The 67063-nt window shown below is 40.5% G+C and overlaps 10 protein-coding genes across 15 annotated transcripts in view; 7 read left to right on the plus strand and 3 right to left on the minus strand.

Annotated features, from left to right (window-relative positions):
- Positions 1 to 2161: 2161 nt before the first annotated feature.
- On the minus strand, positions 2162 to 6201 carry cenpx (centromere protein X). Its single transcript, XM_006791405.3, has 5 exons — positions 6114 to 6201; positions 5486 to 5537; positions 5352 to 5405; positions 5172 to 5260; positions 2162 to 3379 (listed from the first exon to the last, which is right to left on the minus strand). The coding sequence occupies exons 1-5, from the start codon at positions 6147 to 6149 to the stop codon at positions 3365 to 3367; spliced, it is 246 nt and encodes an 81-aa protein (XP_006791468.2). The 5' UTR covers positions 6150 to 6201; the 3' UTR covers positions 2162 to 3364.
- Positions 6202 to 6832: 631 nt separating this feature from the next.
- Positions 6833 to 7813, minus strand: LOC102785304 (heterogeneous nuclear ribonucleoprotein A2 homolog 1). The gene is made up of 5 exons (XM_035907928.2): positions 7755 to 7813; positions 7544 to 7629; positions 7336 to 7431; positions 7100 to 7246; positions 6833 to 7006 (listed from the first exon to the last, which is right to left on the minus strand). Exons 1-5 carry the CDS (start codon positions 7762 to 7764, stop codon positions 6890 to 6892), a joined length of 456 nt encoding a protein of 151 aa, XP_035763821.2. The 5' UTR covers positions 7765 to 7813; the 3' UTR covers positions 6833 to 6889.
- A 949-nt stretch (positions 7814 to 8762) lies between these two features.
- tmc6a (transmembrane channel-like 6a) lies at positions 8763 to 22862 on the minus strand. The gene is made up of 20 exons (XM_035908044.2): positions 22770 to 22862; positions 17567 to 17685; positions 17324 to 17455; positions 17106 to 17222; positions 16890 to 17019; positions 16651 to 16738; positions 16322 to 16573; positions 16090 to 16229; positions 15854 to 15998; positions 15346 to 15513; positions 14237 to 14397; positions 13982 to 14060; positions 13713 to 13810; positions 13538 to 13633; positions 13380 to 13455; positions 13161 to 13294; positions 12307 to 12483; positions 12027 to 12105; positions 9213 to 9287; positions 8763 to 9094 (listed from the first exon to the last, which is right to left on the minus strand). The coding sequence occupies exons 1-19, from the start codon at positions 22811 to 22813 to the stop codon at positions 9234 to 9236; spliced, it is 2289 nt and encodes a 762-aa protein (XP_035763937.2). The 5' UTR covers positions 22814 to 22862; the 3' UTR covers positions 8763 to 9094; positions 9213 to 9233.
- Positions 20095 to 22496, plus strand: LOC102793457 (synaptogyrin-2-like). Its single transcript, XM_006791403.3, has 4 exons — positions 20095 to 20231; positions 21325 to 21562; positions 21712 to 21845; positions 21928 to 22496. The coding sequence occupies exons 1-4, from the start codon at positions 20139 to 20141 to the stop codon at positions 22033 to 22035; spliced, it is 573 nt and encodes a 190-aa protein (XP_006791466.2). The 5' UTR covers positions 20095 to 20138; the 3' UTR covers positions 22036 to 22496.
- A 3176-nt stretch (positions 22863 to 26038) lies between the features above and the next one.
- On the plus strand, positions 26039 to 29587 carry syngr2a (synaptogyrin 2a). Its single transcript, XM_087839830.1, has 4 exons — positions 26039 to 26253; positions 27756 to 27993; positions 28114 to 28247; positions 28330 to 29587. Exons 1-4 carry the CDS (start codon positions 26155 to 26157, stop codon positions 28531 to 28533), a joined length of 675 nt encoding a protein of 224 aa, XP_087695956.1. The 5' UTR covers positions 26039 to 26154; the 3' UTR covers positions 28534 to 29587.
- Positions 29588 to 30651: 1064 nt separating this feature from the next.
- cant1a (calcium activated nucleotidase 1a) lies at positions 30652 to 36792 on the plus strand. Of its 4 annotated transcripts, none has more exons than XM_006791402.3 (4): positions 30652 to 30816; positions 34821 to 35489; positions 35602 to 35805; positions 35895 to 36792. In XM_006791402.3, the coding sequence occupies exons 2-4, from the start codon at positions 34844 to 34846 to the stop codon at positions 36263 to 36265; spliced, it is 1221 nt and encodes a 406-aa protein (XP_006791465.2). In that variant the 5' UTR covers positions 30652 to 30816; positions 34821 to 34843; the 3' UTR covers positions 36266 to 36792. The 4 variants fall into 4 exon arrangements, with proteins under 4 accessions (XP_006791465.2, XP_087695957.1, XP_035763814.2 ...); XM_087839831.1 differs by lacking the exon at positions 30652 to 30816 and adding an exon at positions 31423 to 31615; XM_035907921.2 differs by lacking the exon at positions 30652 to 30816 and adding an exon at positions 32799 to 32982.
- Positions 36793 to 36946: 154 nt separating this feature from the next.
- LOC102784721 (galectin-3-binding protein A-like) lies at positions 36947 to 40861 on the plus strand. 2 transcript variants are annotated; one of them, XM_035908020.2, is made up of 6 exons: positions 36947 to 37022; positions 37249 to 37349; positions 38091 to 38302; positions 39011 to 39145; positions 39245 to 39536; positions 39677 to 40861. In XM_035908020.2, the coding sequence occupies exons 3-6, from the start codon at positions 38221 to 38223 to the stop codon at positions 40770 to 40772; spliced, it is 1605 nt and encodes a 534-aa protein (XP_035763913.2). In that variant the 5' UTR covers positions 36947 to 37022; positions 37249 to 37349; positions 38091 to 38220; the 3' UTR covers positions 40773 to 40861. The 2 variants fall into 2 exon arrangements, with proteins under 2 accessions (XP_035763913.2, XP_087696426.1); XM_087840300.1 differs by lacking the exon at positions 37249 to 37349 and having other exon boundaries at positions 36973 to 37022.
- A 3465-nt stretch (positions 40862 to 44326) lies between these two features.
- On the plus strand, positions 44327 to 47569 carry LOC102792866 (galectin-3-binding protein B-like). Its single transcript, XM_006791401.2, has 6 exons — positions 44327 to 44574; positions 44752 to 44856; positions 45072 to 45275; positions 45443 to 45577; positions 45699 to 45990; positions 46131 to 47569. The coding sequence occupies exons 2-6, from the start codon at positions 44772 to 44774 to the stop codon at positions 47191 to 47193; spliced, it is 1779 nt and encodes a 592-aa protein (XP_006791464.2). The 5' UTR covers positions 44327 to 44574; positions 44752 to 44771; the 3' UTR covers positions 47194 to 47569.
- Positions 47570 to 53888: 6319 nt separating this feature from the next.
- On the plus strand, positions 53889 to 60884 carry timp2b (TIMP metallopeptidase inhibitor 2b). Its single transcript, XM_006791400.3, has 5 exons — positions 53889 to 54255; positions 59343 to 59443; positions 59533 to 59641; positions 59766 to 59893; positions 60040 to 60884. The coding sequence occupies exons 1-5, from the start codon at positions 54126 to 54128 to the stop codon at positions 60235 to 60237; spliced, it is 666 nt and encodes a 221-aa protein (XP_006791463.1). The 5' UTR covers positions 53889 to 54125; the 3' UTR covers positions 60238 to 60884.
- Positions 60885 to 62115: 1231 nt separating this feature from the next.
- usp36 (ubiquitin specific peptidase 36) overlaps positions 62116 to 67063 on the plus strand; it is a 17135-nt gene continuing 12187 nt past the window's right edge. For both annotated transcript variants that reach the window (XM_006791398.2, XM_006791399.2), the window contains exons 1-4: positions 62116 to 62241; positions 65959 to 66224; positions 66379 to 66600; positions 67046 to 67063. The exon at positions 67046 to 67063 is cut by the window's right edge and continues 93 nt beyond it. In XM_006791398.2, the coding sequence (XP_006791461.2) occupies positions 65972 to 66224; positions 66379 to 66600; positions 67046 to 67063 (493 nt within the window). In that variant the 5' untranslated portion in view covers positions 62116 to 62241; positions 65959 to 65971. The remainder of the gene's footprint in view (positions 62242 to 65958; positions 66225 to 66378; positions 66601 to 67045) is intronic.

The raw sequence follows: 67063 nt of genomic DNA on the forward strand, positions 1-67063 counted from the left end.
ATGACTGACACATATTGTGAAGCTCAGTTCTGGAGTATTTTTATATCACCACTTTTGATGGGACCTAAAAATAGAGTTCTCTGCTGACCTCTGCTCCTCAGCAGCTCATTTGGGGTATGAGTCCACCTCCCGCACGTCACCTCAAACGAACTGCTTCTTTATTTTTAGATGCTCCCAAAATTAATTAAATGGTCTTGTTTCGCTGAGTTTGTGCAGTGTTATGTAAGGGGATTACTTTGTTGTTATTTCATATCCAGAGACCAAATAGGCCACCACACAGAGGAGGGAGGTGGACACAGACAGTAAAGGACTTAGGGTGGAAGAGGAGGGTAATGTAGTTAAGGTAGTAGCGCAGGGCTCCAGAAATAACCCTGCCGCCGGCCTAATTGTACATCTCTCTTGCTCCCTATTCCCTGTCCAGCTGCGTGCCAAGGTCTTTGACCTCATCATCCACCTCACTGGTTCCGGAAGAATCCTTTCCGTCCCCTAGGGCCCCTGTGGCTACCAAAGCTCCAGCCGATACACGGAGCACAGCAGCAAACCATCTTCTGCCTCAGACTAACAGCCAAGCGCCACAACCATTTAGGAGTGATCCCAGCAGAGCGCCCAAGTGGCTCAACACGCCAGGTATGTTCTTATCATCCCCAGCACGGGCCCGTGGCCGCTTAACGGGGCCCGGGGCCTCCCAGAAACCCACATGTCACAGCAGTATGTACAGTCAGCAGAGCTGCTGCCTCAAAACACACGTGAGTTTCCTGTAAAACGCACACGCAGTAATCGCCTGCTACCATATTTTGTCTTTTTCAGACAGCACCATAAACACTGGTAACTTTTCATGAGTGTGAGAGTTACCCATGGGGTATCTGAAAGGAATGCTCCCACTCTGTCCTCTGAAGCATTCCTCCATGGTTAGGCAGTTTCATGCCCACGAGGGGGCCACAAGGGCCTCTTGTCTCCTAATTTATCACAGCCTCCGATGAAGCACAACATCCATGCAAGCACATACAATAAACGAACGCACAGACATCTAGGAACAGACGCCATGCGTCACATGTTTATTTATGCAAGTGCCTCCCAACATGCGTAGATTAAATAAAATGGCAACAGGCAGATAACACCTGTCGCCACATTTGGATTATGATTCTCGACTTTCAGATTGGCTTTTTTCAGAACTAAATGTTTAAAGAAGCTGAAGGTCTGCTGCCTGAAAAGGGTTCAGACTTGCAGCATTAGTAATGGCAATGTTCTACTTGGCACTTTAAATGGTTTTAAACACATAATCATGGTAAAGCTGAATATTTTATGGGCCATGTAAGCCCTTGACTTTGATGTAAGCTCATACTCTTTGACTGGTTGAATGTTGCCATCGCAAAAAAAAGCCAGCAATCAGGGAAAAAAGGGCATATTATGATGACATGTCACAGCCTCTTGCTTTGGGCCTCAGACGAAAGGAGCTTTGAGATGTCAGAAATTTGGAGATGGAGACGCTGTGTCACTCTAACAGAAGAAAAACACCACTGAGTTGTAAACAAAAAAAAAATCTGACATAATCCTGACATACTCTCGCAGGGACACTTTAGACAAATGCAGACAACTCCACCCCAGACAAACATTACCATGAACCACAAACTTATCAGAGCTATGTGAACATCCAGCTCTCTTTAAAGTAGACAGCCACATAGATCAGGCATTCCTAGAATGGCAATAACCTCAGTTATATTTAATCATAATGGGTCGGTTTTGTCATTGACAGTCCCACTGATTATTAAATAATTTGCCAAATTTAACAAAAAAGATGAAGATCCATCATGGCAATCACAGGTGCTTCTACTGACATTGACTGTGGATGCATTTAAGCCATGCCGAGTGCCCGATCCCATGTGCGGCGCTCTCCAAAGACCAGGCAGGAGCTGGAGACAGATCAGTCTCCGTCTCCTGGGAAAAGCTTCTCACTGCGGAGCTTCTCCAAAGCGTCTGGACTGGCTGTCGACACTCCCTGCCTTTAATGTATGATCAAGAAAAGCTTTAACTCATTACTCTCTACAACGCCCCTCCCCATTCTTGTCCTAACTGCTTTCGTATGTTTAATAATACCGACTTCAGATGAATTTGTTCCACTAACACGCATAAGGCGGGGAGGAAAAAAAAAATCAGTGACAGATCCAAGATAATAATCTTTTTTATTTCGTGCACAAGAATCAACGGTTGGGAAAGATCCATTTCAATTTGAGTTAATCTCCACAAAGGCTACGCACAAAACGAAACCCTTTACAATTTTTTTTCTTCCTCTGGTGATGACTTAAGCTGTGCTCAAGTTTTTTTTTCTTTTTTTACAAGAAAGTGTGGTCTGGAAGTTACCCCTGGGAAACACAAATCCAGCGTGAGCCTTACTAAAAAGATGCTGGGTCAAATTCCAGGTGTCGTGTCCTTGAACACCTATTCAGGGCTGGATTCTTGGTTTTAGCCTAAGTTGGTTCCAGCTGTAAACGTGAGTAGCATTCGTAAGTCACCCAAGAGACCCACAAATAAGTACTGCGAGGTGTTGCACAGTGATGCTGACTCACAGCGAGGACACGTTGGTCCAACACGCCGCTGGTGGAAAACTATCAGAGCCGCTCAGGTTAGAAAACCCCACATTACCCTCTTCCTAGTAGGCCCAGCTTCACCCCCCGCCCACTCCCTCCCTGTGCTGTGATGAAAGTAGAGAGAGCACCTCCACTACTCGCCTCTTTTGTTTATTTACCTTCAGAATTACACCCTGCTCTTCTTGGACCATGTTCCAATGTGTTTTGTTATGTTTCCCTTCAAATAGAATATCTACGCGTGTGGTCTCTGGCCGTGTTTGGCTAACACACGCACACATACGTGCACACACACTCCCATTCAACTTTCCCCCTGTGCCAGAGGTCCCCTTTGCCCTCCCCCCCTCCCCTAACTAAACATCGCAGGACAGCAAAAGGGAACTTCAAAGTGGCCGGAGGGGGTACTCCTTTTTTCCTGGCACTTGTCATCATCTAAGGGACTGGCTGCTCCCCTTATTACTCTAATTGCTTCCAACTGCTCCTGGAGGCTTTGATGAAGGGCGCCACGGAGCATGCTGGAAGCACCTGTTGTTGCACACAGGAGCACAGGTGGCCCTTATTGGTGATGGCGTGGTAGCGTGCGGATTGCAATGGTGCTTCCTGCTAAAATCGTGCAGCTCAAATAAAAACATAATCTCAATGTTATCTCAGATTTGGGGATTTATGAAACTGCAGTCATACTAAAAAATGATAACTTTTAGCTGGTGGAACTGTGGAAGGGGGGACTGTTGATCGAGAGACATCTCAGCAGCGCTCTGGCTCCATCTTGTGGTATCACTGTGCTAGAAGTCCAGAAGCTGTGTTGGAGAAAATTGAAGAAATACGAGATTGTCAGACAGCAGACGTAAAAGTCTTTTGCAGAAAGGTTAAATACATTTGAGATTAATGATAGCTCTCATAGCATCTACACATTTAAGGTTTTCGTTTACGTATCCCCAGAAAAAATTTGCATTACCACTCCATTTCAAATCATCACATTTTCTACTCAACCATCTCCAATGTGCCTAAAAGTGTGAACATATATAATGACTGCTGCAACATTTCAGCTTCACATATCAAATATCTTTCCGGATTTTTTTCTTTTCTAAAAGGCCATTCCACCTACTTTCAGGCCTTTTTTTAATGGATTAAAATCAGAAGCAGTCATTGAGCATAAAGACCTCAAAACCTACTAAAGATAAAAGCCAGAATTTTTCACCGCCTTCTTTAACCATCAAAACAAAGCAGGATCTGTAATTTGGGACTGATACATGAAACAAATCTCAGAGTATTTGGCTGTTAAAACATCAACAAAAAAATCAAGCTCTCCTATAAAGTCCCATATTTGAGCACACGCTAATAACAAATGCACATCGCAAAAGATTAGTATATAGATGTTTTTATCAATACTGCAAAAATAAAACACTTTATAACATTCTACGTCTTAAAAATGACATTTGATAAAAAAGCAATGTTGGATTGAGAAAAATAAGTTAAAAACATCAGCAGATAGTCTGCTCTGAACAGAACACAGTTTTGTAATTTACAGATGGTACAGAGATTAGATTAGATTAGAAAATGATTTTGTCAAATATGTGCATATCTTTCATTTTCAAGGCCTACTCTAGCTACTGTTTCGAGACATGCTACCCTGGAAGAGTTTTATAATTCAGTTTAATTACAAGATACTAAGTTTAAAATATACTTAGAGTTACTGAAAGCTAAACAATATAGGATTTTCATATATATTACAATTCTTGTAGCATTCATTCTGGTAGTCAGTACACCAATCGCCTGATTCCTGCTTCCCTGTAGCAGTGGTGGCATTAGGGTTAGCGTTGGGAGTTAGGTTCTTGTATCGGACCAGAGATCCTGCCAAGAGGACACAGAAACTGTGCAAGACTACCTATGTGACATGAGCTACTAATCCCTTTTTAATTAATCTTAGTTGTTTTACTATAAATACTTACGAATGATATTACAATACTTGTTGAGCTTTTCATAACTTAGTGTATTTTAAACTCCAGGGCAAAGTGTATGCTTACAAAGTTATTTTCTCAGTTATAATTAGATTACCATCTGGAAATTATAGAATTTTCTTGCATTCGGATGAGGCCATGTTTTTGTTGTACAATATTGCCATATTGGATCATTACAGCATGAAAGTTGAATGAAAACAGCATTTTTGCAACTAAAAAATTTATGTTAAAAAGTACTTTAAATACTGTGCTTTGCATCACTGTGAAATATGCCTAAATACCATTCAGACATAGTCACTAGCTGTCTATTGCAGTGTCTACTGCCTAGATTTCAAAGTGTGAAACAAAAAACACGAAGGAAGTGAGTAGATGGACCATTTAAATATAGATAATATTAGCTAGTTCAGCAGAAGACCCATGATGATTTTGATTTGTACAAGCTGTTCCCGAACCATACACAAAGTGCAAAAGCTAATGCAACAAATATATTTTACTGCAAAGAAAAATAAAAACTTGCCCAGTAATCCCATTATTTTTAGTATTAACTGTAATCTGGGCTAAAGATAAGACTATGCAAACAAGCGGAAATAAGTAAAACGAAAACATTTAGTGAGCCTGTTGAGCCACATACCAGCTGAGGCAGGATCTTTTCAAAATGTTCAATGTATACTTGGTCACAGTCCTCAGATTCGGCTTGTTTCTGTGATCTCACGGCAGCCTCTGAAAAAGGAGATAACAGCTTCAGGGTGTTATCATTAGCCAGTCTGTTATTGTGTCTCAAATGTTGTGCAACTGTGTCAAAGCTCCTTACCTTGCACAAACACTTTAAGCATCTCTACCATGAGCAGTGTGGCATCTCCGCTTACTGCAACACAGTGGCATTTCATCAGCACGGTCACAAAGAGAGCAAGACGTCACTGATAACAGCATAGTTATCCCACTCACGTTTTGTTTTGTCTTCTTTGAAGAAACTAGACAAAAGTTTGCTTACTGTATCCTGTGTGCAGAACAGAGCACATAAAGTGGTTGAGTGTATTAGTCATAAGGTTTTCCACTGAGTAGCTGGCCAAAGAAAGTAGTAGTAAAGCACTAACAAAGCAAAACAGACACGATTTAGTAAAAATAATAAATGAACGCAACACAGACACAACAAAACCTGCCTGCGTATCCACTTTTGAAAAAAAAAAAACCGTATTTGGCTTTCAAGCTAAGTTTGTCCGTCGAATTCCTTCTCGAGTTTTCGCCAAGCAAACGTCTTTGGTGAACTTGGCGATTTAAAGGGCTCTCCGCTGTCCGCGCAAAAAACGGAAGTTGTCCAGGAAAGTGTGGTCTTAAAGCAATCGCTAGGACCCAGTCTTTTATTCGGCGTGGTAGTTACGATGTTATTCCCCGCAATATCTGAATATCTTAACAAGATGTAAAGTGTTAGCTGTCGTCTGACAAAACATGTTGTGTTTATATGGTGGGCGTGGAAACACACAAGTCGGCGACAAAGAAGTTCGCTTTTTTATTAAAACACCAGTGGGGACAAGCAGGCATAAACACTTAAAAACAAACGGCTGACTGCTCCTACCTTTTTAAAGGAAATTTCTACGTCCTTTTCCGCCATGTTGTTTTTACGCTGTAGAAGAAACTTGGCGCTCTACGTAGCGATTGGCTGTTGACCCGTGACGCAAAACTCATGTAGACGGTACAGAACACAGGATTTACAGAAAGATTTGAAATTATATATATAATTATAATTATATATAACATATTATATATGTTAATTAATTTTTTTTCTTGCTATATGTAATACACAACAAAATAATATATACTAATACAGAAACGAACAAAAATATTTTGGTTTTCGCGAATAGTATTTCAAATAAAACATTTACCACAGGAGGAAATACAGAAAAACAGCAACACAGAAGAGCACAAATCCTTTGACTTCTTTGTATTTATTCCTGAGCAAAGAAAACCAACAATAACTACTATTTTCTTACAACTTCACAATTTTGTCTTGTTACCATAAAGTCAACAATCATGTCACATTCACCAACAGTGGCTGGACAAAGGACTACATGACTAACTTCACTTATAGTGTGACATCTGTAGGTCCTTTACAAACATTTAGGAAAACTAAAATATCATAAACACAACACATTTAAAATATATACAATAAACAAAAAAGTATTTTTTAGCCAGAAATTCACAGTTATGGGTAAGTAGGTAAAACTTATTAGTAAAACTAAGAGAAATACATACATAAATGCATGTGCATTAGGTTGTATGTTCTCATGTATGGTACTGACATAACAACCAATGCCCTCAAGCTGGTCAACTTTGGATCAAAGCTTTGTTTATTCATTCATCTTCGTCTAACCACTGAGCATCTTCGAGTAGGTAGCCAAGACCCATTGAAGGCCGTGGTCGAGGTTTAACTGTGGCTCCATCAACCCCTTGCTCTGAATCCTCCTCACCCTGCAAGACATTTAAAAAAAATATATATATATTTAATTATGATAGGCTGTGATTGGAACAGTCCCTAACATAAAATAGTTGTCATTTGCTCACCTTGAAAGTAACAAAGCGCCTCATTTTAACTTCTGTTCCACCAATATTGTGAGGACCGACCCAGTCTGCCATGTCTGCTTCTTCCTCGCAAGAAAACGTCACAAAGGCCAACGATTTTTGTTTCCCAGAGTTGGGATTCTTCCTAATCTAAGATCCAGTATAAAACAGAAAGTAATTATCACAGGTCTCTTGTAGGGAAAAAAAGCAAACCAATAGTTTTTTTCTTCAGTCTTTACTTTGCATGATTTGACGGTGCCCCATTCACGGAAGTAAGCTTGTATATATCCTTCATTTACGTAGGGATTCAGATCTTCTACAAGCAGTCCATGATCCTGTTAAATAGCAGAAATTCAAGAGCTTCATGAAACATTTAAACATAAAAAGATAAAAGGAAATAAAATGATAGCTTTGCTCAAAGATATGGGAATGAGAAAAGTTGTTTACAAGCTCATATTGCTCGGCCAAAAGATTAATGAGTTTTTTCGGAATACAGATGTATGGCCTTTTGTTGGGCGCTGTCTTCATGCCATCTGGGGGAAAGATGAGCAAGAAAATTATAACATAGAAGGGTGATGCATCTAAAGCAGTTGCACAACAATTTGTAATTTCATTTTCTTTAAAGATGAGACATGAAATCAAGAAAGCCCTTACTTACCAGAAGTCATTGTTGAGAGTCGGATGTGAGACAAACCTGCACTTCAGATTAGACCGAGGTAAGGAATAGAATAACCTGCTGCAGAGTGGGTTAATATGTAAGGTAGGAAAACTCCTCCCACTCTCATTCTTGTGTTTTCATGAAGAAAAGTCAGGAAGAATTTCTGAATAACTGTTCAGAGTTACCTAACTTGTTTAGCAGCTAGGGGGAAACTGTATGGTGGCAAGGGACGGCTGGCATTACTGAAAACTTGTTAATGTAGCAATGTGCTAGTTAACTTACTGTATTTGGACATGGTGGTACGCAGGAGCAAGTTGTCATAGTTTTAGACTGTTGGTTCATCCAGCTGGACTTTTCTCATTGAAACAGTAAAAAAAAATGTAAATAAAATAATTATAATATTTTTATTTCTTTTGATGAAACATATTCCTTCAGATTTGGCAAATGTTCTTCAATTGTTCACTTGAACTCAAGGATGAACTGACTAGAACTTGGTGGTCCAAACCATGAATATGACTCAGTTTGTTTGTACTGTAAAAGAAGAACAACAAAAAGATCAAAGAACAACTTCAAGTCAGCTCAGGTAAGTTTTTACTCACATAACCTTTAAAGGTTTTACAGTCAAGCAAAAGTCATTCTTCACTGACAACATATCCAACAGGACCCCACTTTACTTTTTCTTTCGCACTTCTGCATATTCTGCATATTTTACCGGTTAAACGATGTCACGTGGAATGCGTTCTTAAGAAATCCATTGTGAAGGTATTGATGATGACTGATTTTAAAGAATCTCGGGTTGTGTGTTGTGTGCTAAGGTCTCCATATCCGGATATGTAAAAAAAAGATCATTTTTTAAAGTAAAAAGACCACTTTTGAGCCGTGTCTTTTTGGCCGTAAAGAATCCGAAAGAACCGGAATTTAACACTTGCCATGTTTGAGCCGATCAGATAAAAGAAACAACAGGGACAAAAACAAAGAAGAAATTTTATTTTGTCTTGTCATAAAATACATTGAAGATCATTGTACACTGTGATAATAAAAGCCTATAAATAAATATTAATAACCCTGCTGAGGTGCCAACGGTCAGTGATTCAGTTTTCAGAGATGACCAAGATTAACATGGAATATATTTAAAAATAGCAAACTTTACGGTTACTGGTTTTACTTTTATTTCGTTCATGTTTTTGTAGCATGTTTTAGACATTCCTGTTTATCTGGACAATCAACTCAGCTTTGAGATAATATCGAAGCCGAAATACTTCTCGGTGAGCCAAACTGCTGCGTAGTGAGAGATGTGTAGTGAGAGAGTGCACTTTGTTCACAGTGTGTTCAGCCAGAGACTGGAGAAGAAAAGAAAGTTCATATTTTGACTTGAAATACCAGTGCAAAGCAAAAAAAACTAAACAAAACAAAAATTATGTAGCCTCAGTGAAGAGCTGCAGTATTGAGAATACTCACCCTTGAGAGGAAGTGGGATGATTATTTGCATAAATCTTGCAATTTGGCAATGAGGAACTTTTTGTCCTTACCCTCCTGTGAACAGCATTAAAACAAAACACAATGCATTGACATTAATAATGACAAAAATTTGATTTCAGCAGTTATTAAAAAATAAATTGATTAAATAAATTAAAAACTGTAATAAAATACTGACTGAGCCAACCAGATGAGCTCAGAAAGGCTGTTTTAAAGTTTTAGAGCTACTGCGTGAAAAGCGTGGTCACCTCTGGTTATAAATAGTGTGGAACTATAAACTGATGATCAGAGAAGTTGACTGCTGTTATAAGCTCTGCTATGTAGGCAGGAGCCTACCCATGTCGGATCTTTTTGATAGGTTTATGTTTGTGGCTAGCTTGATGTTGGTTGTTAACTCTGACTGATCTGTCCTGTTCTCAACCAAACACTAGATAGTGAAAGTTATATGTTATGTTTCTTATCTTATCTTATGTTTTTGGTGACTGTTAACAGGGCTGAGTATGGCAGCTGTTGCTTCTGACTTAAGTTTCTGAAGGAACCTTTATGGACAGAATTGTATTTGTGTAGAAAAGATGATTTGTCTTCCATAGCATAACACTTTGAATTAAATGTGAGCAAGCAAATGCTTATGGGAGATCTGAGAAATGTGGTCTCAAACAAACTTGTGGGCTCGGTTCATCTTGTCCTCCAGTTTCGCCTAATAGATCTACACAAGCAAAATTTCCTCTGCCAGTGGATGATGGGGAATTGGCTGCTATCGAGACACACCCAAAATTGCAAAAATAACCACTTGACCTAGCTCAATTAGTTCTTTTCACTTCCTGGAATAAAGGAAGAAGCATTTCTCAAGGAATGTTTAGCAGGATTACAGTTGGAGGCTCAGGATAAAGCCCAAACCATCGGACAGAGTTTGAACTTTGGAAGTTGGAGCCGGGGTGGGGTTAATTAAAACAATTCAAACCCAGAGCCCGATCCATGTTTTGAACAATTTATCTTTCAGGGATCTTTTTCTTTAACAAGCAAAGCAGAGGTTGAGCAAACTATAAAAGTCCTGAGGGATACTGGTAGGTCTCGGTCACTGATAGTCACTGATTTGTTGCCCTTGAGTGAGTCAGCTCCTCTAATCATAAAGGCTTTTTTACCATCTTTGGCCTCCCAAAGTCCAAAGTAGTTCAGACAGACATAGGCATAAATTTTCTATCAAAACTCACTCAAAAAGATGAAATTGGGTGGTTGTTACATGTACACGATTCAAACTTGTAATTTGAACTAAATAATTTCATGTTTCTATGGTGAATGTAATTAAATCATGTAGCATCTGCATGAAATTCAGCAACTACGCTGAAAATGCTGCATCAAGCCTTGTAATCAGTGTAAATGGTTGTTTATCTATAAAATCATCAACCCCTGTATTGGTTCATTGAGCAAGACTAGCAGTAATTGCCTTGCTTAACAAAGTAGTTATTCAAACAACAAGATTTCTTTGTGTTTTCCTAAAGTTTTTAACTTGTGTAGAATGAATTAAAACAGATTTCACTCTACATACTTAAATAAATCACTTCAACTCAATGTAAGTATACTATGTTGATCCAACGTAATCTGATTATATTAAACCACCAAATGCCAAATGTGTTGGTTTGACATGGTCAAAAATGGGTTATTGTACTTGGTTAAATCACGTGGAAACAGGTGCCATGATTAAATTGTGTTCATCCAACAACAGATTTTTTTGAGTGCTCTTTAACTAGGTCATGCAGACTCTTAGTAGTTAAACATGTGGTCTCTAGTACCTGTCATCTTGAGTCCTAGGGAGCTCTGGAAAGGTGGCACCAGACTACTAAATCTATGCTGCAGAAGGGCTGTTTGGCTACTGGTAATGACTGGGATGAAGGAGTTCCACTAATGGTATGTGCAATACGGGAAGCTAAACAAGGATCCCTGTGTCTTAGCCCAGCTGAAGTTGTTTTTGGTTATTCAGTGCAGGGGTCTTTTAAAACTATTTAAATAACAACTTCTGCACAATCCAATAAAACTAATGTTTTGGACTATGTTTCACTGATCTTTGAATGCTTGTAGCAAGCCCTTTCAGTAGCACTGGAAGCTCCTTTGTCTGTTCAGATCACCATGAAGCAGCATTAAAAGCATAAAAGGAATCGCATAAAAAGCACATGAAGAGTCAGTTACAATGATCAAGACAGGAAAAAAATTAAAGCGTGTATTAAATATCCAAATATTTGGGTGTCAGTAAAACGGGAGGAAGAGAGAGTGGAAATGTGGAGGCATGCATTGGAGAGAAGAGAAAGGAAAGTCAGTACAAGTAAGACAGAGTATATGTGTATGAATGAGATGGAAGCAGGTGGAAAGGTGAAGATGAGGGGAGTAGAAGTACTGAAGATGGATGAGTTTAAATACCTGGGTCAACCATCCAAAGCAAAGGACAGTATAAAAGAGAGGTGAAGAAGAGACTGTAGGCTGTAAGCTTTAGGAGGAAGAAGTGAAAACCAGGAGGGAAGAAACGAAAGAAGAATTTTAACAAAACCATATATACTCAGATGATGAATTCAAACTAGGATGCTGAATTTGTTTTTGTCATTTCTGTCTCTCAACTCAGAAGGAATTTTCACATCTTTAGCGATGCCTTTTTTTCTCCGCTGCCATCATCAGAGGAAATGCTAAAAGTGGTTCAAATGCTACTTGTACATTTTAAAAGTACGCCATCAGTGTCAGCCTTAACATGGCGCGAGTGTTAGCGCTTAAACTCACAAATGCCGCTAACATAGACAAACTTATGCATACATTTTCAATCTGCTTTTCTAACCGGCTGATGATTTTCCTCTGGCCATCAACAACTTGAGCCTGAAAGTATATCACCATTCTGCAAAAACAAAAGCAAAAATAGCAATGGATCATTTCAAAATTTTAAGAGCGTAAAACCGTTTCTGTAAGTCACGAACGTTAAATGTTTCAATGGAGGAGACGCTTGCTGCTACAAATTGCTACCAACAAACAACGCTGACTTGCTAATTAATGAAATGAAATACATAGCAGAAACAGGAGCGTAATCATTACCACTCACAGAAAGACTCCACTGGCGAGGAATAGAAACACTGGATTCTCTACCAAACAGTCGTAGACCCAGCTGAGCCACTTCAGGATTGGATGAGCATCCTCCAGGTGCCTGGTTGACATCTGCCCTCCCTCAAACATTGTTGTGAGATTCCTGAAAGGGCCGCAGTTTTCTGAGGGTTTGATTCTGTGCATGACAGGCAGATGCATTTAAGGAGATACAGTACAGAGTGTGTATATATATATATATATATATATATATATATATATTCACTGTCATCTTTTTTAGCCTGATCCTTTATGTCTCGTGTTTTTTTGTTTACTCTGATCTGAATCAGTTGATGAGTTTGTAAACTCATTGTCTTTTCCTGTAGTTTTGAATTCACAGAGAGGAAACTCCAAGTGAACTCAAGATGAATCACGTGGGAACCTTCAGCCTGCTTATCTACCAGATGTCTCTTGTCCTACTCTTATTTCCTGTTTTTGTTTTCTTCCTGTGTGATTGCGGCTCAGTGTTGATTCATTGCAGCAGTTCTGAAGGCAAAAGAGTGTCCAGCCTGTTACTTCAAAGTGTACCTAATACAGTAGCAAGTGAATATAGAAAGATTTGAATACATAGATTGTAATCGTTAAGTTTAAACTATTGGTTTTGGTCCTTCTTGAGAAAATGTCATTTCCAGGCCATTTACCTTCAGGGTAAAAAAATTCCAGTTGTAGTTTTAGTTTGTACTTAAGAGATTGTTGTTTTACTTAAGGTTTGTTTTTAGCGAGCTGCGTGTTTGTGGGTTTGAAACGCTCACAAGCGTTTTCACGCTATAAGCATGAAAACACTTACGTGCATTTCAAGAAGATTGTTATACTTACGTCCATACTGTATAAATGATAGTCACTACAGTGCCAAGAAATGAGGGGAACCACAGTATGCAAATGAACAGCGTTGTCATTTGAGTGGCCCTCCAGGGCTTTCTCGAGGCCTGACAGTTGACAATGAGACTTTTCTGGAAAACAAAGAGGAAGAATCATGTTTGCAATGCAGTCTTGGCATACGGTACTACAGCCCCACTGCATACACACTCTACCAACCTTCTTCATGTAAAACAACACAATCAGTTTTATTAGTTGGACACCAGGAAGAAGTGGTGCAAACAGAACTCCGATCCTACAAGAAGAAATGCAACACGTGACCACTGATTGTCATTTTTAACGCTGATATTAAAGCTGTGTTTTTACTGAATAATCACCATGTAAGAGTTTGCCCATATATGAGCTCCAACACGTTACGAGCAATGTCGAACACTGGCTTTCTTTTCTTTTGCAGGATTGTCTGGGAAAAGACCCTACAGGGGAAGAATTAGGTTTTGGCTTAAAACAGAAGTAAAACCAATCACCCGATCTGGCTCTAACTGGTAAACTTGCCTCCATAGGAACTCTCCCAAAAAAGTGTAAAGCACCGTAACGATGAAGTCCATCACAAGGAGCCGGTACAGTTCTTGGCCAACTGAACTCTCCCAACACTGAAAAAAATGTAAAAATGTGGATGTTAAATGCTGTCAGATTCCAAAACTGTAGCTATAATATCGCATGTGTTAAACAACTGCATCCAAAAAGCTTTCTTTAAGGAATAAAAACGATTGCATACAGTAACTGAGTGCTGAATCATGTGAGAGCGTGAGGATGTTACTAACCTCCAGACCATTGGCTGGAATGCTCTCCAGCCAGCGATAACATAGAACTCCAATAACACTGACCTTCAACAGCAGGTTCCTGAAAAATAAATGATCAAATACTTTATTATAACTATTTAAACTTTATAAAAATCAAATCACATAACAAAGACATTGTAAATGTTCTCACTATCAGTAAATAATAATTTTACATCGTGTTGAATTATGTTATTCATTTGAAAACTTCTTTTGCGTGTTTTCCTTTTTTTTCCTTACCTGAAGACAGAGACATAGACACGTGTGCCAGGTGATTCATATTGCTCTGCCCAAACGCACAAGTTGAAGAAGCCAGGGAGTAACAGGTTAATGCCCGACACCACTGCTGACAAGACCAGCAACTCAGTGTCTTTGGGCAGATTGTGGGCTTTTAAATTGGTCTAAATCACAATGAAAAATGCAGACGAACAAGTTATAATCAAAACAAGAAATGACGTTCCGCTTAAACATTATATGCAACTGAAGTAAGATCGTCTTGACAACCATGATATTTAAAAATGAAGTATTGATATAGTATCAGTAATCCTCTCATACCATCTACCTGCAGTTGTGTTTGACATCATGGGGACGTGTCCAGGTTATACTGGAAGTCAATCTGCAGTTCTCTAATGTTGACTGATTCTGATTTATTACTAAAGAATTGTCTTTAGACTTATTCAGAAAGAGAAGAGTGAAATTGGCGACACCGCTTTGAGTATGTACAGTGCTGTGAAAAAGTAGTTGCCCTCTCTTGTTAATCGTGAATTAACTGCGATGAACCGAATGTTTTAGAAAGCTGAGCCAAGGGTGATACAATCAGCTGTTAGGTTTAGGCGCAGTTACTTTTTCACACATTGTCAGGTAGGTTTTGGCAGCTTTTTTCCCCTAATAAATGAAATAATGTCAAAACTGCATGTAGCATTTATTTTGAAGGTCTGAAACGCGTGCAATATGCAAAAATCTACGAAATAAGGAAGAGGTCAAGTACTTTTTCACCGCACTGTATATGCAAGTGTTCAGGACCATCTTGATCCTTGTGAGTCATGAGATGATAACACAAAAGTTTATTACTTCTATATTATTCCTGTTATTTCTATTATTATTTGTCCTTGCACAGAAAAGCTTTGAAGCACCAGTATCTTTTTGGGGGTTTTTGTGTGTGTGTGTGCATGTGGGGTGGGGGGGGGGGCGCTTATTATCACACAAAGTAGACAGACAAAGATATCAAAAGGTCTAGCAGGAAAGAAAAGAAGAAGTAGCTAACCACAGTGGGTGGGGAATTAAAATTTACATACTTATGGTGCTTGACTGTGCATGAATGCTACCATTTCCTTTTACCAACAATGTACCTTGACGTTGAAGTTGAATTTTTTTCCTGACAGGTAGTGCACTCCTATGGTGCCCAAGAAAATGCTTATTAAGCATGCGGTCCACGCCAACAGATGAACAATAAGGCGGTAAAGTTGTTGCATGCAGGTCTTTTTGTCTTCTCCCTTGATCATCTCAGACAGCTGCTCCTGTTGGAAAAGCACCATTTGTAAACTAAGCCTTTCAAATAGGGTGCTTGTTCTTTTTAAACTAAGAACATGGCCCCGAGGGTGACATAACACGTGAACATGTGATCAGGTTCCTGTGAGCAAACGATAACCACAAACACTGCTATGTGTGATGTCAAACTGACAAAGACTGCTGCGAAAACTGAAATACTTGTTGCTAAGAATCATCAAGAAAGCATTCAGTGTAAAAACCCCTTTTTAAATAGCTTGGTTTGTTTGGCCTATTTTAAAAATAATTTCAACAAAACAAGAACCAAAAGAAAAGTTTCACACTTCAGTGAGTATTCATATAAGGTCGTACTTTGAGCTGAGTGCTGATTTTCTCAGACTGGAGTCTGACAGATATCTTCTTGCTCACTTTAAAGTCCCAGCAAGAAAAAACTTTCACAGCCATATTCTCGTTAGATTTGAGGACTTGAAAGTTTTTTCCGAAGGATTTGGACAACCTGTCAAAAAAAACCCCAAAAAACCCAGTTTAACCAAAAAAGACACAACAAAAATAGAATTAAAGCATAAGTAATTGAGTTAAAGTTCCACCTGTACACAAGGATGATGCAGATAATGAAGAGGGTGAAGCCAATGGTAAAGAAATAGGCTGCTGGCATTCGGTATTGGTCTCCAGGTAACGTTTCATTGGAGTAATAGCCGTAAAACATCAAGCTGTCAGAAAAGTAGCCCTGTCAAAGAAAACATTAAAGATAGCTCTGGTTTCTTTGTCGCTGAAATAAGCTTGTAAATACAGCTGGGATATGATGTACAGCCATCTCACCGTGCCCGTGAGAAGCTCAATACCACTGAAGTCTGCTTTAGGACTAGGAGGAGGGTTGATGGCTTGTGGGATGATTAGGAACAAGCCAGTGATGACAAAGAGGAGAAGGTTAAGGAACAGGAGTGTTCTCAGAAAAAGGAAGTAGGACAGCACACCGGTTCCATAACGTCCGCTCAGTGTCTTCAAGGCTGAATGCCACAATTTGAACGAACTGAAGACGGGCAGGCAGCTAAAGAGGCAGTGGCGCCAAGTCTGAGGGGAAAGGAACATGAACGTGTCGCCTACACACATGGCGAAATCTTATCACTGTGTACGCTGTTTGCACTTACCATTGAAATGTACATGCTTAGATGAGTGTAGCAGGGTATATTTCTGCCGATGAATGAACTTTCAGTTTTTAAACTGAAAGCAACTTTTCTAGAAGAAGATAGGGAGATGGAATCATTGTCAAAAATGGTGAGACTCCATCCAAATAGATTCTAAGATTCTCGAAGATGACGTAAAGTACTGATCGTGATTTCCATTGCACGACTCCTCTGGTCACGGCAGTGGTTTGTGTCTCACGTACCTGATTTCGATCTTATCTGCCAAGCTAAGTGGCATTGCTCGCAGCTTGCGGGTGCCTTCACTCACTGAGAGGCCTTGGAGGCTGGACACCAGCTGGTCCATATTATTTTCAGCGGTGCACAAATTGGAATCTGTGGAATAAGAGGGGTCAGATCTCACTGTAGTGAGAGGGTTAAAGGTAGAACGAAAAATTTGTCGAAAAATTAGCAAATGCCACCTTCAGTGTTGATTTCCTCCGCCTCGGCCAGAACAGAGGCACCCTGAACTGGTCTGGAGAGGTGAGGAGATTCATTGGATGAGGCCTGATATCGCACTCGCCGGGATTTATTTAATTCTGTGTGGATGAGGAATTTCGTTTTGAACAAATGTTGTAGTTAACACGTGTGAATAAATCCTAGCAAACATTTAGACAGCACGGAAAGATTTTCCCCTCACCTGCAGTGCGACTAGGCATCGAGGCGAGCACCTTTACCGTCGCAGCCGACCAGCCGTGTCTCTGCAGATGGCTGATCTCTTCTCTGTCGAGTGATTCGTCACTCGTGTAACTGCTTCTGTTTGACTGTACATCTACGAAATGATAGGTTTTATAATGTGTAGACATCAAAAATAAAACTACAGATAGAAATTGGATTCTAACATTTCGCTGGGGTGTAAACAGCAAACACTGAGTCATTGTACCTGTGCATTCTTTAAAGACTTCCATCTCCAGTATTTCAGGGCAATTTTGGGTGCTGGTTTCTGGCTCATTGATGGGATTGAAGGAGAAATCCTGAGCTAGTTCTCCATCTGCCAGATTCCTACAAGGGAATAAACAGAATAATGACCAAAAGTCCCCAAAACCTTTGACCAACATGAAGAGGACTTATAGCGCATGTTGTTTTATATGAATAGCTTTTGGAGTTTTTCTTTGGACATTGGCTGCTTTTTCAGTTATTTTCAGGGGAGTGCTTTTTTCATCTGTTACGCCGCCTAACTCTTAACTTTGCATCATTTATGCATAAAAATGGCCCCTAACTCAAGTGAGGAAACAGCGTTATGTCTACACATAAAAGACAACTCAGGAAACAACCATGACTGACCATTTTAAATTGTATCTTTAGGCTCCTATATATTTTAGCTCAAACAGCTATTAGCTGAAATCTTGGTATATCTTTGCATGTTGGTCAGTGAGTCCTTAAGAATTTGAGGAAATTGAACAAGTGGACCACAAAAGAAGAAGCAGCGAGCGTAAAAAGGAAATAATATATACAGCAAATGGACAGGATCTGAAAATCCATAAAAATAGAAAAAATTTCCAAGTAAGACCAAAAACAGGACCTAAAAGATGCATTCGAAACTTTATTTAATCCATCTTCTCTTCACTGAAACCTCATCAGAAATGTTTTCAGTGTCTGTCCGAGATATGCCAAGTTGCACAAGTGGAGTGAAAATCAGTGGCAGCAGGTCTGATGGAGCGATGAACCCAGATTGGAAAGTTTTTGGTTCAAATCATGGTTAACATGTACGCAAGTCGTAATGACAGAGGTGCAGATATGAGTGTTTATAGTTCTAAAACACAGTGGCGGCTCGACCATAGGTTACATTTTATGTGTTGGGCATTTTACCAGAATTGATGGAATTACGAACACAGAAAAGTGTCGTCAGGTTTTGATTCACCACGCGATACTGCAATCTGGAAAACCTGTGATTGGCAATGGCTTCTAGTGATGGGTCGGTTGCGAACGAAATGGCTCTTAGAGCCGGTTCTCTGACGTGAACGATGCGACCCGGTTCCTTATCGCGAGCTGTGGTTTGGGTTTTTTTTCCCTTTCTCTCACCCGCTCTCTCACACTTTTTTTCCGCTTCACTCCGCATGCAAGCCTTGTGCTTTACGCTGGGCAGAGGGGGGAGGGGCGGTAGTTACACTCAGTAGCACAGGAACAGAGCAGGAGGGAGAGAGAGAAAGAGAGCCAGGGACAACAACGTCACATTAGAAAGGTATAGTAATCATCCACAACTATTTTCAGTTGGGGATGATAAAGGATTCAGAAAGTTTATTCATGCAGGCCCAAATGACAGAGAATATGCATGTTCTTTTTGTTTTCATATTATAATTTATATTTAATTGTGTTGTGGTTTGCAGTGTTTTGTGTTGTTTCACTTTAAATTTGTAAAAGGAAAAAGCTGAAAATTTAAATAGTTAAAAGTTGAAATGTGACTAGTTGATTTTTGTATTATATGATTTATTTATTGCATTTTATGTGGAGTGAATAAATAAAAGTATATTTACGGTGGCCCCTACAGACAAAGCACGTACAAACTCCGAAGCACGTACAAACTCCAAAACACGTAAAAGCTCAGAAGCACATAAAAACTCAAAACACGTACAAAAGACAACAGAAGTGCTCCAGGATGCTAGGGGCAGTGTTGAGTGTTTGTTACCTAGTGGCTACACAAGGCAGCAAGTACCAACGACCAGATTTGGTGTGTGGTAGTAACAGGTAAATGAACTTTTTTTTTTTTAATTATTTGACTATATATGAATGCTTGTGTATAAATACACAAACAATACACATATGCTTTCATGCTTTCAATTGTGTAATTTAAGTGATCTAGGTAGCTCTGTTTTGGAAGTTCAGTTCATGCTAGAAATGTGTTTTGGAGTTTGTACGTGTTTTGTCTCTAGGGGCCACCGCATATATTTTTATATAAACATGTATAAATAAAACTACTTTTTTTTTTTACATTAGTAATTCCTTTTGTGCATAATTTTATATTATTGTTAATAATAAATTAATTAAAGCAATAAAACAACCTGAAGAGCCGGTTCGGAGCCGAAAGAGCCGGTTCGGAGCCGAAAGAGCCGGCTCTTTTTAGTGAGCCGAACCGAAAGAGCCGGTTCTCTAAAAAGAGCCGGAAATCCCATCACTAATGGCTTCATCTTTAATCACAACAATGCAGTAAAAGCAGATGTGGATTAAAAAAAAAAGAATAAAAACACAGTAGAAACACTGTCAGTTATAGCCTGGCATCTCCCCATGCGTGTTCATAATTTTCACAACTTTTCATCCACTTGGCAGATGCATTGCAAACGAGATTAACCTGTTCTTTTTTTCACACTAATGCATAGCATGTTGTAAGGCCAGTTTCCTCGGCACCTACGAGGTGCTTTTCAGGAAGATTGTTCAACAAATCGAAAGTACCCAACTGTAATAGGAAGGCTTTTCTTTTTAACTTAAAACTGTTTGATAGGCAATTTTTGTGGAGTAAAATGGAAAACACTGGCAATCTACCCTCATTGGATAATGATTCTTTTGATTGGAGGAGATTTATAAAACAGACTGCTTTGCGCACCCTGTGCGGGGTGAGTGAAATTATATTAGTATCAGAGTTAGCCAGCCACATTGCTCACTGCAAAGTAGTGACTAATGCAGGCTTTTAGATATATGTGCTAAAACCTGTCTACATGAGGCATGAACACCCAGTGTAGACAGGTTTAAACATTTTAATTAACTGTAAATTAAATGTAAACTATGCAACGACCGATAGTAGCAAATAACCCAGTGTCACCACACACTGCCACCTGATGATGAGTGACATGTCTTAAAGGCTTTAAAGTTTATTTGCTCCTGTAGTTGAAATTTACATTTAAAAGTCAGAGAAGGTGCGCTTCCTTTTTTATAGCACAAATTTTTAAGCAGCACCTTCTCGTAATCATACAATAGTAAGCGTAGCTAATTGACTATATAAAAATAACTTAGAAAAAGATGCAAATCAACACTATCACAAACAAGGAAGTCAATGCTTTAAAGCAGGGGTGTCAAACTCAAATACACAGTGGGCCAAAATTCAAAACTGGAACAAAGTCGCGGGCTAACGTTAATATTTATTGAAATATATTTATTCCTCCAGATATAAGAATGAATCTTTTCTTATGGACTCAAACACGTTTTGCTGAAAAACTGAATATGGAACGAGCAAAGCTTAATACTAAGCAATATATATATATTATCTGTATAATACCAGTAGGCCAGCTCTAATAGTAATTTGGTATGGCTTCGCGGGCCAAATGTAATTAGTCTGCGGGCCAAATTTGGCCCGCGGGCCAGAGTTTGACACCTATGCTTTAAAGTATTTATATTCATATATTTATTTAGTATTTGCCGTGGCTGCAGCAGGAGGAGGTAAAACAGGTGGAAGGTTAGTAGTTTGATTTCTCTCTGCAATCACCGATCTGTAGTCCAGAGCAGTGCCCCACCTACAGGACTATGGGAATATCTTTTTTCCAGAAACATGTCAAACATGTTTATTTTATGTTTGACAGTCTGTGTAGGCAGGCAAGTGGATGTTGATAGCTATTTTGTTTTCTTTTTTTAGACTGCTTTCTTGCAATGTCATGATCTTGCAGTGTTTACCACTTCACCCGGGACTGAACCCTGAGTGTCTCCACTTTGCAGGTATTCGCCATTGTGGTTTTTGGAACCATCTCAGACCAAGGCTACTATAGCCCCACGAGTAAAGCAAATGGCACCTGCATGTTCAACAACAATGAATGCGCATGCAGCTATGCGGTGGGAGTTGGAGTCCTGGCCTTTGTGGCTTGTGTTGTGTTCCCCATCCTGGACGTCATCATTTCAAAGATCTCTAGTGCCACAGCGAAAGATCGCATTGTCAAAGGAGATCTGGCCTTCTCCAGTAAGTCAGCTTTAACTGCTATGCCATATAGTTCATTAAAGGAACACAAGAGTGCAAAAGAAGGAAGCGCATCCTGTTATAACTTGAAGCTGTCATCAGCTCTAATCTTTTCCCCTGAATTTGTTTCTCTGCTTTGAATCACCTGACAGCGGCTATGACCTTCCTGTGGTTCATCTGCTTCTGTGTCTTGCTCAACCAGTGGACCAGAACTAACTCCGAATATGTCATGGCCGATGCTGCCCGAGCTGCCGTTGCTTTCTCCTTCTTCTCAATCATCACCTGGGTATTTCTGACGTACAACTCACAGTTGGTTTGGAATCTCTTGTGCAAACAATTAATGTACTAATTTAAATTTCTCTCAACAGGCTGTTTTGGCGTACGTTGCATATGGAAGGTATAATGTAAACCTGAACACCTGTGAGTGGCTGACTGCTTTATTTCCCAGAATCATTGGAAATGGAAATTCTGAATAGATGTTCTCTCTCCCACGGTGCCCTCTGTACAGCATAGACTTTGATTGTTCAAACCCCACACAGGTGAGATTTGGATTCGAGGCAGCAAATATTAACTTTGAGACTGACTTTCATCAGCCAAACAGATTGGACTTGTAGGCTACTAAAAGTAAAACAAAAGGAGCCTGTCTGTGTTTGTTGTTTACTTACAGTTTACTTCAACCATTTTCAACCAATGAGAAGCTACGTCTGTAAAAGATTTTCCATTCGATTATTTAAAAAATGTTCGGATTAGAAAAAGCTCTGCTCTGTAACAAGACATTTTTAAATTGTACTACAAAAAATGTGTGTTCCTCGTTAGTCATGGTTAAAACAGACACTCGGTACTCCTCTGGCATTAAACGCATCACCTATTATCCCAGGCCTTGAACGTGTGAATTATGTGTTTTTATAGGCAAACTAATGTATAAATAACATGTTTACAGGAAATACCCTAATCTAATAAATGTTGATTTGTGGTAACAGCTTCATTATGTTTTTTCTCTGACAAACCAAATTAATAAACTGCAAACTAGCGTTTAGGTAGCATATTATTGTGTCTCATTGTCTATTCCCCCTTTTTGCTATTTTTATTTGAAGTGAAGCACTTTGTAATTTTACCTGAAAAGGTGCTATAGAAATACATCTTTATTACTTACTTAGATCACAGAAAAATATTTTTAAAAATATATATATATATTTTTAAAGAGACTTACTCGTAGTCGATATCTGTTTCACAAATGTTGACATTGTAATCCATGGTTTTTGATGATCACCGTTTATCTCAAACACGACGTCCAAGTCTGCTGTGTAGTGGAGCAGTGCTGTGTTGCACTTCTGAAAATAAACTATCTGCAAATGAGTACGATGCTTTATTTTGTCACACTGTCTAGCCACTTCTCTGATAACCTCACAGTGTTGCTTTGCTACTTGTGACATCCTGCCACAACCTTCATCATAGCTGCTGGGGTATTAACAACTTCCTGATTTAATCATTTGAATATGATGAATACAGAGCAAAGAGGAGGAGGTTAGGTTAGTCTTTCTTGACTCTTTAAAGACATAAATGTTTCCTGTCAGTTGTTTGCTATAACATTTCATGACCATCCTTTGTATGGGGACAAAGTACATGAGTAACTGTAACACAATAACAACAGCAATAATAGAAAATACATCTAATTAATTTTTTTTCCCACTGGAAACATTTGTATTTGCATTCAAGACAGCTGGAAGAATAAGATGAGCATTTTGAGTTATGGTTGACCCTCCAGTGGTCATAATAACAAACTACAGCATTATATTAGGAAGCTAAATGAGTTGCAGGAAAAAATATACTGGCTTTTGAAATAAAGGCAAAACCAATGTATTGTAGTACTGTATTTCATGCATTTGAGAGTATACGTCATTGTGTCTTGTGTAATTATTTTGTACCATTGTTGGCAAATAGTTTGTGCTTTGTAATTTGTTTCAGTGTGCGTGACCTTTTGATTACCTATGAGTGGGTGAGTGAATAGTATTATGATTGGTTACTTCATGGTTAAATGGCTATTTCCAGCCCTGTGCTTGTTTTAGAAATGACCGTTCTCACTCTGGTGTAGTGAATTTGAGGGACTAGCACAATACTTTCAGTCCTTTAATATAGGACACAAATAAGTCAAACCTTGCAAAAATAAGCTAATTATCGAAAGGAAGAGATCAGATGAGAACTGAATGCAGAAGGACAATAAATACACAGCACTGAGGTAATAATGTAATGCTGTACTAAATTCAGTAACCACTTTAAAGTGATGTCATTACTTCCGTTACAAAGGCGCAAAGGAATAAAACTTAAAAATCAAACATGTCTTTTTCTCCTTGTGCACTTGCACTACAGTCAACTGATGGCAGAGGGGAGGAGTGGAGATGTGAACAGTATCTTTATTTTTATTCCACAAAAGCGCAGGAGTATGATGGCAACGTGGAAAAAAATTCATTATACTGTTAGCTGTTCCTTTTTTCTTTTTTTTTTTGATAGGGTTGGGTGAGGTTTCACAATGAGCTTACTCGAAACCTGGGCTGATTGTGACCCACACCTGTTTTCACACCTTGGCTCATGTGATTAGGTAGACCATCATTAGAGGGTCCATTGTCCCTCTTGGGGAGAAATCTCTTAAATCTCGGACTCTCCACCATTTGACCCAAGAGCTGAAGAAGCTTATTGGATGAGAGGAGAAACATCTTCAAGCAACTTAAAGAAGTCCAAATGCTTTTCTTTTTCCAAGCTCCTTAGACTACGATGGCCTGGATGACTGATAACCTTCACAGACATGTTCCTTTTTTTGCAAACATCTGCACATGCTGACCCCAGCCCAGCAGCCAGAGATTCAAAAGAGGCAAAAGCAGTGATGAGTAGTCAGTCAAAGGAAAAGTTCACATCTGTGTCCTCATTAGGATGGAGATTTGTGTCTGTTTGTGGGACTGTAGCCTATAGGTTTATATTGTTAACTGGTAATTATGTGATGATCCATTTCAGGTCATGTTACAGAATAACGAGAAAGTATTGAATGGAGTAGTTACGTTCTTTGATGAGGTTTTAAGTATCACACTGCATCACTTTTAATAAGAATAACAAGTAATTTGTAATGCATTCGTTTTTGAGTTCAGACCCCAGCACTGTTCGTTGATGCCAAAGAAGAATATCCAGGCTGCTTGGAGCTGATAGGCAGATAGACTCCAGGTGGTGCTCAAATACTTGCCCTTTTGTTCTCTTAAGTTCAATTCAGTTTTATTTATATAGCACCAAATCATGACAATTGCCTTTATATTGTAAGGTAAAGACCTAAAATAATAGAGAGAACCCCAAAACAATCAGGTGTCTTCTGTCTATTATTATATAACAATCAAAATAGCTAATGATTAAATGCAAAGAGGTGCATGGGTGACTGAAAACGGAAAACTAATTGCATCATGGAAAGCCCCCAGCACCCTAGCACTATTGCAGCAGAACTAAGGGAGGGATCAGGGACACTTGATCCTGCCCTCTCTGCAAAACAGTTTCTTTTTTCATCTCAGTGTGAAGTGATAATTTAGTAGAAATCTGTTGATTATGAGTGTTTGTGCGAAATGAAAAAAAAATCAGCACATAGAAATGTAACAGATATGCAGCTGTGTAAAAATTTATTAGCTTTTTTTTGATGAGGGATTTTTTTTTGTGCTCATCTGTGGTAAAAGTTATTCAAATAACCATTTGTTACAAGTAAGGTATATAGAAGAGCACGCAACACTTTGAACCTTGGCATAGATGGGCTACAGTAGGAGAAGACCCCACGGGCATCCTGTCAGCTCAGCTAAGAACGGCTGAGGCTACAATTTACACAGGTTCAAGAAAACGAGATAGCTGTTACCTGGACTGATGATTTTTGATTTCTGAACATGAAAGCGTCTACCCAGCCTGTCTTGTATCAGTGGTATAGGCTACTGCCGGTGGTGTAATGGTATGGGGATATTATTATTTATTTTATTTTTTGGGCAGATTTAGGGCCCCTTAGCAGCAACTGAGCATCATTTAAATGCCATAACCTTGCTGACCATGTCCATCCGTTTATGAATACCATCTTCTGACAGGTAAAGGTCAAAACATCTTAAACTGGTTTCTTTACCTCACATTCAGTGCTCGACAGTCATTAGATCTTAGCTCAATGAGCACCTTTGGGATGTGTTCGAATAGTTCACATGATTGGTTCATCCATGCTTCACATCATGGATGTGCAGCTTGCAAATCTGGAGACACTGTGTGATGCTATCATGTCAATATGCACTAAAATCTTTTCAGCACCTTGTTGAATCTGTACCATGAAGAATTAAAGCAGTTCTGGGTGGGAAAAGGGGCCTTGAACACCAAACGGTAAAAGCAAGGTTTACATAATAACACGGCCTGCGTAAAGCCCACGGCGTTGAAAAATTAAACTTCCGGGAGTCCCGTGAACGCATCGCTGCAGGGGCGGCGTTAAAAAAGTTTTGAGGAAGTTTTTTTGACAAATCGAAACTGCCGCAGTTGTGACAGGAAGACTTGTCAGTTTGTCCTTAAACTGTCTGACTGTCGGGGTTTTCTTCACGGGGAAAATGCAGAACAGTGCTTACGGGGCCTCTTTGGCCGGTGGCGCCTTTGATTTAGCGAACTTTCTAAAACAGCCTCAAACTATTTTGCGCTTCCTGAGCTGGGTGAGTGACTTCACGGAAACGTTAGCATCACAGTTAGCCAGCTGTCACTGCACCGAGTTTAGCTTAACAGATGTGCGCTGCCAGCGCCCACCCAAATTAGTGAAAAATGTGTTTTTTTAGCTTTTTGTGCGGTCAACACGGGACATTATCTGAGTGTCACGTTTAAACATTTTAATGAGCTTTCAGTAAAGTGTCAAAAAGGTGTTTCTGTGGCTCTGGTTGGTGGTAGCTAATAATAACTAGCAACTGCCCAGTGCTGTGTCACCACACTAACTGCCACATGATGATAAGCGATCTGCTGACTTTTAATTTAAAGTTACTGTGTTACCGTGGTTTAAAAACGAGACAGGTTAAAACAACAGGAGTTGTTTGCTTTTTTTCTTGCAGTTTTATAGTTTAGATAATTGTCAGAAATTGAAGCTTCCGCCGTCATCTGTTGTCAAGTCAACTCCAGTTGTCAGGTGATTGGAAATGCTTAATGTGTAGGCACTGCAGTGGAAGCTTACGTATGCAGTGTTACTAAAGCACACCTTCACAGTGCTTTGCAAGAAAAAAACCAATACTAACAGAAAACAGACAGGTAAAAGTTGTGCTACGGTGTTAACACTGTAGCACAACTTTTACCTGTCTGTTTTACCTGTCTGTTGAACTTAAATGCACTTACCGGGAAGCAAATTTGCTTCCCGGTAAGTGCATTTAAGTTCAGTGGGCCTATTAGTGAAAACCTACATCTGTGAACAAGACTGGTAGAAAACAAGGATATTTTATTTAACTAAAACTATGAATCAACTGTGTTCAAAAGGTTCCTGCACTGATTTTCCTAAATCTCGCTTCTGACATACACCCTCCATACAAGAATAATCAAAACAAAGGCGAAAACTAGCACTGAAATTTATAAATATTAAACTAAAACCTTTTCAAACAATATAAAGTAAACTGCAATAAGTCAATCCAGTCTGGAAACTAACTGAAACTAAACTGAAAGAAAAATGAAAAGTCACTATGTAATACAATTCAAAAGAATACAAAACTATAATAACTTCTGTAGGAAAGTTTAAGTGTTCAAATGTTATAAATAAAACCAACATGATTTTGCAGTTTATATTCTCTTCAGATGTCTTCGTGTAGAGTATTTATGAGAATGCTTAAAACCTGTTCAAAATCATACAAAATGCATGAAGTCTTCATGAATTAAGAAGCTAGAACGGAAGAGGTGTGCTCCAGTGAACAGTGACTCTGTGATTCGGTTGCCTTTTAAAAGTAGTATTTTCATTTTGTGTCACGTAATTGTGTAATGTTTTTCATGTTAGCTGTGTTATGAAAAAGGGGATGTGGGTCATGAATAGCTGAAAAGGTGGTGTTTTACTTGTTTAGATTGGATTGACAGATATTATTTTTTGATTAAAGAAGCTTTCTTGTAATGTGAGTCATGCTAATTCCGCAAACTCCATAGCTGCGTGGCTTAAACTTGGCCTTGACCTTTTTGTGTCCCGTCTTTGCAGATATTCTCTATCGTGGTTTTTGCAACCATCACAGCCGAAGGCTACCCCAACACGAAGGAAAAAGCTGAAAACGAGTGCATGTTCCACAGCACTGACAGTGCTTGCAGTTACGGGGTGGGAGTCGGAGTCTTGGCCTTCTTGGCTTGTGTTTTGTTCCTCGTGCTAGATGCCTACTTCCCGAACATCAGCAATGCCAAAGACCGAAAATACATTGTAATAAGTGATCTTGCTTTCTCTGGTAAGAGTTGGTTTTCATTTTTTCACCATATAGTTTAATGAAGGAACTGTGCCATAAATCAGGAAGTGAGACTTAAAGTTAACACATGAAACATGTTTCTCTCCGGTGAACACCTGACAGCGGTGTGGACGTTCCTGTGGTTCATCTGCTTCTGCGTCCTGACGAGCCTGTGGTCTAAGACGACAAACGCAGAAGTCGTGGCTGATGCGGCCCGAGGTGTCATTGCCTTCTCCTTCTTCTCGATCATCACCTGGGTGAGCCTGACGCAGAGTTCGCGCTAGCTTTGAATTTGCTGTGATAAAAGATCCGAGCACTAATTCAAGGTTCTCTCTACAGAGCCTTTTGACCTACTTTGCACTTGCAAGGTATCGCCAAGGAGTGAATGAATTCGAGCAGGAATACAGAGACCCAGCCAACGACCACAATGCTCCTTACCAGAGCAGCCCCTATTCCAGCACCAGCGGGCCCTCTGGCTATCAGCAGTCACCTTTCTCCAACACCCAGGAGACTCCAGGAGCATATCAGCCTCCATCTTATTGAAAGACTAAGATTCAAAGGCAGGAATCAAATGAGGAAATTTTCTTTTTAAATATGTGTGCCAGTTGTTTCTTTTACAGAGCCGGACCGTTCTGTGCACTCCCCTTCTGTTCCTGCTGAACGCGTTTGGTTTTCTGGGTGCACTGATATCTTTTTAGTTTCCTGCATCGGTGGAAGTTTTGCTGTGTTGTTCACAGTGGGTAAAGTCTAAAGATGTTCTTTTATTTGCTAGCGCGTGATTGTCTTGGTTAAAAAAAAAAAAAAAATGAGAGAGAGAGAGCGCATGGCCACGCCTGAATTGCCTTTGTACCAAAACTGCTGCAGATTTTTCAGTGCCTCCTTAAGTTACTATTGCGAGTGCAGTTTGCTGCTGTTCCTATCAAAGCACTAATTATCAGAATGGTTAGACTTAGTGTAATTCTTTAGGAAATCTGGTTTGCATTGAAAATTTTTACTGAATATGTAACTGTTCAGTGTTTACTTCAATAACTGCAATTCAAACATACAGCTGAGTATACTGCTCTTTCACCACATTGCAAACTCATATTATTCAATTAGTTGGTAGATCAGAAGTATCTGAAGTCTATAACTACTGTAATGCCACGTGTTTGTCTTTTTTATTAAGTAATCAACCACTAAATAGGCTTTCATGCACTGAAAAACTCAGTTTGTTTCTGTTTGACATTTTAATTTGTCACATTCGCTTCTTTTTATAGTTTGGCTTTTACAGGTGTTTTGATTGATTTGTATTGGATTCTTCTGTTGAATTCTTTGCTTAGGATTTTTAAAGTAATCAATGCCATAAATGTCTCAGCCATAGGTTTAGCAATTCTTTGATGTTGTGGCAAATTTGGTATTTATTTTCTTTCTTAATACTGTTAAATTCAGGTACATGACAATCAAATCGAATCATTTTCCACATTACTTTTTCCCTCTTGCTTTTTCTTCTCCTCTGCACTTTTGCTTTGTCACCGCTTTGCAAATGTTCCTCATTAAAGTGCCTTGCACAGTGATCCTGTATCAGACGGAGTGTGCCAAATAAAAACAGGTTTTAAAACTCTGAGTCAGACTTCTTTAAAAGAAAAGGCAAGACTGTGTGCAGTTCCTGCCTCTGCACCTTTGTCAAATATTTGAATAGTAAATGTGGAGGAACACTTGAGCTGTGGAGACAGCAGGATCCAGACAACGACTGAGGTGCTAAGATTTGAGTAATGCATTATAGGTTAAAATAAAAGTAAGTAGAAGTGAGAGCTGCTCCCTTGTCTTAAGAGGAGACCACAACGGGAAGCTCCACGTTTGATTTGAGATTTACAGCAGTAGTCCTTCCTGATGCAACCCTGAAGGGGATTTTTAAAAAGTAAGGCTTAAAACAGTATAAAATAAAATATATCAATTAAAAATGAACTGCAATAAAGCAAAGTAATATATTCAAAGTTAGGTTTTATCTTAATTACGGCAGAATTTTCATTGTAACAAACTTAAATAGACAATGGTTTATACTTTTATTTGAGAAATCTACACAAAATCTAGAGTGAATGCTCATATTCTAACACCTATCTTCTCTATCCAATAATATAAATCATAATAAACATGGAATAGTAGCTTATCTCTTACAGTACTGTAAGCCTTTATCATAAAGGCTTGCAGGTATAAAGGTATAAAGCCTTTATACCTTTGAGCAAAGTGTGTATGTGACACATGTTCTGAACTTCTTAAATGTGATAAACACAACCTGTAAAAGAAACAAAGATAGATGTGATCTCGTGGCCAAGGTAGCAGCCACACAACCCAAAACATAAAAAAAGATTCTAAAATACATCGTAAAAAATAACATCCACAACACAACACACAATATTTAAATAGATAAATGAAACATCTCAAAGTCTCTTTTGCATTCCTTATTCTGTTTTTTTTTTTTTTTTCACTAATAGAGAAACATGTTTAAATTTTGGTCTTTCTTTGCATTATTTAATGTATGTAAAACTAAATTAAATTCTAAAGAAATCCATAAAATATAATAAAAGTATAATAATTCTCACAGAGGCTGAAACTTTAAGTTGTCATATTTCCGACAGCCCCTGAAGGCAGCGTTCTCCCCCCCTCCCTCTGCATCGACCACACGTAAGCACGACATGGTGCTGTCGTCATCAAACTGACATAGGAAGTAATGATCGGCTGTCCGGACAACGCAAAAAGAGGAAAAGGGGCCGAGGAAGGAGGCGACACAATAATGACATCCAAGCTCCGACCACCGGCGGACTGAGAGCTGAAGATCCCACATCTGCGGTGAGTAACGAAGCGGGAGGAGGGGTTTGATCGGAAACGTTTCAGGTTGCCGTTACTGACGGCATCTGCGTTTTAACCTCTGAGCTCCTGGCAGGAGAGAGCCGCAGCAGCTAAAAGCACGCTTGCAAATGAGATGATCGCGTGTGTCAGTCCAAAAGCTTCGCCTTCTTCACCGAGAAAATCAACTATGATGGTCCGGCAGACATTTAATTCCCTTACAGGTTTAGTGTCTCAGCGCTTAAAGGCCTGGAAATAAAAACTTGGGTATTGTCCTGGTTCACCCGCAGCTTCTGTTATCTTCTGGGAATCTGCAGACAGCGCAACCACGTAACATCAGGTCCATAGTGTGTGATGCACATTTGTTTGTGGCTCCTTGACACGCAGGGTGTTTAAAACCCGAGTTAAAGTACTCAGTAAAAGTGTTTATTGGCCTCACACACACTTTGAAGGTCAGCCCTACCAGATGTCATCGTTTATGGGAGCACAGAGGCAAGTTTATGGTCAGAGAGGCGTTTGAATGGACACTTACTCAACATTATGCACAGTTGCTACCAGGCAGGGGAGAACTTTAGAGAACTTTGAATTATTCAAGTAACTTAGAGACCTGCAAACAGAGATTAAAATGCTTGACTATAATGTGTCTGATTGTCATTTTTATGACCTATTATCCGGTTTTAGTGAGCCTGTGTAAACCGTAGCTTCAGTTTCCTGTTCTTGGATGACAGGAGAGACACCTGGTGTGGTCTTCTGCTGCTGTAGAGATCCAAACGTTTCTGGCACAACTTCACCTACTTCCAAGGTGCGTGAAGAGGTCCATGGCACACTATGGACCTGGTGAGGTGAAGACTCCAGCAACACATGAAACACTAGGGAACAACTTTATTAGCAGGCCAACACATTTCGGCTTGTGGCCTGAATGACCCCGATGAAGGCCACAAGTGTTCCTGGAGTCTTCATCTCACTCGTTCTGCTGCTGTAGCATGTCTGCTTCAAGGGGCAATGTGTTGTGCACCTTGCTTCTAATAAGTGCTCATTTAACGACTTGAAGCAGCCCAGACAAATCTCCTTTGAGAGGCATTTCCACCCACTGCCACTCACTGGTATTTTTCTCTCTTGTGGACCATCCTCTAGGGATCACAACCCTAGAGATGGTTGTATGGAAAAATCATCAGTTTGGCACCAGCAACCATGCCAAGTTAAAAGGCACTTCAGTGACCTTTCTTCCCCATTCTGATGCTCAGGTTGAACTCTTACGTTTTTAATTTTGCTTGTTTGATGTTGTCAAACGGATGTTTTGGGGTGCGGTGCAGCTGCAGAGACACAACTAGCCAAATCTATTGGTTCATTTTAGGAGAAATGCCGTCAGCTTTGTTAACATAAGTGGAACATGATCATTCCAATGAGCAGCCTTTCACCATCATCACCATCAGCTAGGATGCCAATTCTAAGCAGTTCAGTGTTATATTAGAGGGAAACGTCTATGCTTTTCTTTAAAAACAAAGGCTATTTCAAATTCATCCCAAACTTTTAAGTATCTTCTTATCACCCAGTGCTGCAGTCTTGTCTATTAGGTCATCTTCACTGTGTGGGGAACCTGAAACATAAAAGTATCGGGCTGAGAAGCTGAAAGGTTGCTTTTTAAGAAGCTGTCTGTGCTCTTAACATGTTTCCAACTAAAGCCCAGAAGGTGTTAATCACTTATTAACAGACATTACTGCGTCTCAGAGTCAGTGAGGTTTCCTGCGCAACTATGCTGCTCGCAGTCCTCAGTGTAATGATTACATCACAGGAACGCCTCTGATTGTAGGTTTGCAGCTAACTTCTATTCATATGTCCAGGGCTGTGGCTTTTCACCTTTATGCCGATAGTCGCTGAGCACTTAATAAAGGTTTTCGTAACCCTCGGTACCTGTTCATTTATAGGCGGTGATTAATAACAAACTGAATGAACTGCGTTGTCTCTCAAGAGGCTTTGCCCCTTTGGACTTGGTGATAATCCTCCAAGTGTAGGTAAAGTTCACTAGCTTTGTAACAACATAGTCATGGTTGCAGTGCAAATGATCAGTGAGGAGAAAGACAGCTTTCGAGCTCAGGACTACTTGTGGAAGGACTCGTGGAGTAAACTTAATGACACAGGATCAGCGTGCGGGCAGGAGGAGACGAAGGGGTAAGCCGCGTCATCTGATTGTGTTGTGGGGCACAAGCAATTTTTACACCAACAGTTAATCAGCAACACTGTTTCTATTCTCAGCCACTCACTGAGTGTAGGTACAGTGGCGGGCCTCAGAGAGGGAGACCCGATGCTGCTGCCACAACGGATGGCTGTTTGGCTCAGGGCCCTCGTATGAAAGAGCCTTTCAGCTCCTGCTCCCCTTTAAGAAACGCGTTCAGGTTTCGGGGTATGATCCTGCGGCAGCTGGGCTCAGAGGAGCTTTAGGGTTGCAGAGCTTTTCAGGAGACCCTCTAACAGCGGACAGTTCCACTGCTGTGTTTGGGTTGTGTTGATTCAGCTGAAAGGTCACACGCACTAGTTTATTGGGTGTGTAAGCAAATAACAGGAATGTCGTTTTCCCAAGTTACAGGCCTTTCAGCTCTACGTGAGCTTGTTAAGTAAAATAAAAATGCGTTGTTTAAATTATTCCCAATTAATCCCGCTATTTATCTGTTATCTCACTATCACGTGTTTTATCCGAAAACAAAATATTTAGGACGCTGCAATTCAAAAAGGGGTGAAAACTTCACAAGTTTGGATGATCTACCTGAAATAAAAACAGTGAAGAAGGGACAGAAGGTCCTGACAGATGAATCCAATTGTAACAATCTTTATTTTATATATTTTTAATTAATACGATGGGCTTTTGGACAGCTGGTAGGGCAGGATTTTTCAGTTTTCTGACAGCTTATTGAATGACAATAATTTGTACTCTCTGTCCTTCTTCAGCTGTCTTTATATATTTGAACAACAGCTCACGCACACAAAAAATCAGATATATTCAGATATGACAGAAGATGTCTGAATATATCTTTAAAGCGGCTGGACTTACCATATCATTACACTACATGTGACAGCTCATCAGTGTGACAGTTGCTCAGTGATTGTGTATTTCCTGAATAACTTGTTCAGCCGCCCTCTTATTACCTCAGAGCAAGCTCCTCCCATCACCACGTCGACAAGACTCATTGTCGGGCGCTTGATATTCACCTAGACCGGTTTCTTCCTCCTTCTAAGCAATCAATGTTCAACCAGTGGAGTCGCTTATGTCCGCTCTGACTCTAACACTTAGTAGAATAATTAAACCAAAAAAAAAAAGAATGAAACTATAACCTGAAATGAGTCATCTGCCTGCCATCGCTTATGGAAGTGTGTAAGTCGAAGTGTTTTAATTGCGTTCATTCTATCATTTGTGGATTAAGAGAAATGACTAAAATGAGCCTTTTGGTTAAAAAACTAATTGTCGTTTTTCGATTGTTAATACTTTTGCGTTGTCATTTTGGAAAGTTGTGTTTTAACTACGAGCCGAAGTTGCGACTTTTGCTCGGGGTTTAGGATCAACCAAGCCCATTGTTTTAGTTTTGGTGTTTGCTCTCAGGTATGATAAGTGTTCATTTCGTAAGAGCTAGAGCAGGGTGTCAAACTCCAGGCCTCGAGGGTCGGTGTCCTGCAGGCTTTAGAGATCACCTTGGGTCAACACACCTGAATCAAATGATTAGTTCATTACCAGCCCTCTGGAGAACTTCAAGACATGTTGAGGGGGAAATTTAGCCATTTGAATCAGCTGTGTTGGATCAAGGACACATCTAAAACCTGCAGGACATCGGCCCTCGAGGCCTGGAGTTTGACACACCTGGGCTAGAGCAACTTTATGTGAATAGATGACCTCACTGTGGCTTTGTGCTGAAAAAACGATCTCCGATAACCTCCATGTTGACACCAGAGAACCAGACTGAAGTCTTTTCCAGTGGCCTCTCTGACAGTGAACTCACATTCTCTCTATTTTTCTGTAGGTCACTCCAAGCCTGGTTCCCCCATGCCTGCTTCTCCAGGCTATACTCGACTTGAGCATAATGAGCCTATGAACCCGCTGCGTATCTCCGTAGGAGGCCTCCCCATGTTGGCTTCCATGGCCAATGCCACCGACCCCCGGTTCCGCCTTAAGTGGAGGCCCATCGTGGCAGTAGCTGGCTCTGTGGCGTTAATCCTGCTGCTTTTCATGCACTTCAGCTCGGGCTTACGGTACCGCTCCTATGGCTCACGCAGCTGGAGAGTCAACCCGAGCGACGGCCACCAGTCGGATTTGCAGTACAACGACACCTACCCCCTCAGTCCACCCGAGCGCACGGCGCAGGGCACCCGCTATCGCATCGGCGTCATCGCTGACTTGGACACCAGCTCTCTCAGCGACAAGAAGATGACGTGGTTCAGCTACATGCGGCGGGGGTACCTGCTGGTGTCAGAGAGCGGTGACAAGGTGGCCGTTGAATGGGATGTTGACAGGGTGGTGCTGGAAAGCCACCTGTCGGAGAAAGGCAGGGGCATGGAGCTGTCTGAGCTGGTGGTGTTCAATGGGAAGCTTTACAGTGTCGATGACAGAACGGGTGTAGTCTACCATATAGATGGAGAAAAGGCTGTACCCTGGGTCATCTTACCCGATGGCGATGGCAGCGTTGCAAAAGGTTGGCGTTGCACTGATATCTCTGTTATAAACAGTTCGATCTTGTGTACTTTTAGATGATTTGTTTCCACTTTTCATTTGCTTTGCATTTACATGGTGCCTTCATCTGATAGGATTCAAAGCCGAATGGCTGGCAGTGAAGGACGAGCACCTGTATGTTGGCGGTCTCGGGAAAGAGTGGACCACCACTGAAGGCGAATTTGTCAACAACAATCCAGAATGGGTGAAAGTCGTGGGCTTCAGAGGCGACGTACAGCACAAGAACTGGGTTCCCAAGTACAAATCCCTGAAGTCCGCCGCAGGGATAGAGCAACCAGGTAAAGACGCAGATCTGATCTTGCCAACAGCCGCCTCAGTTTCCATCTCCGTGCTTTACTCATTACCGTATTTCCCCGAATCTTCTCAGGCTATTTGATTCACGAGTCTGCAGCATGGAGCGACACCCTACAGCGCTGGTTTTTCCTTCCTCGCCGCGCGAGCAGCGAGCGCTACGAAGAGACGGCGGACGAGAGACGCGGCGCGAACCTCGTCCTTAGCTGCTCGCCAGATTTCAACGACATCAAAGTCAGCCGAGTGGGTGTACTTAATCCTACCCACGGTTTCTCCTCCTTCAAGTTTGTCCCCAACACTGATGACCAGATCATCCTGGCGCTCAAGTCTGAAGAGGACGCTGGGAAGATTGCCACGTACATTATGGCCTTCACACTTGATGGGCGCATCCTTTTGCCTGAAACTAAGATCGGAGATGTAAAATATGAGGGCTTGGAGTTTATATAGAGGACTCACACACAGAGACACTCACACTTGAGGCCACTTCACTGTGGTTCCAGTTTGTTTACAGTCACTGTTGAACTTTTTGCACTCGCTGCTTCCTCATTGAGTCTAAAACACATAACTCCAACCGTTGAAGCGACATCGTCAATACAAATAAAAGAACTAATGGCTGAAAGAGTAAAGTTTCAAGAATGTGCGGATCTGGTTGTGGTGGACTGCGTTCTTCCTAGGCCAAATGTGGGCTTAAACAGTACTGTAGCCTTTCTTATAATGAATGTACAAAAGCTAATTTATCAGACTGTGATTTGCTTTGGTTTTTTTCCCCTGGAAAATTCATCTTTATGCACACACTATACACACTCAGAAGGTCTAAGGTTTTTCCCCTTTGCTCCGTTTTCCATAGTATCACTCTGTCCACACGAGTATTGTCAGTGGGATAGCAAAAGCCTTGTTTTTAATCCTGTATATTGTTTGAAGAATGTTTTGGTGATTTTATCCTATGTAGTTTTGTTTGGGGTTTTTTGTGCATGTGTGTGTGGAGCGAGGTGACTGAGTAAAATCTTAATTCCTATTTTCTGAGTCCTGTCATATCTTTTTACATGTTCAAAACGCAATCTGCCAAAGTTAGACATTGTCCTCAAACAAGTTCCTGTTAAACCAAGAGCAGTTGTGCAATCAGGTATGTGCTCACAGACCTCGAACACAACTTCGTAACCACAGGAAAGAAGGTAATGCATTTTTATTGCACGTAAGGATTTAGGTAAGTTTGTATTTAAAGTTTCACCTTTTAATTTTTTTGTGCTATCAGTTTGAATTTGAATAGATCTTCCTCTCTATCTCATGGAAATATATAGTATAAACTCTTTGGAAGTACTGAGCAGGTTGATTATTTATTCTTTGGAGGATAATTTTAGGACGTAAAGGAAAGCAGATGGAGCACGTGTCATTTCTTCTGATTGCTTCTTATTTTTTTGTCTTTGTGTTAGAGTCGTACACTAGCTGTTGGAAATGCTCCCGCCTCGAAATAGTCTTTGTCTTCTCCTACTTCTGTATGTCTCTGGAAGGGCATACAAATTTGACATTTTGAGTGAGTAATCCAAACCACAAATACTTTTAAGTATATTCCTAGTTTTATAATTACACATAATAATAATAAAAAAAAGTGTAAATAATATACGTTAGTATCAAAGTTATGTAATGACTATGATCATTTAGTTAGTTACATAACTGCTCTCGGGCTTTGGAGACCTGAAACTCTCCCTGTGCTCTCTTTACATGCAGTCTTGTTTGACTATCTTTGATAAATGTACTGGCTGGTTTGGAATAGTTTTTAACTGATGTACCTCATATCAGGCACCTTTTATACACAGAATGAAGTCATTTGTGGGATACAGCAGCGATTGATTGCTTTCTCAGTGTTTTCAGAACATTGTCAGTTATTATTAATGTCTTGCTGCTGTGGCAGATGGCTGCCCCTCCCTGGTTCTGCTGGAGGTTTCTTCCTGCTAGAAGGGAGTTTTTCCTCCCCACTGTCACCAAGTGCTTACTCATAGACGGTCATTTCATTGTTGTAGTTTCTTGGCAAAATCTAAATAAAAGTGTGTTTAATTAATTCAAAGGTTCAGAGAGCAACAAAAACCAAAAAGCAAAATACAAAATTAAGGGTTGGTATACAATGTCATAAAAATAGGTTTTTGTTTTATTTTGCTTTAATTGATCTTTTACAGGATGCAAAATGAGCTAACAATATTAATATTGTTCAATATGAAATAAAAATGTATGTATTTACTCTTTTTAAAATATATATATATTTTATTATTTTGAATAGACAGAAATCATGAGCCACGGGAAGGTGATGTGAGGCTGTTTGGCTGTTCGGTTCTAAGAACGTGTCAGAGGGCCGTGTGGAAATATACCATGATGGGAAATGGGGAACAGTGTGTGACGACAACTGGGACATGGCTGACGCCCGGGTCTTGTGTCGCCAGCTCAACTTCCCTGGAGCCAAATCTATTGTGACTGGGAAGGACTATGGACAAGGTGGCTTTTATTTCCACTGATCCACCACCAGAGGGCAGTGAAATGATTGAAATTGTAGTTTGTGATTTCAGTTTAAACAAAGCAACTCTACATGTATGTGTAAACTCACCAACCACTTTTAGGTACACTTATTTACGCAGATTTCTAAGCAACCAATCACAACTCAGTGTATTTAGGAAATTAGGCATGGTTGGAGTCACTGAAGTTCAAACTGAGCAACAGAATAAGGAAGAAAGGTGATTTCAGTGACTTTGAATGTTGCATGGATGTTGGTTCTAGATGGCCGGTGTGAGTGTTTCACAAACTGCTGATCTATTTGGATTTCACTGCACAAGCACCTGTAGAACAGTCTGAAAAAGAAAAAGTATCCGGTGAGTATCGGATGTCTGGGCAAAAATACCTTGTTGATGCCAGAGGTCTTTGCAGGCTCAGATTGCACAAACTGAGTCACCCTGTCTACAGTTTGCATGGGCTTGCCCAAATTGGACATCAGGATATTGGAAAAACTGTTTCCTGGTGTGCTGAGTCCTGATTTCTGCTACACAATGTGAATGCTAATGTTAGAATTTGGTGTAAACAACCCAGAGGTACAACCCAGTACAAGCAAGGTGTACCTAGCAAAAGGGTAGGTGAGTGTATGAGTGCTGCCTAATATGTTATGGCAAGATGATTCAGTTTTTTTGAGTGTTGCATCTATTTCCATTGTAGCACCTGGACCTATTTGGCTCGATGATGTAAACTGTAAAGGCACAGAAACACATCTCTTCACCTGTGAATTCAAAGGCTGGGGAGAAACTGACTGCACGCACAAAGAGGATGTTGGAGCAATTTGTGAAACAGGAAGTAGGTATCAAAACTCTTACAAAACAAACTTTATGTAGAACCCATAGTAGCACTGATGTGGTATGTGGCATCAATGCTTAATTAATTATTCTTTTTCAGGCATTAATGTGGACATTAATGATTCTACACAATCACTGGACCACAGTATCATTCTTTCTGACTTTCTCGGCCAAATCTTTGATGATGGAAATGGCTGTGACTTCCTGATCGTAGTACAGAGTCCTACTGGGAACAAACAGGAGGATGGGACCCCAGAGATAAGTGTGAAAACCATCTGTGCTCACAAAATGATCCTGTCACAAATCCCATTCTTTAATGCTTCAGTGGGGATTACTAACATCACAGTCAACCTCAGCTTGACCTGCCAGCCACATTTCACCTCCTTCATCAGGTATAATGAACGTAATGTTTTGCTGCATTTGCAGTAGATGACTTATTCTTTAAAACATCTAAATGTTTTGCAATCATCTACAAATGTGTACAAATTCAAACATGAAACATTCTAATATTCGATAATTTGATCTTCATTAGGTACATTTACACCCGTAAGATAGATGTGACCCTCTCCTCTGCACTGTGTCTCCACCAAATGGCTTCTAATTTGGGGTTAAAGCAGCTGATGGAGGACATTGGCCGACTGTTTTCTAAAATCCTCCCAGAAGACTCCACCTTTCACAACCAGGTGTCTTTTTACAAGTATGCAGTGGAGACCAAGGACTTAGTGCTTGAGGAGAACTGTGTCCAGTACATGGCCTGGAACTACCAAAACCTGACCAGGTCTCCAGCTTGGTCCGGCCTCTCAGTGGGGCTTCTTAGAGCTCTTCTTACTCGCTCAGATTTGGTGGCGCCAGATGAATATTTTGTGCTGCAGTCTGTAGAGAGATGGATCAGTGAGAAAGGCGACTCCGTCGATTTGGAAACGCAGGCTGATCTGTTGGGACACATTCGTTTTCCTCTGATTCCTGCTGAGAAGCTATATGTGATCGAGTCCAGCTCTCTGCTCTACAGCACTCACAAGACCATGTATCGTGATAACATGTTGAAAGCTTTTCAGTTTAACGTGCTCCTCTTCAGTAATCTGACAAAGCAAAAGTTCGGCAAAGAAAATAAGGATTACCAGCCCAGGATTTACACTGCTGAGCCCTGGAGCATCGTTTTAGATCTTTCAATCAGAACATCCTCCTCTCAAACCCACTCAAGACCGATTGACAAACGGCAGCGCTACAATAACCGCTATATCCACGGCTATGGCTATGAAACTTCTTCCTACAGTCAAACCAGATCCAAGTCATTTAGCACACCTGTTCACAACAGCCTCATCTTCAAGGACACTGTAAAGAGGTGGCAAGCAAATATTCTCATCAACAGGGATGAATGTTCAAACCATCGTGTGAGATGTGAGTCTTTTCCTGTGGCAAAGCTGACACCCCAAAGCTACATCAGCCAAAGTGAAATCCTCTTTCGTAACCGGGTCTTGCTGGTCTGCCAGGGCCAGTATGTTTGTCAGATCAAGGACTTCAAAGGCAATATGGCTTCCATCTCTGCGAATGCTACTCAGGTCCTTCCTTATCCCTGTCCTGATGACCAGTTCATCTACCAGATTGTAGTGACACCAGAGTACGTGTGATGAAGCGTCAGCTTCAGGATCAATGCGTTCATCATTTTGTATTCTCAATAACTGACCAAATCACTCTGTAACCCATGAAGTAATAAAGAAACAACCAATATTATCCATGTGAGTCATAATTGTTTTGACTACTGACAAGTATTTCTGACAAATATATGAAAAAATATCTTTTGCCTCATATAGCCATCCTAGCATAGTTTATTGACAGATAAAATGCGAGTTCTATACCATTTTTGTGTTTGTCTTATAAATTCGACATTCGTCATAAAAATCACCAGGCCAGGATTTACACTGTTAAGTCTGGGCGCTTATGTGGTGGCCCATCACACAGATGTCATTACAGTCAAATCATGTAATTCAGCACAATAATCCGATGTTTAAGGACAAGACGGCCAACTGATATTGTACGTGAGGCTAGACACTAAGGAAGGAAAAAAGGACTTTTATCAACTGGCTAAGCAAAGAGATTGAGCTGGAAGTGTTGTGCAACAGGTTAGGGTGATCAAGGAGAAGTGAAGAGTGTCCTTTAAAAGTGGAAGGAGTACTTCCACCTTTAAAGGAAAGACAAAGGATTACTAAGGAGGAAGTGAGGGCTGCCATGAAGAGTGGGAAGACAGCTGGTCCAGATGACATTGCCTTTCCTGGGGTTAGCTTCTGCTTCTGGGGGTGGGGGTTGGGCGTGCTCTCTTACCTTCAAGATAAGCTAGGTTAGCCTTCTTCTGCGAGCTTTTCAAGTGCACTTTGAGGTTTGTGGGATTTTCCCCCTTTATAAATATTTCACACATTTTATCTCATTTCACTACAACATTCTTGCTTTAATATAAAACACAGTCATAGTCAGAGTAATCCCAAATTGGACTCTGGCTTTGGACTTTTTACTTCTAGTTTTCATTATTTTTTTAGTTTTCTTTAAAGATTATAATCTTGCTGGACAGTTTAGCTACTAGTCCACTAAAGGCCTTGACGGTCGTCAAAAGAGGCCGGCAAAGTTGCCTCTTGACTGCTACTGAATAAAAAACAAACCAATAAACCAACATGCTCTATTACTTTGTTGCCTTCTCTCTTGGCTCTTGACGGAGGCGGTCGCACATTCTCCTTCTCCCTCTCCCCTCTCCCTTATCTTTCCTGGTTGGCTTCTCATGTCTTTGTATAGTCTTGCTTATTCTCTAATCCTAAGAGAGTCTCCCAGACTTGTTCTCTAAAAACCTAAAGAAGAATTATGGATTTGATCAACTGGTCCCTTAACGAAACTGACAACTCCTGGGCCTGGGAGAGCCTGATTGTCCTGCAGAGACGTTTGCTGCCGGATACTTGATGGTCGGTTGCGTCGTGTGTCTGGCGACACTCTCGATGGAGGACTTTGAATGACATCTACCAATTCGGAACCATGATAAGAGAGTTCTGGCTGATTGGAGCTGGCTCGGACCTGGCTTATCGAAGAACAAGAAGCAGCTACAGCTGTTCAAAATCCCACAAGGCTGGCCAACATGATAGACGATGGGCAGGGCTGCGAGTAATCAGACTGTGGTTTTTTTTTTTGGAACACAATAAGGATAAGATCTTGGAGAAGCTCATGGCTCTGCAATATGGACAACATCTTGAAGAAGAACAACAGGAATTAAGAGACCTGGTGACCAGTGACGGACATTAGACCAACTGTAAAATTGGAAGCAGTTTGTTCGCACTAACCAAAACAGCTACCATCTTCATATCATGCGACCCCCCTGGTGCCAGCTGGATGCTCAAGGCAAAAGCTGACAGGAATAACAATTCTCTCCTTTAGATAACAAGACTGTGTTGTGACTCTCTTCCCCCTCCTTCAAGGCCACCCGAGTCGACCGAAGATTGTTGACTTTTGCTTAACCGGGTGAAGGGACACTTTCTCTCGGCTGAACACGGAACACACACACACACACACACACGCATGTACACTGACATAGACCTACACTCACCCCCCCACCCCCTCCAAACGCCTTCGAAGCTTGTGTCTTCCATGTTGTGAGATATGATGATTCATGTGCTGAGGTGTTTTTTTCTGTTCTCAAACTGATCTCCCTGTTGGAGCTCAGTCGGGGGGGGGGGGGGTCTTTTTTCTCCTCGTCTCTCCTCATGTTGTGTATTTTCCATTGTTATACCTCTCTGACCTGTCTACCCCATGTGATGTTTGTGTAATGTATGTATGGTCGGAAGGGTAAGATAGCGCTGGCAAAGGTCGGCAGCCTTAACCCAATTTCCTTCGGGGTCAACCTTCAGGATCAATAAAGTTTTATTGAATTGAATTGAATTGGTATGCATTTGCTTTGGCGTCTTTTTAAGCTAATGCAATGCCACAACATTTATTTCCATCCACAGTTAATTATTTGGTGAGCTCTTCTGTTAATATTGACAGAGTCGTACTGCTCCATAAAGTCTTCTCATCCCAGAGATTCTCAATAGGTTTTGGGTCTGGTCTCTGTGTTAGCCAGTCCATGTGTGAAAATGATATCTTATGCTCACTGAACCATTCTCCCATAATCTGAACCTCACATACTAAAGCACCCCAAAGCCACCAACCTGGGTTGTACTTGTAGACCCCAGACATGATGGGTGCATCATTTCATCTGCTTGTCTTTCTGACAAGTAGGAAGACAAATTTACCGTGGAACAGGGTGGAACAGGGTGGAACAGGGTAAATTTGGATTAGATGTCCTTTTTTCCATAACTCCAGAGCCCTATCTGTACACTGTGTTGCAAACTGAAATTTTTTATTTATTTTTTTTTAAATCCTCTCTGCCAAGTGATTTTCTTAAGGCAACTGTTTAGTCCTGATCCCCAAAGCCTAGCCTTAAATTCTGCTGTTTAATTTGATTTGACCAAAACTCATTTCCAAACACGACCATCAAAGACGCAGCCACATTTCTTTCTGGAAGACAAAGCTTCACCACTGTCAGTTTCAGCAGTTTTGTAGTTTCAGCAGTCTCTTTAGTTGTTCTCTTTATTTAATGCATGCTAATAAATCGACCCATCTAAAACAGAAAGATGTGTTTTTGCATGGTTGTTTGGGAAACGAGCAGCTACTCACTCCATCAGTTACGTTTAAATAACCTCAAACATTTGTCACTACAGTAAGTCCCCAATGAAGCACTCTTACCTATTTGCATGGTGGTGATTTTTTTGTATTATTGTTATCATTTTTCTTTTTTTAATCTACACACCCCGGTTTGTTTACCCGTTTACTTTTGAAAACTGTAAAACACATGACTCTAACAGTTACATTTTATTCTTCAGTTGAAAATACATGTCAAATTGGAGAATGCAGGGCTGTATTGCGATGGATCACTTTCTTCACAGGTTAACTGGTGAAAATTAAACATTAGTGTTTCCTTTCTTATACAGATGAATGATTTTTCAGATTATAATTATTTCCTCTAACTAACTTTTGGGGCTTTACAATCTCAAAGTCAGTGGTTGTTTCTTTTCCATTACTTGTCTGTTTTTTCTGCTTTTCTGCTGACATATGGATCTTTATCACGAGTTCAAGTAAAGTGCAGACATTTTGATCCGACAAGTTTCGACTTACCCACAAGAAGTTGTGCAACCAGTGTGGTCTTCTGCTTTAACGTGAAGTGAAACTTAGGAAAGGTGCTTGGAAAAGAGGAGTTTAACATGAAGTGAAACTCACAGAATCTGGAGGAGCGCACCTTCATTTAGCCCCCTCTTCCCCTCTTTTTCTTTTGTCACGGGACTTTAAAAGGAGTGAACCTTGGGCAAGACACACTCAGGAGCACATTTGCGGACAGCGCAGCTCGATAACACAAAAAGGGTAATGTGGCTTTATTGTTTGTAAGGTTTTTAGATTTAAGTTTGACTTTTTTTTCATGCACAAATTTGGTCGAGACATTTAATTTGAGTAGATTTTGCAGTGCGCTGTACTGGAAACAAAAGCAGCTGACGGAGCAGATTTCTCACATTATTTCTTTCTTGTTAATCACTGTGTCAGTCCTACACCGGAAGTCGAAAATGCTCACGCATCAAAATCTATGCACTCTTTGGATTCTTCTGCTTCTGCACACGTCTGCAAGGGCATACAAATTTGACATCTTAAGTGAGTAATCACCAGTTTGCATACGAAGCAGTTCAAAAAATCCTGTAGCTGTTATGCAGTAGATATGACTATGTGAGTATGATATGTGAGTATGAAAGTGAATTACAAATAGATTTTGAGAGTGACCAATTAACTTGGAATGAAGGGCTAGAATATGTGGTTTCCATCATCATGGTCTTTGCTCACATAACCTATTTTTATATATATTTCAATAGAAACAAACCAAGAACCGCAGGAAGGTGATGTGAGACTGTTTGGCTCTAAGAACGTGTCAGAGGGCCGTGTGGAAATCTACCATGATGGGAAATGGGGAACAGTGTGTGACGACAACTGGGACATGGCTGACGCCCGGGTGTTGTGTCGCCAGCTCAACTTCCCTGGAGCCAAATCTATTGTGACTGGGAAGGACTACGGACAAGGTGGCTTTTATTTCATTTATATAAATGATCCTCCAGCAGAGGGCAGTGCAATGACTGTACAGAAAATAGTTGAGATTAGGCTCAACGTAACAACCACTACAAATCACAACTCTGTGTCATAGCTAGAAATGTAAACAAATTCCCTTCCCTTAAAATTTCCATTGTAGCGCCTGGACCTATTTGGCTGGATGACATCAATTGTAAAGGCACAGAAACACATCTCTTCACCTGTGAATTCAAAGGCTGGGGAGAAACTGACTGCACGCACAAAGAGGATGTTGGAGTAGTTTGTGAAACAGGAAGTAGGTATCACAACTCTTACAAAACAAACGTTTTGTAGAACCCATAGTAGCATTGATGCTGAATATGGCTTGATCACCGCTCATTCCCCCTTTGTTCATTACATTAATTATTCTTTTTCAGGCATTAATGTGGACATCAATGATTCTACTCACTCACTGGACCACAGTCTCGGTCTGTCTGACTTTCTCGGCCAAATCTTTGATGATGGAAATGGCTGTGACTTCCTGATCGTAGTGCAGAGTCCTACTGGGAACAAACAGGAGGATGGGACCCCAGAGATAAGTGTGAAAACCATCTGTGCTCACAAAATGATCCTGTCACAAATCCCATTCTTTAATGCTTCAGTGGGGATTACTAACATCACAGTCAACCTCAGCTTGACCTGCCAGCCACATTTCACCTCCTTCATCAGGTATAACGAATGTAATGTTTTGCTGCATTTGCAGTAGATGACTTATTCTTTAAAACATCTAAATGTTTTGCAATCATCTACAAATGTGTACAAATTCAAACATGAAACATTCTAATATTCGATAATTTGATCTTCATTAGGTACATTTACACCCGTAAGATAGATGTGACCCTCTCCTCTGCACTGTGTCTCCACCAAATGGCTTCTAATTTTGGGTTAAAGCAGCTGATGGAGGACATTGGCCGACTGTTTTCTAAAATCCTCCCAGAAGACTCCACCTTTCACAACCAGGTGTCTTTTTACAAGTATGCAGTGGAGACCAAGGACTTAGTGCTTGAGGAGAACTGTGTCCAGTACATGGCCTGGAACTACCAAAACCTGACCAGGTCTCCAGCTTGGTCCGGCCTCTCAGTGGGGCTTCTTAGAGCTCTTCTTACTCGCTCAGATTTGGTGGCGCCAGGTGAATATTTTGTGCTGCAGTCTGTAGAGAGATGGATCAGTGAGAAAGGCGACTCCATCGATTTGGAAACGCAGGCTGATCTGTTGGGACGCATTCGTTTTCCTATGATTCCTGCTGAGAAGCTGTATGTGATCGAGTCCAGCTCTCCGCTCTACAGCACTCACATGACCGTGTATCGTGATAATATGTTGAAAGCTTTTCAGTTTAATGTGCTCCTCTTCAGTAATCTGACAAAGCAAAAGTTCGGCAAAGACAATATTAATTATCAGCCCAGGATTTACACTGCTGAGCCCTGGAGCATCGTTTTAGAGGTTTCATCCTCTGAAACCCAGTATGGACAGTACAACAACCACTATAACAACTATGGCTATGGCTATAATCCTTACAGTCAAACCAGATCCAAGTCATTTACCACACCTGTCCACAACAGTCTGATCTTCAAGGACACCGTGATGAGTTGGCAAGCAAATATATTCATAAACAGGCAGGAATGTTCAAACTATGGTGTGAGATGTGAGTCTTTTCCTGTGTTAAGGCTGACACCCCAAAGCTACATCAGCCAAAGTGAAATCCTCTTTCGTAATCGGGTCTTGCTGGTCTGCCAGGGCCAGTATGTTTGTCAGGTCCAGGACTTCAAAAGCAATATGGCTTCTGTCTCTGCGAATGCTACTCAGGTCCTTCCTTATCCCTGTGCTGGTGAGCAGTTCACCTACCAGATTGTAGTGACACCAGAGTACGTGTGATGCAGCGTCAGGTCCATTATCTTTGTTTCCTTATTATTTCATGGAGTGAAATCAATTGGCTTCATTATTATCCATGCGAGTCCTAATTGTTTTGATTACTGATATTTCTGACATATATATGAAACATATCTTCTTCACATATAAGAATCATAGCATCATTTATTAAAAAGATGAAAAGGGGCTTCTGTGAAATTTTTATGTGTCATCTTCTTTTAAATGATTTGTTCCTGATTAAAAGAAAATCCTGGTGACTTTGTTTCCTTATTATTTGGCGTGTTGCAATAAGATGCTTTCATTACAATCCATGTGAATTATCTTTTTCTTTTTTATTACTGACAAATATTTTTCTGGCAAATAAACAGTGATTTCCGCATTATTTTTGTGTGCATTCATCTTATTTTGAAAGATTTGTTCCTTACAAGAACAAATAAATCATAATGTGGAATGTAATAGGCAGTTTAGCATGATATGAAACACAAGACAAGTATAAATGTTACATTAATCACCAAATTGATTCATACGTTCATTCCACCAGACATAATGCATTCCGATTTATTAATATTACAAGTTGTTTCTTCCGCAGGTTTTAGCCAAATTCTAGCAAATACATTACAGTTCCAGACAGGAACCCTGCTTAAACGGCATCTGCTGTCAGACAGTTTGTTACTGTCCAGAAGGAGAAGGAAGTATGACACTGATATGAGTAATAAAATGTGTTTACGGCAGATACTGCAGATACTCCAGCTGTTCTTTCCAAAACTAATACTCCAATCAGCAACTTTGTGTCATTTGTCTCACTGAAGCCTCGCCTCCCTGCAAGCTGGTTGTAAATCGTCAAGCTGTAAAGTATATGATGTATACTCTTATATAAGTACATGAGTGATTTATACTAGAAGCTAGTTTGAAAACGCTCGGGAATGACTTTGTCATGATTTTTTACAAATATCTGAAGATGTATTTGTTCATACAGATGACATATGAATGCAGTTCTGCACTCCACAACAGACTTTTGGCACATTTCTCAAAAACTGACAATATTTTTAACTGCTCTTCACAGGGGGTGTGCTTGAGCCAATGTACCTGCACAGATAACGGCAAGTAAGATGATACAAGCACCCTCCGTGTGAAAAAGGTCAAAGGTCACACTTAAAGGTCTTAAAAGTTAAAATGAATAAAAACAACAGCTGCTAAGCCTGTCAAATTTATCTCCCGGTAGGACACCGAATACAAAACTGTTTACAGGGCTTTGATTAAAGGTTATTGCAGTCTCACGTCATGAATCATGGAATTTTCCCAGGTGATTGTTTTTACCACCCTCCAGACTGTCTTCAAGTCTTCCCGCATTTCATCTTCACACAACTGAGAGTCATTCGTGACAGCAGCGCCCCTACATGCCCGGGCAGGTGGGCAAAACAATAAGAGCTGTACCGAACCAGTCGATCAAACTACGTAATTTGCGTGGGCTTTAGATTTAAAGATTACCAAATACTTAATCTTTAGTCTAGTATAAACTCAGAACAACAGTTTGGTTGATAGAAAATAGATCAATTCACAAGTAGCCCCATCCTAAGGCGATTGTTTAATGTACTCTAATATATACTTACAAGAAGGAAACGTTTGCCTATTTCATCATAAGGGCAGACTTGCTTTGTGAGTAATATCTGGCAGCTTTTTCATTATTGTGTCACTTAACCCACCAAAAAATTAACCCCGCATGTCATGACATATTCTGTTTGTTTGGTCAGCCCCAGAATTTTGAAATTCCACATGGCTTTTATGAACAATGTTCTCCTCACTATGTAATCTTCATCGTCTGAACATCCTCCAGAATTTCCCAATTTCCACTGATGTCAGATGCAACTAAGTGTGTCGTTATGGCCAAAGTGCACAACAACATAGCAAACCAAGTTGCAAACGTACCGAGAATTAAGCATCACATTAATACTGAAATGTTCCACAGCAAAGGGTCTCAGTCTCACAGCATCGCAGAGGGTTTTTGTCCCGCTTTTCTTTGCAAATGTGAAGGTTCAGCTGTGTAGAAGATAGATTGCGCATCCAAATGCAGGAGTGAGGAGATAGGAATTGTCCTCAAAATGGCGTTAATGCTAACAGAAATACAGGAAGTTCAAAATGTCACAGAACGGGAGCAGGGAAGTGGCAAACACAAAGGTCAAGGTGACAGAGCTAAGAGAGATGATAGGACAAAGGCACAGAGGTGGCACATGGAGGCACAGAGGTATACAGAGGAGCTCAAGCTGGTTTGAAGTATTTGTGCTAATATGCTGTTTGATTTCACCAAATGTGGTGCAGTGCATTACGGCCAAACATCTCCACTTTGTTCCAGAAGTCTCGTGGTTTGTTCAGATGCAACTTTACAAATGCAAGCTGCATGAAAGAAGACACTTTCTCCTGGCAACCCTCACAACCAACATTTCTTCAGTCTTTTTCTAATTGTTCTGTCACAAACTTTAAAATTTAACCTGCTAACCGAGGCCTGTAGAGCCTAAGGTGTAGCTCTCGGGTTTTACACAATTTGTCCGAGGATAGTCTGACCTTAGGGTGAATTTCCTGGAAGATTGCGACATTATATTAACACATAGCTAAATGCCCCAGGCCAACAAAGTTCAAAATCTTCTGCTTTTCAAGGAGTGCTCACACTTAGTTGATGCTCAGTTAATCGAGTATATTTTATTAGCAGCACCTGACTGCTACTGACCCTTTTCATTTCTATGGAATAAAGGGTAGCAGTGAAGGTGTTCTTAGCGTTTTAGATGTTTCACGTGACTTTTTAAGAAAAAAAAAGAACTATGTGAACAACTACTGGAATACTGAAAACACATTTCTGATTTCCTCTGAGTCTGTTGGATGTAGCTCAGAACGTAGAGCAGCTCATTTACTAATGAGAAGGTTGGTAGTTTGATACTTGGCTGCTCCAGTCTCCGATGTGTTCCTCACAGTATGAATGTGTTTGAATGTTAGATAGAAAGGTGTAGTTACTATATTCAAACCAGTCCCATGTCCCAATTCCCATGTGTAAGAGGAAACAGCTTTCTAGTGGATTTGGATTTCTGTGGGAATTAGCAGGTTAAACAAATTGCACAACATCTATTCCCCTCTTTAAGTTGCTCATCATTTAAGGAGCTGCCCACAGTACCAAAGTCACGAAATGGTAGTGCTATTGTCTGCAGAGGAAATGACTGTACATTTTGTACAAACTTGATATTTTACAAGTCTGTGCCTGTTAGGTAAAAGTGAAAGTTCCTGTAAACACACTCACCGTAGTTACCCAGAGAGGCACCACTTATTAAAATGCACTGAAGAGACTGAGAAAGCTGGATATTTCTGGATATTATCAGCAGACTCATGGTGACTAACATCTCAGTTACTAACATCTGTGGATGTGGACATGTGAGACCATTTGACCTAAGAGTGCGTGGAACTTCAAACAGATGTTTTCGTCCACATTGGTGTCCCTGAAGCAGTTTCCTAATGCTGATTCACTGTCTTCCATTGTCACCGGTGAATTGCGAATAGCTGCAATGATGGATGGAAAGTTATTGGAAATACCCCGTGGGTTGTGGCTGGGGGTGCAAAGAGGGGCTGGACAGTTGGAAATCTGCGTGGCGGTCAGGTCATGTGCAATGTGTGGAGATAACAGGCGAGGGGTCTGTTTGGGAGTAAGAGGATGTGGGCCAGTGCCACAGCACCCACCAGTACCCACAATGAAAACCTCTTTTTTATGCCTTACTGGGCACTTCCTTTTGAGAGTATTCCTGGCCTTGCAAGTCTGTAATTTAGGGAATGGAGGTTCAGGCCATTTTTAAGCCCCTTTTGGCATTTGTAGCTGGTAATGTACACAGAGGGGGCTGCTTACATTGCACTTCTTTGACAAATCCGCCCTCTTTCAACGAATTAAAACCAAATGTTGATACAATCATCCAGATCTCGACTGGTGGATAAAAATCTGTTCTAAAGAGAGAGTCGCAGTGCGGGAAATCGCTCAGAATGGTCTTGCTCTGAGGTAATTTGAAATATACCCAGGAGCTCAGGACAAGGGTGTGATGTGAGCAGAGCCCACCACATCAGTTAGCATATGAGTGTAAAGGAAGCAGACTGTTTGGACAGGAGGCAGCAGGCCTTGCCTTAAAGAAGGCATCTGGTGTTCCCCCAGTGCCCCTGGTAAACAGTTGTATTAAACAGAAGCATATTTCTGGCAACTCAGTCTCAGATGTGTCACTTCCTTTTGTATGTTTGTCTTGATTTTTCTCACACCCATCTTCTGTGGTATTGTCCCTCTAAGGTCTATTGTTTCTGGTAAACTGCACTCTGTTTACGAGTCATAACGACTTACCAGAGTTCAAACCGTTTGGGATTTTTTTTTATCTCATTGGCGGTGATCTCACTCCAAAGGTACATGTAAATACAAAGGTAAAATAAATGTCTGAATTTAACAAAGATAATGAGTTACGCAGATGACACCAATTTGGTTGTACCATTTTGCTTTCTTCATCTTCTGCCTGTGTTTTTTTCTTTAACACAGACATCAAGCAAAAGACCTGTGGAAAAGAAAAACAGGCAAAAATTGTTCAGCCATGAAAAACAGTGGAAATATTTGCCGGAGTGGCCAGAGGACTCACAGTCAGTGGCCAAATATGATGTCAGGGAGCGAGGCAGCCACAGCAGATCCAGTCCCCTCTCTGGCATTCTTCTTCATTCATCATCAGCTCTAATCGCTGAATACTGTACATCATGCCCTCGCTGTGATCTCGCCCTCCTGTGCCAGAATCAACACAAGAGGCCGCAACCCTAAAACTCTTAAGATCCTCAGTTTCCAGAAGCAGCGGTAAACTTTCCATCTATTTCTGTACATGAATACGGGATGAGGAACGACTCAGGAATTCGACTATAGCATAATGTTTCTTTCTCGGCAGGCTGGGGGTGGGAGCTGCTGAATTGCTGCCAGACTGAGCTCATTAACTTTAAGGGCATGATGTCACTTCTCTCCACCGTGCCACACCTCCTTCTGTCAGACAGTGTTTTAGGAGTTCCTGAAAGTGACTATAAGATACATAAACACTCTCGCTAAATTCCAACCTCAGATAACTGCGCAGCGTGGGCTACGGATTACTCAGCCTGACCCACGTTAGGATTTACTCATAGGCGAATTGTCATGTGTGCAAATGTTTAAAGCATCTAAAATCAATATTTTTGTGACAGTGAATCAAATGTTGCTGTGACAAGACCTGGCAACGGGAAAGGAGTTGAGCGATGAACCTGCAGGGCATTGTGGCCTGAATTTCCCGCTACCCACAGCTTAAGTGAGATTTATAGCAAATTTTAGTAAATTGTTTGTCTGTCCAGGCCACAGCTTTGCCAAATGGTTTTGCCCTCACAGGAGTCTCATTGATTTTATAGGATAATTTTTTAGCATGATAGAAGAATTATTTATGCCAAGAATATTAATGCCAAAACTCCAGGAGTTTGTTAATGCAAAACACTGGGCTAAAAGACACTAAATATCAGTGTTGCTCCATGATTGCTGAATGTGTTTTTAAAAGGTACGGCAACAAATGGCTCATATAGTTGTTGCTGTACTGGGGATTTCTCTCAGGATGTGATAATTGAACTACTTCATTTGATGAGACTATAAAGACTTTTTTTTAAACTTCCACAGTATTTGCTCCTTTTGGTCTCCTGAGAAATGTAGTCACAACACTATTCTGATGTGCTGAGCCATTGCCTCGTGGTGTCCAGTACAGAGACTATAATGAATATCAATTCATTGACAATTGTAATACGTCATATTTATTATCATTAAAACAAACATAGCTCCTGTCCTTATCTAACAATTTAAATGAGTAACACACACACACGTCCATCTAGAAAGGCTTTTCATTCCTAAGTTGTATTTTAAGTTAGTAGCATAGTTGTAAACGTCAGTAAGATTTAGTCTGACGCTTTCTTACCTCTGGAGTTGAATCCAGATGTTCAGGTTCCAAGCTCTTTGATGCCTTTGGTAGGCATTTATATATAATCCACTGAGAAATTGTTTATTATGATTAGAGAAACAAATGTTACCTCTGTGGCAGGAACCACACAAACTGAAGAACAGATAGTTTTTTATGCCAAATTTTAGTTTCTACTGCTCTACCGTATTTCGGAGGGAAATATTGCACTTTTTTATTTACTATTTCTTAAAAACCTTCAGATAAAAAATGATAAAATATAAAATGTTGCTATAATTAAAACAACGCGAGAGTTTACACGCGCGAAACCACACAAGGTATGAGTCAAATAATTAAGTTAAATGAAAGAAGGGGCCTTAAAAATGTACAAAAATTAAACAATTAAAACATTTTAAAATATTTTTAGATGCCCATTATTTCCATGGTAATACCTACATACTTTCACTGCAAGACGTGTACTTTTATGGAGTGGCGTGCAAGAGTGAGGAAACACTTCGCGTAAAAAAAAGTCAGAAGTCCCAAAGTACGTGTGTCACAGGGTGATGCTGTTTGTTATCACAGTCGTTTCCTAAAAACAATTATCCGCCTCCTCATGCATCAGCCTGAGATTTACGTAGTTTAAGGGGTGCGTGTGTAAAGTCGGCAGCTCCTGACCTCTGTCGCGCTCTTGCGCTCTCTGGCCACCGGAGGAGGGGGGGGGGGGGGGGGGGGGGGAGGAGTTTGCTGCTGCCTGCTAATAAAACGTGGCTGCTGCTGCTGAGGGTAGTGGAAAACAGACTTGGTGTGCAGTCTTTAGCAGGATTACACTTTCTCTCGTGCCCTGTGCATCATTTTCTGCACAGCACCGTCGTGCGTCGACTTCTAGCCAAGGACAGCGACTCGTTTCCTTTAAACCCGACAGGCAGACGTTACATCTATACCCTCACTCACTTTTCCAGTTTCAGTTAGAAAGCGTAGTTTTCAGAGATGACCTGGACGATGAAGAGATGTTTTATCACTCTGGCCATCCTGTGTCTTTGGCGAGTGCAACAACTGGCAGAAGCCTGCAGCTGCTCCCCGAGTCATCCCCAGCAGGTGTTCTGCAACTCAGACGTCGGTAAGTTGATTTTTAGACTAACAATCAACACATCAAGTTGTGTTTTTGCCATTAATGTATTAGTTAGCAATGTCTAGGATAAATTGGTTTGGGTTTTTTTTCCCCCCCACAAGGAAACCATCGTATTCTGAGAGGGAGACTGCCCAGCTCCCGTGTTTACAGTTGCAGTGGGAGGAGGATGGAATTTTCTGTCCCCCAGTCTTTCTTTCCACTGCCCTCCTCTTTTTCTCTAATCTTCTGTTGATAGTTTCAAGGCTCTTTCATAGACACATCAATATACTGTCTGGAGTTTTGTCTTCTTCAATACAATTTTAGGCTTTTTTATCTACAGTAAACCACATTATTCCTTGTTGTTGCTAAGGAGACTTTAAACAAAATCATTTGTGTTTGTGCTTGTTTATGACAACATGAACATAACTTCATTTTCTTTCACCAGTATCACCTCAGTGATCATATAGTTTACTGAAAGGCAAATTCATTTAATCCCACTCAAACGCTCCTGAGGATAATTTCCCCTTTAATTTCGCCTGTTACAAAAAAGTACTTGTTGCTGCCTTCAACACAGACCTTAAGCTAACAGGACTGTTAACAGTGACCAGCCTGTCCAGCTCAGGGTCTTTTTTCTTGCTTCTGAGATGGCTGAGTGTGTGGCATGTGGACAGAAGGTGACTTATTCAAAGATTTTTACTCACTGGATTCCATTGCTCAAGAGGATGAATAAACTTTATTATGCTACCTGAGAATGTACACAAATGGAAAGTCAGATACCGCACTAAAAGGGAAGACAATTTATCTTTCTGTTTACCCCAAAGTGAACCTATTAAAAAAAAGTTCTGTTTTTTGATTAGGCAGATTGTGCAGAACTCTAGATAAACTAAGATGCTGGCAGTCATCTGAGCCTCACAGCTGATTCACCTTATTTCCGTCTCTTAAGTCAGTTTCTAACATGACCTTGACCCTCCGCTCATGCTTCAGCACCATGGATAGACCCTCACATAAACATAAACCACCATAGAGTCTCGGGGAATCTGTTTCTTGGCCAAATATTCATGAGTTCGTGTCTTCGGGGGTTTAGGCAAAGTTTAAGAGTGGGCTCAAGCTAGTTGGAGAAGAAAAGCGCCAGCAAAAGTTCATCAAGTTTCTGGGTCACAGAGAGGGCAGTCAACTGTTGCACACTTGCACAACTTATTTAAACGTCAGAGAGAAGTTTCGGGAATTTACGAAATCGTTGGCATTCCGCTTCACCAGCCCCTATACAGTTAATGAACAGACTGCTACCTCAGTGGGTTGATGAAATTTAGCATTAAGCAAGCTCATTCAAAATTCTTATTCTTCTTGGGCTTAAAATGAAGGTGAATCATGTTTTTCTTTGAACCATGAGCCACTTGTGTTATAATAAATGATGTGTGTGTATTAAATACAGCATTCCTATGTAGATTAAAATAAGTCAAGATACTATCTTAATAAATGCCAGACAGCTAACTGACTTGGAAGCATTGCTAAAGTTTTACATAGCTAGTGCTGGTTTTGGTTTCTGGAGATTACAGATACTTACTGAAGAGCAGTTCATTTCCACAGTGCAGGAAGATCATTACATCACTTGTGATGTCATTTTTAAGGTGGGCCTTCGTATAACCTGAAAGTCAATATAAAATGAAAATTCCAGATGCAAGTTTGATACTAAGATTAATGGAGGCTTAAGCCTTGAGCCAGAGTTTTTAATCTCATAACAGTGGTTCTTTTTTTTTTTTTTTTTTTACCTCAGTTGATCGCCATGGTAACTTATGCTGCAGACTTAACCAGCTTATTTTCAGAGATTTGGATAAACATGGAGATGGGTTGGTTTGATGTCAGTGAGCAGTGATAGTTAAGGATAAGTAGCACCTTTTAGTATCTATTGCAACTCCTGGGTGCTACAGGAACAAAAAAAGCACACACACACACACAAAAAACCAGAGACTTCTTTTATCCTTGTGTCTGGAACAACAATGATTTTCAATTTAATTCAATTTTATAATTACAGTACCAAATCACAACAGTAGGAAACCTCAGGCAGAACCAGGGAGGGGCAGCCATCTGCCATCATGTTCCTATTTACTGAAGTCAGCTGTTGGTCAACTTTGTGCAGAAGAAGAGTCTAATGTCTTGTCAGAACCCCCCTTAACTGGGAGTCAGCACAGAGGCTGATAGAGAAAATGTGATTAGGAGAAAAAAGTAACTGCCACTGATTGGTGTATATGGTTTTATCCAGCCAGCAAAGTAAGTCTGGCTTTGTAGCGCCTGGTTTGTAGTGCACGCCTAGGATCAAGTTTTGTTGTAAACAGTTCCACTGTCAAAACAGTCAGAGCAATCTTTCCTCAGAAATGGAAATCTATCTTCTGGTTCCTTGGCGGAGGCAGAGGAATGTTGGGTATTCATAAACCGCACTCATTATTCTTTACTTTTCTTTTTCTTTTTACATTTAAAAACTATCTGCGCTGCTTTTTGTGAAGAAAGAAAATGAGTCATATTGGTTCCTGAACAGAAAGTTAACATTAGTGGGTACGACTTCTGGGACAAAAGCAGCCCATAAATTGCAAGCTGTGCAAACACAGCTGATATTAAAACCAGATTTCCGTCCTTTGAGCTGGACAGAATTTGTGCAAATAACCACAGCAGCTGCCTTAAACTCCAGCACCACTTGCAATAGCGCGCTGGATTGATCCGTGCAGTGCGACACTTGCAAATCCCCTTTAGGAAACTGCATGTGAACGTTATGTCCATGGCTTCAGTCACATGCAGACTGTTAAAAAAACAGGAGAAAACGCTAAAAACGCTACATTTTTTTGTGTGCAAGGCATAATAAAACTAACAGCTAATATAGATGATGAGATTTTAAAGTTATCTTCGGCCATAGCTTCATGTGTTTGCGTTTTACATCGGATGCTCTTCCCTGAAGGCGATTTGTATCTCTGGCTGGAATCGTACCGGGGGCCTTTTGCTTACCACACGCACACCGATGAGGTGATGAGTATTTAAACTCTACAATTGTCCGTTTTTAAAAGGAAAACAAAGGATTACCTCAGATTAGTCTGTATCTCTTTGCACAGGATCAGTAGGGCAGTCAGTTTGAATTTGTACTTGACTTTTTCGCACTCTGACCGCTTTGTGGCTCCTCGGAGAGGAAGACGAGGGCACATGCTCTTCAATTACATGACATGAATTTGCTTTTTTGTTCTTTGTTTTTAAAACCCTCCCATGACCACAATACTGCATGCAAAATATTGTGTTTATTGTTTGAGTAACTAGAAAATTAGATGGTTCCTTTGGTTTCCAGTTCTGTGAAACTTATGATTTTTAAAGGGCTTTGTCAGCCTGTTCCAGTAAACATCCAGGCCCTGGCAAGAACTTGCGTACACACTATATACCAGCACAGAGAATAAAGTTGTACTTCTAAACCGCTCTAACAGTTTGTGGAGGAAAAATCCATCAAATCAAATAGGTGGCATGTGGCTATCATGAATAGTCAAAGGAATATAACATTAATTAGCTTAAAGATCCTTTTTTCCCCAATAACTTGCCTTATTTTCTCATGTACATGTAACTCAAGAGCTACACCTAATTCGAAAACATGCTAAGATTATATATCAGTATGCGCATAAGACCCCATTTTCAGTATTTTTCACTTTATGCCTCTTTAACATCCTGTGGTTATTTCCACCTGCTCTAATTCCTGCTTTTAGGCGTAGAAGAAGAGGTCTCTGTTTGATTCGACACATTGGAGCAGAGGGGGATTACCGCTAATACACTCTGCTGAGAAGTTGGAGAGTTTCTCAGCACGGCTACCTCACTCTGCATCAAAGCGAGGGAGGGAGGGAGGGAGTTTGTGATATGTAAACAACAAAAAAGAAAAAGAGAAATCCGGTGACTGGTGTAGATTATCCCTAACACAGCTTTTCTTTTGTATCCCTCTTGACTTTAAAGGGCCGTCTTCTTGTATACACAGCACATTGTTACGCTAAGAATACTTCGGCAATGTGGCTGCCTTCCCGTGCTTGCTTCAGGACCCATTCCCATCACTCCATCACTCCATGTGTGCGCACATTCTCCTTTTTTCTCTTGCTTCCTTTTGTCTGGGATTGATGCTTTAGACCCTTAAAAGGAGATGTTCTCTAAGCCTCATGAATGAGGGCACATATGGCTCACATCTTCATAGCGTCATATAAAAAAAGGCAAATGAAAGGGCTTGATATTATTTGGCAAGGAGCGATCAGAGACAGTCAGTAGCTGCCACCTTGGGAAAGCAAGGACTGAAGTGGAACTTGAGAGAGAACATCTGGTTAGCGTTAGCGCTGTCGCTTGCTTCCTTGCAGTCCTGTGAATATACAGTAACTGCTGGGTGTCTGGTTGCAACTGACATGTGATCATACTGTACTGCACTTCCACATTTTGAACACACATGGAAAGAGCAGCAACTTTGAAAAACACGAGTTGATTTGGTTTTTTTGTTTTTGTTTTTTGACTACTCAGAAATTTAGCTCAACGGCTCATTTGTATGGCTCTAATAGTAATTTTCCATTAAAGCCTGTTTTTTTCCCCACATGAGCTCTTTTCTTCCAGCTTCAGAGTGCAAGAGAGAAAAGGAGGAGGCTACATGTGAAAGGAGGAGGTTGATTTGCATGTCAGCACCTCTCTCCAGACAGAAAGGCAGGCTGGCTGAGAGGCCTGGGGGCAGGGGGGCTGGGGTTGTGGGGCACTCTAGTTCAGCTTTTTCAAAGACTGCTGACTGGCTTCCTCCTGTGTCGGCCCAGGAACCTGGGAACAGGCAGCATGCATTCCTCCCTCTGATTGCAGCTGATGAAACACTCATGCGCCTCTGTCTTCCCAGGACCTGGCACATGCAAACTTCTCAGATTCAAGCCACAGCAATGTGCTGCGGCCAACTCCAGCATGCCAAACCTGGGCAGGGCTTAGATCACATACAGAGAGATGCAGATTCTTTTCAGTTTTAACATAACAAAGCAGCGTTCCAGTTACAAAGCTGGCATTCACACAAAATGAATGTTAATGCAAGTTGTTTTTTCTCTTTTTTTCTTGTCTTTATCCAGTTATCAGGGCAAAGGTAGTCGGAAAGCAAGAGGTGGATGTTGGCAATGACGTCTATGGGGATTCCATCAAACAGCTTAAGTACGACATTAAACAGATCAAGGTATTTAGGACAAAGCTATTGTATTTATCATTTTTCTTCCATGTGTGAAAACTTCAGTGGAATCTAAATGTTTTTGCTTGAATTCTCAGATGTTCAAAGGTCCCAGCAACGCTATAGAAGCCTTCTACACAGCTCGCTCTTCTGCGATGTGTGGAGTGTCTCTGGAGACTGACGGCAGGAAAGAGTATCTAATCACAGGTATGACTTTCAGTGCAGTGTAAGGCACATGTTGTGTAATATAACAAAACATGTTCCTTAATGTGGCTTCATATAGATTCTTATATATCATCTAGATTTACACTATGCTCTCCTTCCACTGTAGGAATGCTGGAGGCTGAGACTGGGACAATGCGCGTCACTCTGTGTGGCTTATTTGAACCCTGGGACAACCTGACTGCCACTCAGAAGATGGGTCTGACTGAGCGCTATCAAATGGGCTGCGAATGCAGGGTATGGAAAATTTATGATTAAAAATCTAAGGGAGTAGTTAAAGTTTACATTTACCATGTTAAGATGATCACTTCCCAGTTGCATAAAACAAATCACCGCTAGATGCACGATGTTGTAACGATCACTGTGCTTTTTCTGATCCTCAGATCACCTCCTGCAGCTCCATCCCCTGCATGATCAACAGCCCATCCGAGTGCCTTTGGTTGGACTGGTTGATGGAGAAGACTGAAAATGGAAGACAAGCTAAAAACTATGCATGCATCAAGAGGAGTGATAACTCTTGTGCCTGGTACAGAGGCTCTGCAGAGCCCAAAAAGGATTTCATGGACATCGAAGACCCTTAACTTTACCACTGTGCACATGTCTGCAGTTTAAATATGCCACCATAGAAATATCAAAAACAAAAATAAAAAAACTCATCAAATTCCCCTTCTTTTAATTAGCAAAAAAGCTGTAGAGTGGATTTTTAAAAAAGGAAAAAAAAGGTTTTAATTGCAGATCTCATGTTTTCACTTATCATTCCTATGAGCTCAGCGCTTTTTGCCACACCGGCCTCTGAATCTGAAGCACATCCTCATAAACCACTTCTCCTCCAGCTGGAACAAAGGGGGGAAAAACACCATAATTCAATGATACAATTTCTTCCTGAGCTATTAATCTGTAGTTCTTTATTCGAGTTTTAAAGGGTTCTATAATTAAAATAAAATGTACCTACTGATCAAAGTTCTGTGAATCTGCTTTGATAAATAACACCAGGAAACAATCATCATCCTGGCAGAGCTATCACAGGGAACAGGAGCATGCTTTTTAAATGTGTGGCAACTCTGATTTGTGTTAAAGCACGACTCTTTAACCACAGTCGCTGCTTTTCTTATCCTATAATCCTGAATAGACAAGAATGCACTTTGAACATAATTATATCGCAACATTCATATTGTCTGTAATGAAAAAAACATGTTGGAATTAAACGAGGATCAAATCCTCCATGGTTTTTTGTTTTGTTTGTTTTGTTTCTGCATATATAGATCACAGCTCTAGGCACTGTTATACTTTAGTACGTGTGAGCACATATTTTATTTAAGGTACTACATATAATAATTATTGGGAAAACACTTAAATTCTCTTTTTTTTGGTAAATAAAATATGTAAATGTAAGTGTATGTATATACTGCGGGAAAAAAATTAAATGGCCCATCGGCTTGGTCAGTGGAAAACAACAAGATCGTTGAATTGTTCCCTTAATTTTTGTTGCAGTATATTTATATAAAGAACACCATATATTTTCATAACATTAGTAAAATACATTTTTGTTGGGAATAACAGATTGTAACCAATCATTTTTCTCGCACTGAAGGTACTAAGATTGCTGTCAGTGTGGCGCAAATGTGACATGAATAATTAATATGAGAGTGTAAAAAGATTCTTCATTTGAAACTGTAGTCAAGTATGATGTGCTGGTTTCACATGGGACTTTTTTTTAAAGATTAGATGACTTTTGTATGCATAGCTATCTGAAACATTACTGTACATTTGACCCTTACAATTAAATTCATAAACCTCTTTCGGTGTGCTCAGTATTTTCATACCAGTACATGCAGCAAGCACACTTTGCTGCTAAATCTAAATGCCTAGGAATGTGCATTTAGTGCAGATCATCATGCATCATTCTAGCTTACTAAATCTGTAATTAAGAGACTCGTTTGAGGCAATCTACTGCCGCCTACTGGAGACAACAGCAACGTGACATTCACGAGCCAATCCATGTGCCCAGATCAAGCAAACATGAGTCCATTCAGCATTTCACAGCATGCAATCCTTTTTCACTGTAGATTTTAAATGTGTTACTATTCTAACATTAAAATGTCCTGCTCTTATGATAACACTGCTGGTCTTTGCAATGACAATCGAATGAAATGCAATCTTAGAAAGAAAAGCAAATGAAAAATCATTAAAAATGTTAAATTGGGGGTGGGAGGTGTTTGGTTTTTTTGCCTTCCTCTGGGAATTTTCATGAGCATGAGTAGTAGTGATTCAGGCCCTGCCATGTTTCCGCGCGTTTTTGTTGTTATATAAAAACATAATCAGGTATCGCGCATCAATGGTAAACAGCGCTGGCTGGAAGTCACGTGTAGCCCTCCCCCGACAGATCGACGTCACGTTAAGCGCCGATTGGCTGAACCTTTCGGCTACAGCGTGACCTGTGCTCTGATTGGTCCGTGATTCCTGTCAGTCATTTTTTTTCTATCGCCCTCTCATAATGCAGCATGGGCGAAAATACTAGATTGAAGAGCTTCATCTGAGGAAGCAGAGTCTTCTAGTTTAAATTATTTTGTCCCGTTGAATGAAAGGTAAGTGAACGGAAAGGCGTATTCGTGTAATATCTGTTCACTGCTTGTTTACGTGGTGCTGTCGTTGGGCTAAGAGGCGAGATGTGGCGGTTAGGGAGGTTTGTTAGCTACCTGGGTGCTGGGATGCTAACCACATTGCAGCACTGAGGGAGGCTGGCTTTCGCCACGTTAAGTTAGCTTGCCTGCTAACCGCGTTGCTCCACTGTTAAACGATTAAATAGCAGAACACGAAGCAGTCGACAGCAGGGGCAGATAAACGATTAAATATCGAGCAGTTGCGATATTTAGCGACGCTTTCTGTTTAAAATTTAAACCGTTCAGGTCGAGATTAGCTGCGGCTGTAGATAAGCAAACTAGCATTCAAGCTTTGGTGATTGGCCCATAGTGGTGGGACCAGTAGGTGAGCAGCTACACCGGCTACTTTATGGAGCTCTTAACGACATTTAGAAAAAAACAAGTCCTCAAAATAGCTTAAATTATGCGTCCAGGTAGATTTATAAGCAGATCAAAACAATAAGCTGTGGGATTTAAGAAGTGAAATCTCACTTTGAGTGTGTGCTTGTGGGAGTCTGTTGAAGCGAGTGAGTAGCTTTTTGTAGATCTATATATTAAACCTGGAGTAGTCCAGTTTTGTTTTTTTGGTGTCATTAGACAAACCTTTGCAGCATGTGGTACTTCAAGTTCTTTAACAGTGATCTGAACCCTCAGTTTTAAAAACATATAGGATGGCAGATTTTTTAGAGCAATTCTTGCCTGTGGGAAGCGCCATGTGGTGTTGCAGTGGGTTTGACCCAATGCTCCTCTAGTGGTGGTGGGTGACTTAGAACAGATATGGGAGAAGGTGAGGGCTGAATGCATGTTTTCATATTCTGGTGTTTCGTTTTAATAGTTTATGGATTTGTTTTTCCTCTGTCGTTTGAGTAGTAGTTGAGAATGAATTATTTCAGGGATTAAGTAATGTTAATTATCCAAAGCTTCTGTGGCTCAACAAGAGAAAGTTCCCCTGCTCAGTCCCGGGAGGAGACACGAAGCTTTAGGGGTATTTGGCATTAACAATAAATAAATAAAACATGTAAAGCTACCGGCTGTGGTGACCCCTTGTAAATAAATGCCCTTTTTTAATGATATATTGCCTCTATATATTCAAAAAGTATCATTTTTTAAATGTTCTCATAGTTTGTTTTGTGTCATAATTCAACATTTTTGGTAGCCCTTGAAGTCACCTGCATCCAGCAGGATATGTGCACGATCTATGTATACATAGTTTATGAAATGCAAATAAAGAGTGAGTATTGGGTAATGCAAGTATTCACTGGAGGGTACTTAAAAGTAATCCCACTGTCTCTACATTTTTGTGTGTTTTTTTTTTTTTTTTTTTTTAATTCTTTGTTTAAATATTAGTAGCTAACATAGTCTGCTATTGACTGTCCATAAAAGCACTTAATAAACTAATTCAGCTGTAATCTATCCTACAAAAGTAAAACCTAGTTTCAGTTGCTCACTTATTTGGAAAGGATCGCGCTGCATGTTTACACAGGATGCCCTTCGTGATGCAATCCCAGAAGGAACTTTGTCTTATCTCAGGATCAAACTGAGGTTCTCCAAACTTTCACTGTGCAATATGGAGTCAATCTATCCTTTACGAGTCAGTTTTCTAAACATCTATATTTCAGTTCAATATCAGTTGTGTTCCTACAAATTGAATGGAATATTTTCATATCAGTGTGAGGATTACCTTTTAAAATAGGAAACAACCAGGTTATAATTTTTAAACCCCTGTAAATAGGCTTTAAGTTGTATTGTTTAGTTTGACATTGCACTACATATTGATTACATAGGCAAAATGGCTTAACAAGACCTTACGCTTAATGACTGTCTGCCTGTGTACATCCCTTCCTTCATTGAATGGAATAGCCCTTTATTGTCATGGTACATGTACAACGAAAAAGGCAAAGGGCATTGATGGAAAGCGGACCAGAAAACAAAGCCATGCTAACATAAATTACCACAAAGTGGAAACTTATTAAAGTTGGCTTTAAGATATCTGAAGTACTCTTAACATTAAAAAGCTTTACCAGTCTAATTTTATGCTTGATGTAAGCTTGAGTTGACAAGACGAGGAATTGTATTTGTTTTATTTTTGGATTTAATCAATTTTTTTTTTCTTTTTTCTTCAAATTAAGCATCGGTGTAAGTAATTATTCCCAGATTATCACTGTTTGTGAAAACCTTCATTCACCTTAAAATGACCCGTCTCTTAAATAGCATCATTTGTTAGTTATGCAATCAGCATATCCCAAACAGCAGTCAGAAAGTTTCTGTGTGTTATCAGTAATGTGACACAATCGGATTAAACATCCGTGTTTTGGTCAGCGCATCAGCAGAGCTGCCTGTTTGGACGGTTGCATCACTGCAGTTAGCTCCCTCTCCCTGTGGGCTCTGTGCTTCTTAGTTGTATCAGTATCAGCAGCACGTGAAGGTCAGCATGCCCTTGTGCATACAATGCATGTTCGGCCCTCCTTCCCTCTTCATGACGTCACTGCCTACTCTGATGAGTAAGTCGTAGTGCTGTATTGTCTCTATGATGTAGCCTTCGCTTCTGTTTGTTTTTTTTTTTCCCTTAGATGTTTTGTTGTCTTTATCTGGGGGGACGGTATCATTTGTATGGGTAAACTGAGAGAAGATTGAATGTTTTACACACTCACCATCAAAAAATGGCTTTGCTATGCTGTGTAATAATAGCTTACTCGTAAGTTTAAAAAGTAAGTCACAGGTTCAGCGATTGATAGTTGAATGTTTTACTCGAGGGATTGCAGGTCACCTACTCTCCTACCCTCTAATGCTCCCGTAGTTTGGAGTTGCTCTCTGTTAATTGCAATGATCAGCTGTGTAAACAATGTGTCACTCTTTCCTTTGAACTTTGATCTCCTCATTTCTTCCCGCTGCAGTCAGCCGGCCAGTCAACTTGATCGACTAACACCCTTCATCAGCTGTTTAGTTTAGCAGCCTGAATCAGAGCTCCTTTACAGCTGCCTGGTGTAAAGCAGCAGTTCTCAACACTAAAATGGTCTTTGTGTACATTAAGCTGCTTTTTATGTGTAGAAACAGTACATGGAAAACACTTTTAGGTTTACTGTTATTACTTGTTACTGTAGATCTCTCACTGTTGTGACAAAATTTAAGGAGCTACAGTTTTACTGATTATGCACTCACTGGAGTCGAGAGGATGACAAAAAATTTGATTAGGTCAAAATGTGACTTGTATAAATGTAATTTGGCAGTTAACAACAGCTGCTCACACCTTATGTGTAAGCATAAATGCTCTCCCTCTCCTATCCCATACACTCCCCCACCCTATGTTACATCTGATGCCTTGCATAACTGCAGGGACAGCTGCCAAGACCCAGCTGGAAGCACTCAGACCTTATCTCTCTTGTAAGGTGATGTCAGAAAATGTGCCTAGGGAGGTACTCACTGGAGGGCAAACAAACTGGGGCTTAATTTATTAGCTATGAGAGCAATTTAACTTGTATTTGCAGGTTTAATTTTGCTCATGTTTAACTCTGAAACAAAGTACTTTTGTGTGAGCATTTTTTTGCAGATATAAAAAAAGGATGGCATGTCATTGATATCATTGAAATGGTACATTTTTATTTATTTATTTTTTTGTGCAGTCTTGTGAAGTGATGCTGATACCCAATCTGTTTGTCCCCACAGTGATGTTCCAACAATGCCGATAGTGGATAAACTCAAGGAGGCTTTAAAACCTGGCCGAAAGGACACAGGCGATGAGGGTGACCTCAACAAGCTATTGGCCTCTTCTGCCAAGAAGGTCCTTTTGCAGAAAATAGAGTTTGAGCCTGCCACCAAGGGGTTCTCCTATCAGCTCGACAGCCTAAAGAACAAGTATGTGATCCTCAATCCTAGGACTGAGGGTGCTACAGCACAGAAAGCTGCAGAGCCTGCTCAAATTAAGAGGCAAGGTAAGCTCTCAAAATGAACTGAAAATTGAGCAGAATTTGATGGCCTGACATTTTCCATGTTTGACCTTTTGTTCTTTGATGCTTACCCTGAGAGCTCAGTTCTGGCGCTCTGTCCTCGGCTAATGTCACAAAATTGCCTGTACCCCTTCTTCAGTCTTAGAGAATGTGGTCGGGGGCCAGAGCGATGGGATCCCTGCTCCGCAGAAGATGCTCTTTCCGGGGAACAAGATCACCCTTAAGTGGGAGCGCGTGTACAGGGTGGGAGCCGGCCTCCATAACCTTGGAAACACCTGCTTCCTCAATTCCACAGTGCAGTGTCTCACCTACACGCCGCCACTTGCCAACTACTTACTCTCAAAGGAGCACAGCCGTGTCTGTGAGTAGATTTACTATCCCATTTACTTCTTCTTTTTTTTTTTTAATAAAAACACTAACAGTTTCTCACACAGTTTGGGGAATTACTTTTACCTGGCCTATATCCCTGTGTGTGTGTCTGAGGAAGGAAAAACAAGAAGTGTAGCTTCATTTGGTTCAGCTAGTTTATTTTGAGCTCCCAATCATCCAGGGATTTCCTTACCTGGATGATTGTGCATGCATCAAGACATTTATTATTTGGAGCGGGGTTTTTTTTTACTCGTTTTGATCATCTCATTCAAACAGACTCTATATAAAAGATTAACATATTGTAATATCAGCAGCTGGTTTGTGGAATGCCTTTTAACCCCTTAAATTTGAGTTAAAGGTATTGTTTTTGTGTTTAATGCTAACACCTGCTTATACTTTTATGTTATGTGTAACTCCTCTTCCTCTTTGTTGTTCAGGTCACCAGTCAGGCTTCT

The sequence above is a fragment of the Neolamprologus brichardi genome, chromosome 4, assembly GCF_056152115.1.
Source record: "Neolamprologus brichardi isolate AB-2024 chromosome 4, ASM5615211v1, whole genome shotgun sequence".
In the NCBI taxonomy this organism is placed as follows: domain Eukaryota; kingdom Metazoa; phylum Chordata; class Actinopteri; order Cichliformes; family Cichlidae; genus Neolamprologus; species Neolamprologus brichardi.

What these genes read in the sequence shown, in the direction of transcription:
- cenpx (XM_006791405.3), bottom strand. Translation starts at nt 6,149, where the DNA reads ATGGCGGAAAAGGACGTAGAAATTTCCTTTAAAAAG. An exon ending in CAAAGAAGACAAAACAAAAC is followed by an intron (nt 5,406 to 5,485) that starts GTGAGTGGGATA and finishes ACTGTGTTGCAG; the next exon opens with TAAGCGGAGATGCCACACTG. An exon ending in GCTTAAAGTGTTTGTGCAAG is followed by an intron (nt 5,261 to 5,351) that starts GTAAGGAGCTTT and finishes CTCCTTTTTCAG; the next exon opens with AGGCTGCCGTGAGATCACAG.
- LOC102785304 (XM_035907928.2), bottom strand. An exon ending in TGGCCGAGCAATATGAGCTT is followed by an intron (nt 7,432 to 7,543) that starts GTAAACAACTTT and finishes GCTATTTAACAG; the next exon opens with GATCATGGACTGCTTGTAGA. An exon ending in GCACCGTCAAATCATGCAAA is followed by an intron (nt 7,247 to 7,335) that starts GTAAAGACTGAA and finishes ACTGGATCTTAG; the next exon opens with ATTAGGAAGAATCCCAACTC.
- LOC102793457 (XM_006791403.3), top strand. Translation starts at nt 20,139, where the DNA reads ATGGAAAACACTGGCAATCTACCCTCATTGGATAATGATTCTTTTGAT. An exon ending in CTTTGCGCACCCTGTGCGGG is followed by an intron (nt 20,232 to 21,324) that starts GTGAGTGAAATT and finishes TCCACTTTGCAG; the next exon opens with GTATTCGCCATTGTGGTTTT. An exon ending in TCTTCTCAATCATCACCTGG is followed by an intron (nt 21,846 to 21,927) that starts GTATTTCTGACG and finishes TTCTCTCAACAG; the next exon opens with GCTGTTTTGGCGTACGTTGC.
- tmc6a (XM_035908044.2), bottom strand. Translation starts at nt 22,813, where the DNA reads ATGGATTACAATGTCAACATTTGTGAAACAGATATCGACTACGA. An exon ending in TAAGCATGTACATTTCAATG is followed by an intron (nt 16,574 to 16,650) that starts GTAAGTGCAAAC and finishes CTTTCCCCTCAG; the next exon opens with ACTTGGCGCCACTGCCTCTT. An exon ending in GTCTATGTCTCTGTCTTCAG is followed by an intron (nt 14,061 to 14,236) that starts GTAAGGAAAAAA and finishes TTTATTTTTCAG; the next exon opens with GAACCTGCTGTTGAAGGTCA.
- syngr2a (XM_087839830.1), top strand. Translation starts at nt 26,155, where the DNA reads ATGCAGAACAGTGCTTACGGGGCCTCTTTGGCCGGTGGCGCCTTTGAT. An exon ending in TTTTGCGCTTCCTGAGCTGG is followed by an intron (nt 26,254 to 27,755) that starts GTGAGTGACTTC and finishes CCGTCTTTGCAG; the next exon opens with ATATTCTCTATCGTGGTTTT. An exon ending in TCTTCTCGATCATCACCTGG is followed by an intron (nt 28,248 to 28,329) that starts GTGAGCCTGACG and finishes TTCTCTCTACAG; the next exon opens with AGCCTTTTGACCTACTTTGC.
- cant1a (XM_035907921.2), top strand. Translation starts at nt 32,943, where the DNA reads ATGACACAGGATCAGCGTGCGGGCAGGAGGAGACGAAGGG. An exon ending in CGATGGCAGCGTTGCAAAAG is followed by an intron (nt 35,490 to 35,601) that starts GTTGGCGTTGCA and finishes TTCATCTGATAG; the next exon opens with GATTCAAAGCCGAATGGCTG. An exon ending in CGCAGGGATAGAGCAACCAG is followed by an intron (nt 35,806 to 35,894) that starts GTAAAGACGCAG and finishes GAATCTTCTCAG; the next exon opens with GCTATTTGATTCACGAGTCT.
- LOC102784721 (XM_035908020.2), top strand. Translation starts at nt 38,221, where the DNA reads ATGGCTGACGCCCGGGTCTTGTGTCGCCAGCTCAACTTCCCTGGAGCC. An exon ending in AGCAATTTGTGAAACAGGAA is followed by an intron (nt 39,146 to 39,244) that starts GTAGGTATCAAA and finishes ATTCTTTTTCAG; the next exon opens with GCATTAATGTGGACATTAAT. An exon ending in CATTTCACCTCCTTCATCAG is followed by an intron (nt 39,537 to 39,676) that starts GTATAATGAACG and finishes GATCTTCATTAG; the next exon opens with GTACATTTACACCCGTAAGA.
- LOC102792866 (XM_006791401.2), top strand. Translation starts at nt 44,772, where the DNA reads ATGCTCACGCATCAAAATCTATGCACTCTTTGGATTCTTCTGCTTCTG. An exon ending in TGGGAAGGACTACGGACAAG is followed by an intron (nt 45,276 to 45,442) that starts GTGGCTTTTATT and finishes TTTCCATTGTAG; the next exon opens with CGCCTGGACCTATTTGGCTG. An exon ending in AGTAGTTTGTGAAACAGGAA is followed by an intron (nt 45,578 to 45,698) that starts GTAGGTATCACA and finishes ATTCTTTTTCAG; the next exon opens with GCATTAATGTGGACATCAAT.
- timp2b (XM_006791400.3), top strand. Translation starts at nt 54,126, where the DNA reads ATGACCTGGACGATGAAGAGATGTTTTATCACTCTGGCCATCCTGTGT. An exon ending in GTTCTGCAACTCAGACGTCG is followed by an intron (nt 54,256 to 59,342) that starts GTAAGTTGATTT and finishes GTCTTTATCCAG; the next exon opens with TTATCAGGGCAAAGGTAGTC. An exon ending in ACGACATTAAACAGATCAAG is followed by an intron (nt 59,444 to 59,532) that starts GTATTTAGGACA and finishes TTGAATTCTCAG; the next exon opens with ATGTTCAAAGGTCCCAGCAA.